At 37.7% G+C, this 72089-nt stretch overlaps 1 protein-coding gene across 1 annotated transcript; it reads left to right on the top strand.

The window, feature by feature from the left end:
* The first annotated feature begins 34293 nt into the window (after nucleotides 1-34293).
* Nucleotides 34294-64598, top strand: LOC130464091 (uncharacterized). Its single transcript, XM_056833496.1, has 6 exons — nucleotides 34294-34704; nucleotides 35628-35686; nucleotides 35792-35846; nucleotides 36037-36101; nucleotides 36809-36872; nucleotides 64431-64598. Exons 1-6 carry the CDS (start codon nucleotides 34294-34296, stop codon nucleotides 64596-64598), a joined length of 822 nt encoding a protein of 273 aa, XP_056689474.1.
* The last annotated feature ends 7491 nt before the right edge of the window (nucleotides 64599-72089 follow it).

Below are 72089 nucleotides of genomic sequence, written 5' to 3'. Positions count from 1 at the left end.
CATACTATGAATCAAAGTGAGTGTTCATAGATTGCAAGAATGGGTTGTCCTCCTATCTTTGATAGGATATGGTGTTGTTGTGTAACAAGGCCTCTTGGAGAGTTAGATACTGTAAAGTGCATGGCCGTGCTCAATGGTTAGGCTTAACCTTCTGCAAAAGTTTGACAGTTGAACTCTGTAATCCGAGAAACACTTCTGGACCTAATAAGGGTGGCTTGGATCTTACCTTATGTTCAGTAAGTAACACTAAGTGACAAAGAAATGTGGATGCAAACTTGTCTGAATGACAAGTGGGAGATTGAAGGAAATATTTCCTTCACCCAAGGTGCATTAAGTCTAATACCAAGGTTCAGATTAATTGCGAACAATTAATTCAGTGAGATCAAGTGATCGGAACAGCTAGCTGGAGCAATGCTTCCGATCAGTGAGTTCTAATGGATATTGAACTCACAGCTTACTCTTGACTGAACCAACAAGGTCACACCAATGACACGTAACAGATCACCGGATTAAATGAATCGGAAATTCATTTAATAGCTTTTCGGGAATGAAGTTGAAAACGTATTATACGATACGACCTTGCATCGGAATCGTATATCGTATCGCGAATATTCGTAAGCTAGGCGAGACGAATAAATAGTATCATACGACGGTGATTCGTCGTATACGAAACGTAAATAATAAATCGGAAATATATTAAAACACGAATACGGGGAGCGGCCCACGAGCCGAGTGCACGAAGCAGTCAAGGCCCATGGGCGCGCGCGCGATAGGCAAGCAAGCAACACAACGCAGCAGCGAGGCCCATGGCCGAGGAGCTGTGCGCGTGCGGGCTGAGACCACGACACAGCAGCAGCAATGCGGCCCACGGCCCAGCTTGCTGTGCGTGTCGGTGTGATGGCGCGCGGGGCTTGCTAGCCGGCCTTGCCTCAAGGCTTGGTCGGTTAGTAAGGTTATGTAAATAACCTTCTAACCTCTTTCCAACTAATCATAACACAATACACACAACCCTAGGAGAAAACAGAGAACCGTAATTCTCTCTGTGCCTCCAAAGTGTGTTCATCCCAAAGGCAAAATATCTTGATCGATTGTCTAAGCTACGATAATCAATACGGATCTGAACGTGTCGGTGAACCAAGTAGAGGAACGACAAGTGAAGTTCTTTTTTCGTGTTCGTTGGCAGATTATTGTGGAAAACACGCTTCGAATGTAAGTTTGCTTAATCTGTGCTTTATACATGTTTCCTGGCTTTGGGGATTTTTTCCGCACATGTTATTATGTTTAACTGTATTCCCCTACAGTGGTATCATGAGACTTATGTATTCAAAGCATGAATTAGCATGATTTTATTGTTTTTGCATCTGTCGAAAATTTTGAATTTTTTTGTTGAATTTTCGAAATTTTACGAATTATTGGATGAATTGCGTAATAATCAGGTCCGAAATCAAAAATATTTGTTTTTTCGAGTTTTAAAACCCTAATCTGATTGAAAAGGATTTTCTAAGATCAACTCAGGATAACGGAATTGCAAAAACAGGCCTCGAAGTATTGTTTTTTGGGCGTTTTTGTTAATTTTTCATTAAAAATTAAAAGTGTCGGACAGTAATTCAATTAAAAAGTCAACCTAAATTACTCGGAATTGCTTGAAATTTTGACACAATGTTTCTGGGTATATTCTTGATCTATGGTAAAAATGTCAGATTTTTCCGATTAGTATAAACCGTAATTATGCCTTTCCCCAATTCGTAAAATTTGAAACCCTAATTGAATTTTAATTAATTTTGGTTTAATAATTCGGTTAATTGGGAAAGGGTATATACTTTCATGGGTCAGTGGCTAATTTTAATAATTAATGGATTAAAATTTTGAATGGTTTCGATAATTTTAAGAACGTTAGAGAGAGAATCCTTAGTTTTTCATGCTTTGGATTAGGAGAGAGAAACTTCATTGGAGGAAGCTTCAACTTGTAATTCTCTTTCAACTCTTGAATTCTTATTGAAATTTCAATTCAATCTTTAATGCTTTGCTATTCTTCTTGAATTTCTTGATTGTTCAATTGCTTTGATGATAGTTTTTGTTGATTCTAATTTTCCATTGAGTCTCAATTGAATTCTTAGTTTTTGATTCTTTTAAATCAATATTTCAATTCAATGTCTACTTGCTTTCAATCTTTGGTTTCTTAGTTAAAACTATGAGTAGTGAGTAGTTTCTAGTTAGGGATAGGGGGGAAACTAGGGATTGAATTGGGGGAAATTGAAGGATGATTCATGATTTTGATGTGATTAAATTCTGATTTGATGCTAGGAATTCCATGACTAATGAATTAGTAGTTGCAAATGCTAGTTCAATTAGGATAGACTAGAGTGCTTCATCTTGATTTGGCAAGAGATTGTGAATCTCTATGTTGCATGTGAAAAGTTGGTTTCAATTGCTAGTTGTTAATTTTAGGATTATGCGAGAGCTTTTCCTTGATTAGAGAGCTAAGCGCGTTCTATGCGAGAGGTGGCGAGCGCGTCATTAGATGCTTTTTCCCTATGTGTCAAGTCATTGCATCATGAGTTTGTGTTAAACTTCGTCCATCCCCTAATTTGCCCTATGTCTATCCCCAATTCCCTAACGCTTTCCTTTATTGCATAAATCGTTTGATAGAGTAGCTTTTGTAGTTGTTAACCAAATTCAAACTCCGTCCTAAACTAGCTTAACAATTGAACTCACTTCACTCCGTTTCCTTCGGACGATCCCAATCTTACCACTATAGCTCATATAGTCGGTTAGGTAGGTGAATCTATAAATTCTGTTTGATAAAGGTTTATTCGTCAACAACCGAAAATACCTATGTTACAAAGCTCACTCCTCGCCCAAGCAGGCGACGCAGCAGCCCCCATGGGCCGCGTGCACAAGTGCAGCGCCTATAGCCTGCTTGTTGCTGGTCGAGAGCACATCCATCACAGGGGCTGGCGCGAGCAGTGCTCGCTTGCGCTTGCTTCGCCAGCCATGCCTTTGTGCCCTTCGCCTCATCGCTCACTACACGCGACGTGCACAACGCTTGCGAAGGCCTTGCGTGCACGCTCGTGCTTGCTCGTCGTCGCACGCCCGTACTATTACAACACCCCTTAAGGGTAAGACTTAGCTTCCATTTATTCGGGCATGCAAGTTTGTGAACGATTTTAAAAAAATCAAAACTTTTATATTTAAATTTAACGATAAATTAATAATTCATATTAATTTCATTAAATGTAGGCGAAAAATCAAAAATTTATTATTCAAATTAATTTCCGATTACATATTTTCTTAGGGATTAAAATCTAGGTCATAAAATTTTAAAACTTTTTAACTTCAACAAATTTTATGGTGGTTTTTAATAATATGATCCTAATTAAATTATCAATTAATTATGAAAATCAAAACAAATTCTAATTTATTTGAAATTCAACAAATTAATTATAATTACAAATTAGGTTGTATAATTAACAAAATTAGACCTTAAAATTGTTAAACATATACAGTAGTTCAATCATAGATTCAAGATTTACATACAAGATTCAGTATTAATTAACAAGTATGCATTTAATGTTAAGTCTAATAAATGCGGTTCAGTATTAATTAACAAGTTAATAATTCAGTGAGATCAAGTGAGCTGGATGCCTAGCTAGAGGCCGCTTCAGTTCAAGTGGAATTAATGATATTAATCCACAGCTTACTCTTGACTGAACCCGTAGGGTCACACAAATAGTACGTAAACGGATCAAGTATTTAATGGCATTAAATACTCCATCTATGGATATTCGGAATCGACGGATCTTGGTTTCAGCGGGAGCTAAGATCGTCAAAGGCAAGTAAATGAATACTCCGGAAACGATGATATTGCCGGAAACGGAAATATGGATCGTATCAGAAATATAAATATTATCCAAGTCGTAGATGTTGCCGGAAACGGAAACATGGTACGTATCGGAAAATATAATCGGAAATGGAAATATTGCCGGAATCGGAAATATTGCAGAAAACGGAAATATTGTCAGAATCGGAAATATTATCGGAATCGGAAAATAATTCCAGAAACGGAAATATTAAATATTTGTTCGAAACGGAAATTAATTCCGGAAACGGAAATGTTAAATATTGTTCGTATCGGAAATGAATTCCGGAATCGGGAATTTAATCGGAAGCGTATCGTACGAATTAGCATCGGACGAGACTTGCTAGACGAAGGCCCAGCACGACGCCAGGCCGTCGCCCAGCAAGCCATACGCATAAAAACCACACGCCAAAGCCTCGCCAGGCCCAGCTAGGCGTGGCGCGCGCACGGATAAGGTGGGCTGCGAGCATTGGGCCAAGGCGCCGTGCAGTTCGCGTGGGCCGCGAGGCATGCACGCGGGCTGTGCGGTGCTCGTGCTCGTGCTCGTGCTCGTGTGCGTGCTATACTAATCCTAAAGCTATCGGAATTCGTGCTATGATTAAATCCTAATCCTAGAAGATAGAAATTAATTATTTAGAGTTCTAAAAGGATTCCAATTAATTAATTAGTATTCTAAAAGGATTCGAAATCCTTTTCCATGATTCTATAAATATATGCCTAGGGTCATAAATTTATACACGAGTTTTTAACAAGTATTCATACAATAAAAGCTGTGATTTTTGAGCAGAAAAATCAGTCACATTACGTGCCCATTTAGCCGAAAATAATAGTACCTTAAAGGCGATTCTAGTTGGTCAATCTTAAGGCGGATCCGGACGTGCTGTGGACTATATACGGAGGGACGACACTTGGAGTCCTAAAGACTTGTTCTTGCTCGGTTCGGGCGCAGCTAGGGAGGGCACGCTACAAAGTGTATGCATTTATATTATGCTAACTGATTATGTGTAAATAATATGTTTCCTGGCATTAAGGTTTTTCCGCATGATTTATGTTTTTCATATGTATCATAACCTAACAGTGGTATCACGAGCCTCTTATTATTTGCATAATCTAAATTGCATAACATGGTTAAATTTCACAAATTTGCAAAGAATTAAAAGGGGTGATTAATTTTTGTAATTGTTAATTAATTGCAAATTGCGTTTATTTAATTATATGTACGTAGTTTTTCGGCAGTTTATTCGTTACTCAACCAAATCGAGTGATTTTCGTGTCAATTCCGCATGTTAAAGGCATTCTAAAATTTTGACAAAAGACTATTTTTCGGCCGAGCCCAGAATTCCCAAATTCGAAGCCTAACTATGACTTTTCGGAGGTTTTAGTTTTTCGAACGCAAAAGTTTGTAATTTTAAGATGTTAAATTGAATATTTGCGATCCTTGTTGTTAAATCTTGAATATTTGATTGACCTACTGTATATGTTTAACAATTTTGAATGCCTAAGCTTGTTAGTTATACAACCTAATTTGTAATTGTAATTAATTTATTGAAATTCGAATAATTTAGAATTTGATTTGATTTTCATAATTAATTGACGATTTAATTAGGTATCTATGATTCAAAACCACCATAAAAATTGTTAATTTGTGATAAATTTTAAATTTTTATGACCTAGATTTGAATCCATGTTAATCAGAAATTAATTGATTAATGAATTTTCGATTTTTCGCCCTAAAATTATGAAATTAATATGATTTATTAATTTGTCGATAATTTTAAATTAAAAATTTTAAATTTTTATGAAAAACTCTCATAAACGTTGCACGCACAAAGCAAAGGACGCTACGTGTTACCCTTAAGGGGTGTTGTATAGTACGGGCACGCGACGACGAGAAGTGGAGCTCGACGCCCGTGCGGTACGAATGCAGCGAGCAACATAGCATGGTGCGCGCGCGAGGCAAGGGTGCTGGCCGTGTGTGCTATGCGATGGGCGATGAGCGATGGGCGACAAGCAAGGCACTGCGAGCAGTCACGTGTGGGCAGCAAGCGTGCTTTGCCACAGCGCGCACTTCCTCGCGCCAGCGAGCGATGGCTCGCACCAGCGAGCGCTGGCTCGTGCAGCGAGCGATGGCTCGCGTGCAGCGAGCGATGCCTCGCGAAGGGGATGCTGCGATGCGATGTACGCGGGCAGGCTGCGCGCAAGCGTGCCTTGGCTTGCTGCGTTTGCGCATGGTTGCTGCCTCTCGTGCCTTGTGCAACGGTTAGTCAAGGGGCGATGCGGCCTTGAGGCTCGATGGGGCTTGGGCGCAAGCCCAAGTGCCTCGTCTTGCGACAATTGACACGTTTTAGTTTTAATTTGAATTTTCAGTTCGGAAATAATTTTAATTAATTTTAAAATTAATAATTTAAATTGTTTTCTCGGATTTTTATTTTGAATATTATAATTTTTATAAATTTTTATTTATACTAATTATTTTACTAAAATTAAACCTTAATGTAATTTAAATTCTTAAATTCAACTGAAAATAAATTAAATGGATCCGATTATAATTTTATATGAGCTTTAAATTTTAATTAAACTTGTATGTTTCCGGTTAGACTACAAATAGATTTTTATGTTTAAAATTAGTAAAGCATATAAAGTTATTGGTTTAAGTGGGAGCCTTTAGTCATAACCTCTTGATTAGGTCTACAAATCCTCTAAGATTAAACAACTTGATTAGAATTAATAAGGACTGAATAATTGGTAGATTATTGGTGCCCTTGATTAATTGCTGCAAATATTTATGTGATGCATAACAATGTGTTTTACTAACCAGCTATGTGGGACATTCATGATAATGAATGGGTGAATGGTATATATTGTATATGTACTGTTTTGCAGGTTATGAAGTGACTAGTATGGCCCAAATAGGATAGACATATGGTCTGCGTACCATTCATTTGAATGTAATTGGTCTAATGCACCAAAGTTTTTTTTTCAATTCAAATATGGTCTGCGTACCATCGAATAGTTGTAATTAGTTTAATTATAGATGATCCTATTTGAAGAAAATGGCGCCTCCCACGGTGAAATTCAAGACGGAGTTTCCAATCCATTTTCAAGACGGACTTTGAAGTTGAAGCTTCAAGATGAAGTCGGGTCATACTAGATCACATTTATCTTATGCATGCTTTAAGTTATTTATTGCTTTTAAATATGTCTTAAATATGCATGAGATTGTGGCTTGATTATGTTGCATGATTAAGGATTTTAGTTCACTTAAAATCTAACCAACATAGTAAGAACCTTAAGTTCCAAACTTAAAAATTGAGTTAAAAGGTGCCATGCCAAAATAACACTTACTTGGATAACCTTTACATCAATCTTAGTAATAGTTTTCCGCCATAGCGAGGTGGTACTTATTGATTCTAAAGGGGTAAGGTACACAAACAATTGTGAGTACATGTTAGTTTTGGTGAAACTCAACGATATAAGTAAGGAGTCCTTTTATGTATTGGCAAAATCGATAGGTTTACCTAATAAGTTCTTAGACGTACCTATCAACCAAGAGTAGTTTCTAGACTATTAGCAAAAGGCTTTTGCTTACCTAAAAGATTTTAGAATTGAGTCAAAATACATTATGTGCTTAATTCTTCAATGGTTTTTAGGGTCTTGGAATCATTTTATTCACACTTGCCGGAACACATAACTTGAATAAAATGATTAATGAACATTAAATTATGCATGTATACTAGAATTTAAGTTTATTAACAGAAACTATGAATGATTATTTATTTGTTTATTCTTTTTCAATTGTAGTTTTAAAATATGGCAAACAACAATTCATTCAACATTCGATCAATTCTCGAAAAGGAGAAGTAGAACGGGAAAAACTTCCTTGACTGGCAAAGGAACTTGCAAATAGTTCTTATGCAGGAAGAAAAGGAGTATGTCCTGGAAGAGGCGATGCCCGAAGCCGCGGGCGACGGGGTCACTTAGGCAGCCCTCAAGCGTTGGATTGATGCCAACAAGGATGTGAAATGTCTAATGCTTGCAACCATGAGTGCAGATCTACAGAAAACGTTCATCAACTCAGATTTTTCACGATCATCAGTGAGTTAAAGAACATGTTCCAAGATCTGGCTCGGGTCGAAAGGTTCGAGACTCATAGGCAAATTCTTGAGACCAAGCTTAAGAAAGGCGAGCCCGTAAGTCCACATGTTCTCAAAATCATTGGACTCATTGAAAATATGAGTCGGCTGGATCAGCAATTCTCTCAGGAAATGGCTGTAGACACCATCCTCGATTCTCTTCATAACTGGTATGATCAGTTCAAACTGAACTACAGTATGAATATTCTGGACAAAACGTTCACTGAGCTTCACGGTATGCTGAAGACCGCTGAAAAGACGCTCAAAAGTGATAAGCAAGATGTGCTTATGGTGCGTGGGGGAAAGTTCAAGAAATCTGGTAAGAAGAGGAATGCTAAGAAAGGTGGCAAGAAGGCCAGCCCGACTAAGCAAACTGGCGCCAAGTCTGAAAAGAGGAAGGTCAGTCAACCCACTTCTGAATCTGAATACTTCTACTGCAAGAAGAAGGGGCATTGGAAGAGAGATTGCTTGAAGCTAAAGGAAGATCAGAAGAACGGAACAGTCATTCCATCTTCAGGTATTTTCGTTATAGACTGTGTACTTGCTAATTCAACTTCTTCGATATTAGATACAGGTTGTGGCTCACACTTATGTTCCAATTCACAGGGACTAAGAAGAAGTAGAAGGTTAAGCAAGGGTGAAGTCGACCTACGAGTGGGAAATGGAGCAAGGATTGCTGCATTAGCTGTAGGAACTTATTATTTGTCGTTGCCCTCTGGGCTAGTTTTGGAACTGGAAGAGTGTTTCCATGTTCCAAGTCTTACTAAAAACATCATTTCTGTTTCTTGCTTAGATGCTAAGGGATTTTCCTTTTTAATAAAAGACAATAGTTGTTCGTTTTATTTTAAAGAGATGTTTTATGGATCTGCTAGATTAGTCAATGGACTCTATTTATTAGATCACGACAAACAAGTTTATAACATAAATACCAAAAAGGCCAAAAAAGATGATTCAGATCTCACCTATTTGTGGCATTGTCGATTAGGCCATATTAACTTGAAACGCATGGAAAGACTTCAAAAGGAAGGAATTCTAGAACCATTTGACTTAGAGGATTATGGTAAGTGCGAATCATGTTTACTTGGCAAAATGACAAAGCAACCTTTCTCTAAAGTTGGAGAAAGAGCAACTGAACTATTGGGTTTAATCCATACAGATGTATGTGGACCAATGAGTACAAATGCTAGAGGTGGTTTCAGCTACTTTATCACTTTCATTGATGACTTCAGTAGATATGGTTATGTCTACCTAATGAAGCATAAGTCTGAATCCTTTGACAAATTCAAGGAATTTCAGAGTGAAGTAGAGAATCAATTAGACAAGAAGATTAAGGCACTGCGGTCTGATAGAGGCGGTGAATATCTGAGCTATGAATTTGATGACCATCTGAAAGAATGTGGAATTCTACCAGAATTGACTCCTCCCGGAACACCACAATGGAACGGTGTGTCAGAACGGAGGAACAGAACCTTGCTAGACATGGTTAGATCAATGATGGGTCAGGCCAAACTTCCATAGAATTTTGAGGACATGCACTAAATACAATTGCACTCACTATAAATAGAGCTCCGTCTAAAGCTGTTGAAAAGACTCCATATGTGTTATGGTTTGGAAAGCCTCCAAAAGTGTCTTTTCTTAAGATTTGGGGATGTGAAGTATACGTCAAACGATTAATTTCAGACGAACTTCGTCCAAAATCTGACAAATGTATCCTTGTGGGCTATCCAAAGGAAACAAAGGGGTATTACTTCTACAATACATCTGAGAACAAGGTGTTTGTTGCTCGAGATGGTATCTTTTTGGAAAAGGATCACATTTCCAAAATGACAAGTGGGAGAAAAGTAGACCTCGAAGAAATTCGAGTCGAACATAAAACTCTAGAGAATGCTCAAGATGACATTCATGATGAAACTTTAGACGTATCTGGTGAGAATCATGGATAATCTAGAAATGTAACCCCGCGTAGATCGCAAAGATATAGATCTCAACCGGAAAGGTACTTAGGTATTTTGACGAACGAGAGCTATGACGTTCTATTACTTGAAAGTGATGAACCTGCAATTTACAAACAAGCTATGACGAGCCCTAGCTCCAAGCAATGGCAAGAAGCCATGAAATCTGAATTAGACTCCATGTCAGAAAACCAAGTATGGGATTTGGTCGATTTTCCAGATGGCTACCAAGCCATAGGAAGCAAATAGGTTTTCAAACTGAAAAAGGACAAGGATGGAAAACTTATAGTTTTCAAAGCTAGATTGGTTGCAAAAGGTTACAGGCAAGTCTACGGTGTGGATTACGATGAAACCTTTTCACTAGTTGCAATGCTAAAGTCTATTCGGATAATGTTAGCAATCGCTGCATATTACGATTACGAAATATGGCAGATGGATGTCAAAACCACTTTCGTAAACGGCGTTTTAACAGAAACTGTGTTTATGACACAACGTGAGGGTTTTGAGGATCCAAAGGATGCTAAAAAGGTATTGAAGCTTAAGAAATCAATCTACGGATTGAAGCAGGCATCAAGGAGCTGGAATATACGTTTTGATGAAGAAGTCAGTGACTTTTGTTTCATCAAGAACGAAGACGAATCTTGTGTATACAAGAAGGTTAGTGGGAGCAAAATTGCTTTTCTAGTATTATATGTCGATGACATATTACTTATCGGAAATGACATTCCTATGTTGAACTCTGTCAAGATTTGGCTTGGAAAATGTTTTTCGATGAAGGATCTAGGAGAAGCACAGTACATACTAGGCATCAAGATTTATAGAGATAGATCTAAGAAGATGATTGGACTTAGTCAAAGCACTTATATCAATAAGGTGCTTGAAAGGTTCAAGATGGCAGACTCCAAGCGAGGCTACCTACCCATGTCTCACGGAATGACTCTATGCAAGACTCAGTGCCCAAAAACACTTGATGAGAGTAGACGAATGAGTGGGATTCCATATGCATCATTGATTGGTTCAATAATGTATGTTACGATATGTACACGCACGGATGTTGCGTACGCACTCCGTGCTACGAGCAGATACCAGTCAGACCCAGGAGAGGCACATTGGACTGCTGCCAAGAATATTCTAAAGTACCTGAAAAGGCACAAAGATGACTTCCTAGTCTATGGTGGAGATGATGAATTAATTGTTAAAGGCTATACGGACGCAAGTTTCCAAACCGACAAGGATGATTTCATATCACAGTCTGGGTTTGTCTTCTGCCTCAACGGAGGTGTAGTAAGCTGGAAAAGTGCTAAGCAAAGCACCATTGCGATTCTACAACTGAAGCGGAGTACATTGCTGCACATGAAGCAGCAAAGGAAGCTATATGGCTAAGGAAGTTCATAGGTGAACTTGGTGTAGTCCCCTCCATTAAAGTACCAATGGCCCTGTATTGTGATAATAACGGACCTATTGCACAGGCAAAGGAGCCTAGGCACCACCAAAAAGTCAAGCATGTACTTCGTAGATTTCACCTTCTACGAGAGTTCGTTGAAAAAAAAGAAGTCGAGATAAGCAAGATTGGAACTGATGACAACATCCCAGATCCGTTAACTAAACCTCTGCCGCAGGCAAAGCACAACTCGCACACTGCAGCTATGGGAATCAAGCATATTGGAGAATGGCTTTGATGTCCTTGTTTAATGTTTTAAAGTTTTAGAGTTTAATACTTTGTAAAACATTATTGGTTAATCATTCACAATAAATGAATAGAATTCATTTTTCCATTTAATTTGTGGTTTATTAAATGATGAGTCCCTTCAATTTGACAATATATTCAAGATAGACTGTCAGGACCAGTCCTGTGACTAAGAAATGTCTATCAAGTGAACTTGAATGTCAAAAGTTGAAAATGGACCCTGGTCGGAGTTTTCTATAAAGATGGACGCATAGAAAACGTTAGACGACTAGAATACAAGATGACTAGTAGTTCTGTTTCTTGAACAATGTGGACATGGCAATGTCATAATCATTTGCATAGATACTTACTTTGGGAAGACTAGTATCGGACAGACTTATGAAACTTTACTGTAAGAGATGAAAATATGTCATAAGTAAATTTCATTAAAATTATTAGACACTAATCCTCAATATCTGAGTGATTTGAGATTACTTGTTTGAGAACTGCTTACTTTGACGTTGTCAACCTTCGCACCGTAAAAGGAGGCTATAAAGGCAACACTCAGGTAATCACCTATCAAATGAAGTCTAATCTCAAGATCGCAAGATTGAGATTGTCCTCCCATAAATCGGGATGAGATGCTGAAAGTTGTACAAGGCCACTCGGAGAGCTAGAAACTGTAAAATGCATGGCCTTGCTCAGATGAATCCTAGGCTATGATTATCTGTTTATTTGATCAGTTGAACTCTGAAACCGAGAAACACCTCTAGACATAATAAGGATGACAACTCTTACCTTATGTTCAAGAGAAAGCAAATAAAGGAATTAGGAAATACACACTTGTCCCTAAGGATAAGTGGGAGACTGAAGGAAATAATGCCCTTGGTCCAATATGCATTTAATGTTAAGTCTAATAAATGCGGTTCAGTATTAATTAACAAGTTAATAATTCAGTAAGATCAAGTGAGCTAAATGCCTAGCTAGAGGCCGCTTCAGTTCAAGTGGAATTAATGATATTAATCCACAGCTTACTCTTGACTGAACCCGTAGGGTCACACAAATAGTACGTAAATGGATCAAGTATTTAATGGCATTAAATACTCCATCTATGGATATTCGGAATCGACGGATCTTAGTTTCAATGGGAGCTAAGATCGTCAAAGGCATGTAAATGAATACTCCGGAAACGATGATATTGTCGGAAACGAAAATATGGATCGTATCGGAAATATAAATATTATCCAAGTCGTAGATGTTGCCGGAAACGGAAACATGGTACGTATCGGAAAATATTATCAGAAATGGAAATATTGCCGGAATCGGAAATATTGTCGGAAACAGAAATATTTTCAGAATCGGAAATATTATCGGAATCGGAAAATAATTCCAGAAACGGAAATATTAAATATTTGTTCGAAACGGAAATTAATTCCGGAAACGGAAATGTTAAATATTGTTCGTATCGGAAATGAATTTTGGAATCGGGAATATAATCGGAAGCGTATCGTACGAAGGACGAGACTTGCTAGACGAAGGCCCAGCACGATACGCATCAAAACCACACGCCAAAGCCTCGCCAGGCCCAGCGCAAGGCCAGGCCCAGCTAGGCGTGGCGCGCACACGGATCAGGTGGGCTGCGAGCATTGGGCCAAGGCGCCGTGCAGCTCGCGTGGGCCGCGAGGCATGCGCGCAGGCTGTGCGGTGCTCGTGCTTGTGCTCGTGTGCGTGCTATACGAATCCTAAATCTATCGGAATTCGTGCTATGATTAAATCCTAATCCTAGAAGATAGAAATTAATTATTTAGAGTTCTAAAAGGTTTCCAATTAATTAATTAGTATTCTAACAGGATTCGAAATCCTTTTCCATGATTCTATAAATATATGCCTAGGGTCATAAATTTATACACGAGTTTTTAACAAGTCTTCATACAATAAAAGCTGTGATTTTTGAGCAGAAAAATCAGTCACATGACGTGCCCATTTAGCCGAAAATAATAGTACCTTAAGGGCGATTCTAGTTGGTCAATCTTAAGGCGGATCCGGACGTGCTGTGGACTATCTACGGAGGGACGACACTTGTAATCCTAAAGACTTGTTCTTGTTCGGTTCGGGCGCAGCTTGGGAGGGCACGCTACAAAGTGTATGCATCTAAATTATGCTAATTGATTATGTGTAAATAATATGTTTCCTGGCATTAAGGTTTTTCCGCATGATTTATGTTTTTCATATGTATCATAACCTAACAAATTTAACATCAATAAGATTACAAAATTTGCATTCGAAAAACTAATACCTTTGAAAAGTCATAGTTAGGCTTCGAATTTGGGAATTCTGGGGAATTCTGGGTTTAACATCAAATCTATGGTTTTTGTCAAAATTTTAAAACGTCGTTTACATGCGAAATTCACTATAAAAACTTAAGATTTCGACCATTATTGACAAAACTGCCGAAAAATCCGGCGAACATATAATCAAATAATCGCACGAATTTGCAATCAATTACATCCACGGAATTAATCACCCCTTTAATTCATTGCAAATTTATAAAATTTATTCCATGTTAACTATAATTGATTATGGAATTAATTAGAAGCTCGTGATACCACTGTTAGGTTATGAATAATACAATAATATAATTCATGCGGAAAAACCATAAAGCCAGGATACAAATTAACTGCCACATAGTCAATTAGCATAATTTAGGTTACATACAATGTGATGCGTGCCTTCCCTATCTGCTCCCGAATCGAACAAGAAAAAGTCTTTAGAGCCCCAAACGTTGCCCCTCCGTAGAAAGTCCACAACAAGTTCGGATCCGCCTTAGATTTAACCAACTAGGATTTTACTTAAGGTTTTATGTATTCGGGTTAGGCTATATTATGTTCTTCCTATAACACCATGAGAGTAAAGAATATGATTTCAATGTAATTGATGTGTATAATTATGAGGGCCTAACCTCATATTTATACGGTAGGAAACATGGAATTTGAGTCTTACTAGGAAGAGAATTACCAATCCTACTATGATTGAAATTCTTATTCAATTAGAATTGTAACATTTATTAAACTCTTAATTAAATCAATTCCAGTAGGACTAGGAATACATAATCCAAGTTTACTTGGGAATTAAGCAATCAGACATTTCTTGGAGCCCAAGACGAAGCAACCCAATGCAACCACAATGGGCCACGTTGGTGCGCGTGTTAGGTTATGACAAATATAAAACATATATTTCATGCGGAAATACCATAAAGCCAGGAATCCAAATTAATTGCCACATAACAATTAGCATAATTTAGGATGCATACATTTGTAGCGTGCCCTCCCTAGCTGCTCCCGAACCGAACAAGAACAAGTTTAGGATTCCAATTGTAGTCCCTCCGTAGGTAGTCCACAGTACGTTCGGATCCGCCATAGATTCAATTAACTAGAATTTAGCCTAAGGTATTATTTTATTCGGTTATAATTTTGAGGCAAATTATTAACCTTAGTTTTTAACTTAAAACTATATGAATACTTGAATTGATGTATCATAAATTGTGAATTGATGTATCATAAATTGTGATGTATCATAAAACTATATGAATAGGGTAGGATCATCGGAACTAGAAACCTACTAGGATTCAATTTATCTAATCTTATTAGTATTAGATACTAATTAAATCTATTAATTTAGTTATTAACTCAACAACACTAATTCTAGTAGTTTTAGGAAAATAGTATAATCGGATAAATCCTAGAAGCTTAAGGATTCGTAACTTGCACGAACACACCAACACGCACGAACAGCCCACGAAGGGCATGCCCGCGCGCGCGGTGGGCTGGCTCGGCCCAGCAGCTGCAACGCAGCCCACAAGGGCTGCGCCAGCTTGCTGGCCTTGCCACACGCTAGGCCTGGCCTTGCGTGCCTTGGCGGGCTACTGGCTCGCCTTGCTGTGCGCGGGCTTCGCTAGGCGCAGGCCTGGCTTCGTGCTGGGCCTTGCGTCTAGCAAGCTCGTCCGATGTTTATTTCGTACGACGCGCTTTCGATTAATTTTCAGATTCCGTAATTCATTTTCGATTCGAACAATATTTAATATTTGCGATTCCATAATTAATATCCGTTTCGAACAAATATTTAATATTTCCGATTCCGAAATTATTTTCCGATTGCGATAATATTTCCGATTCCGACAATATTTCTGTTTCCGACAATATTTCCGATTCCGGCAATATTTCCATTTCCGATAATATTTTCCGATACGTACCAGTTTCCATTTCCGGCAACATCTACGACTTTCAGGCAATATCTCGTTTCCGGAGTATTCATAATTTGCCTTTTGACGATTTCAGCTCCCACTGGAACCGAGATCCGTCGATTCCGAATTTCCATAAATGGAGTATTTAATTCACTTAAATACTTGATCCGTTCATGTACTATTTGTGTGACCCTACGGGTTCAGTCAAGAGTAAGTTGTGGATTAATATTATTAATTCCCCGTGAACTGAAGCGGCCCCTAGCTAGGCATAGAGTTCACTTGATCTCACTGAATTATTAAGATGTATAATTAATTAATACTGAACCGCATTTATTAGACTTAACATTGAATGCATACTTTGACCACGAGAATTATTTCCTTCAGCGCGTTCCTGCCTAGGCCCAGCCACATCCGCAGCTGGCCGAAGGCCCAGCCGCTGCGGCCTTGCCTTGGCGGGCCTGCACTGCTGCTGCTTTGCTTGTTGGCTTGGCGTGGCCCATGGAGCTGTTACATTGCTCGTTCGCTTGGCGCGGCCCATGAAGCTACTGCTGCCTTGCTTGCTTGGCGCGGCTGCCTTGCTTGCTTGGCGCGGCCCATGGTGCTGCTGCCTTTCTTGCTTGGCGCGGCCCATGGTGCTGCTGCCTTGCTTGCTTGGCGCGGCCCATCGTGTGCTGCTGCCTTGCTTGCTTGTCGAGCGATGGGCAGGCTCGCTTGCCGGCTTGTCGCTCGTCGAGCTTCCGATTCGTTTTCCGATTCCGGAATCCATTTCCGTTTTGAATATATATTTAGGTTTCCGTTAACATTTCCGATTCCGGAAATAATTTCCTTTTCCGACAATATTTCCGATTCCGATAATATTTCCGTTTCCGGCAATATTTCCGATTCCGGAAATATTTTCCTATTTTCGATAATATTTTCCAATACGAACCATGTTTCCGTTTCCGGCAACATCTACGACTTGGATAATATTTATATTTCCGTCATGAACCATATTTCCGTTTCCGGCAATATCATCATTTCCGGAGTATTCTTTATTTTTCCTTTTGACGATTTCAGCTCCTACTAGAACCGAGATCCGTCGTTTCAAATGTTCATAAATGGAGTACATAATGAATAATATATTCAATTAAATACTTGAGCCATTCACGTACTATTTGTGTGACCCTACGGGTTCAGTCAAGAGTAATTTGTGGATTAATATTATTAATTCCACTTGAACTGAAGCGGCCTCTAGCTAGGCATTCAGTTCACTTGATCTTACTGAATTATTAACTTGTTAATTAATACTAAACCGCATTTATTAGACTTAAATGCATACTTGGACCAATGGCATTATTTCCTTCAGAGGATTCATGTGATGTTTATTATTGTGATTCATGTGACTTGGATTATTATGAATTCATGTTTGATGTTGTGAACGAACATGTTTTATTATTATGGATTCATCTTTGATGTGGTGAACAAGCATGATTGGATTATTGTGGAACTATGTTTTATTAAACAAGCATGTTGCGATTATTTATGATCGTGGAATTTAACATCAAGCATGTTGTTCAAGTATTATAGGCATGTATGGGTGTTTCACATGCAAGGGATTATCTTAATGCTATTGTACGTAATTTCTAGCATATTTTGAGCCAAATATTTGTGCCTCGTTGCACCATCTATTCTACCCTGTTGTAGGGTATGTTTGGGAAGTCTACGTGAATTGAACTAAGGATTTTTTGTGCCTAGTGCACAACCCGCATGTTAATGGGCATGTCGGGTCATCTCAATAGTATATTGAGAAGGAACTATATGGGAGTAATATCACTCGAGTCTTGTATGTTTGATCACATGTCCTAATGGAATTAAAAAGGAGTGTTGTTTGGTTGCTTAATGTTATATGCCTTGTGTTGTGTCTTGAGTTCACTTGGTTAGAAAATATTAATAAACGTAAAGTGCAACCAAAACAAGCTTCACAACTCTTATAACGTATATACCTCGAGTATGAACAATTGGGGGAGTCTTGCTAGAAAACGTGTACTCTTATTAATGATACAAGACGTTGTTTCATTTTCTTTATGCGCTAGAATTCCGTCGGTATGGTCCGACAAGTTACTTTTATTTATATTTTTGGTATTTGGTGGGATCCTAACACCCTTCCTTTTCTAGATATTTCTTTAGGCACGTTCGAAGCTTATTCTTAATTAATATATGAGTCAAGAGTCGTGTCAAGAGTCGAGTCTTGTCTCCATGATTAATTGTTTATTTATATGGCTTTTGCATTTTGATTATTTATTGTGAGTGAAGCATGTTAGAACATGATTTCATTCTAGCTTGTTCGTACTCAGATTTTGCTGACTTCGTGCTTCATGTCTTCTGGTCATGGTCTTTGCCTTAATGACCCTATGATGACCCACCAATTGCATTTTCATTGTTGGGGAGTAGATTTTAAATAACAGGTTTGTAGAGATAACTTGCTAGAGAAGTTATCTATCATGGGGATTTTGCATGAGCGTTATTTTTTTCCTGCATCGTTTACCTCCATTATTTTATTAGTATAGACTACTTAAACTATTTCAACAACTAGTTAATGGATTTTGGTTCCTTAAACGTTTTGGTTTTGGGCCGTTATGGTTCCAAATTTGTATGGGTACTAACTACTATTTCATGTTTTGAAAGTTAGTTATTTCCGCTGTGTAATTCCGGTAATAGCCTTAACCGTTATCACGGTGGCGGTAAAACTTTAGTAATTCCTTTATTTTAAGTTGGAAAATGATTTTATCAAGGCAAGAAATTATTAGGGTGTTACAGAAATCGTGCTGTGATATATCGGAGTAGTCAGCCCACTCATTATATTCTTGTTACAACTGTTAGTATCATTATACGGATTGCCGTTTTGTACCTGATTCTAGAGATTATATGGTTGGTGTCGCCAATTGTTGCTCCTTGGGGTGTACGACTTCCTGTTGCTGGTGCCCCCTGCTGGTTGTACTGCCTACGCCCGGATTGCTTCATCGTCCACCAGCTACATTTGGGCGCAAATTCTAGACCCGACGTCTTCAAACGTCGCAAAGGGATATTTGGTGATCTCCTGGTACAACTCCGAATTGGGGATGAGACCTCTCTTGAAGGCTTCGATAGCTATCTTGATATCACAGTTTTTATACTAATTTTCTAACAATTAAATCGACTGAAACAATTACGTACCGAATCGGTGGGAGCTTGGATCAACCGATAAAGGTCACTAGTTTTTCTAGTTGACTGTCAATGGCGAACTGTTGGTAAAAGGATTTGATCAGGTCAGACAATTCGGAGATGGAACCAAGTGTGATATTGATGAGCCACTCCAACGCTGGTCCGGTGAGGATCGCTCCGAATGATTTCCACATAACAGGTTCTACCATGTCCCACGGATACCAATCTGCCATATTCGTTACTTGTAGACGTTGACATGGTGATAGGGGTATGTCGTTCTATCATAGAGTGTTATCCAGACGGGAATCCTCAACTGGTGTGGACCGTTACCATGGCGATCTCATCGTAGGAAGGTGATGCATCGTACCCTTAGGAGGGTTCAGTCTCGATCGGCGCCCTTGACAGTTTGGACATCAACTTCAACATCAATGAACTCTGCTTCTCCAGGAGATTCAGGCGACAGGCCAATGAGTCGTTGCCTCCTTCATCCTTATCTTTAGTTTTGCGTGAAAGCGTCTCTTCTTCGAAAGCGTCGTCGCCTTCTTCTTCATCCATGAAATCCCGGAACAGCTGGTGGGTTTGGTTCTTCTTGTAGCAAGACTGGTACTTCGAGCTCTTTGCAGACTCCAGTTCCTTTTGGAGGTTCTCGATAGAGGATTTTGGCGGGCTAGATCTACTTGGGCCTTGACATAGGGAGCCCGGATCTCCTCGAGTGTTATATCTCCTAGAAGATATTTTTGACTTTTGAGATATTTTCTAAGGAAATCCTAGTTCATGTCCCCACAGACGGCGCCAAACTGTTTAAGACAAATTTTGTCTAAGGGAGACACTTGGCTTGCGACGACACTAACTAAGCAAAGAAATAAAAGAAAGCAATAAAAGAGACGACACAAGGAGATGGTGACACGGAAAACCCAGGAATAGGGAAGAAAAACCGCGGGTGGAAATGAGTCCATAAATCCACTATAATCCATAAGTATAATCTAAGAAAATGATTAAGTGTTTGCGTGAAAAGTAAAGAGTACAATTAATGATTAAGAATGCTTGAAAACTAGAGAGAATATTAATGCTTCAGTGCTTGAGAAATTGTGCTTTGAGCTGCGTAGGAAGGGTCTTTTTATAGGGCTTGAGGAACAACCAAGTTGATTGAGAAGATCACGATGAAGTAGGAGTTGGTTGGGCAACCAACTCTCCCACGTCTTCTGCACGTACAAGATTGCTTCCTTATTTATCCGTTGATGCTTGACCTAATCAACCCCTTGAGGAGGCGCTCCAGCTTGGGCTTAGGCCCAATGTCTTGACCTAGCTTCTCAGTAACCATGCCGTCATATTTTCATCATTCGTCGCTTGCTTTAGCCACGACCTGTCCAGGAGACACGTCAGTACCTGTTGACACGACTTAAACTTGGCGACATGAGATGATCAAACGACAAGCGATTATGACGTTAGTACAAATATTAGCATAACATATTGTATTATATATTTAAGAGTGTTCATAGTGGGAATTGAAAGCCAGGCCAACCTTAAATTTGGAGGTTATTTTCCTTCCACTATGTCAAGTTTAATTAGTTTGGTAAGGGAAATTAGACTTGTCAATTAATTTGTTTAGGTGAGATCAACTAGGTTTTGGTCAATTTGGGTTGGTTTCCGGTGAGCCTATTCGGGTTCGGGCTCGATTCAGTATATGCATGATCGGATCAGACCTGGGTCGTATAAGGGTTGATGGCTAAGATCAAAATTACTGTTTAGTTTAATTTATCATTCTAAATAAGTTTAGCTAAATTCTGATTCATTAAATCCACAAGAATATAGTCTACAAAACTGACACGTATTAATCATTAACAGTAGGATTTTTTTCATAATAATCATCTTATGTTTTACCGACTTTGAGAATTGAGAATAACCACCTATACTTTTGTTTTTTTATTTTATTTTACCACCTTCACTTTATTAACTTTTTAAATTGTACCACCACTTAATGTTTTCCGTCTATATTTTATCCGATGTGACTCCACCTATTAATTTCCCTCAATTCCACCCTATAACCCTATAATCTTATATTACTCCTCTCCGAACCTTGCTCATTATCTCAAATCGCTCTGATCAATTATCAAAAAGTATTCTTCCAACTAAATTTACAATTAGGAGGGGGCGCAGATTCATATATCGGCTTTAATTTAATCTACATACAATGAAACTTCAAAGATTACCCAAACCTATCAAGGAGAGGTAGAGAGGAAGAAAAAGGGGGAGGGCGTGACAAAATTTTGGACGGAAAGTGTTAAGTGGTGGTGAAATTTAAGAGTCAATAAAGTTAAAATGGTTACATAAAAAAAAACATATAAAAGAAAAAAATGTATAAGGTGGTTCTTTTCAAAGTGGGTAAACCATAAGGTGGTTATTATTTAATTAAATCTTTAATGATATTCTGGTGTAGTGTAAAACACGTGATGTTTGGCGAATTTTGAAAACACTCCATATTAAATGCATGTTCTTCTCACTTTCCGTTCGGATTCTATTTATTTGTTAAGGACTTATTTTTACTAATATGTTATAATATAGTTTGATCCGACATGATTTTGTCTATTCTTGACACACCTATTCTAATCCGGATAGACATGTGTTGGTATGTTCTAATTTGGATAGATATTTTATGATCTAGATTTGTTTGGTTTGATCATCTAATCTGGATCGGTCTTATACGATGGGAAGTTAACTAATTTGATATGGACTATTCTCATCTGAATATTTTTTTTTCCAGATCTAGAAATATTTATTCTAATTGGGACAAATATGTTTTGATTTGTTATGATCTAGACATAGATGGTTATATCTAGTTGATATTACTCACTTCGTTCCCTTTTATTCTTCCCGTTTGAAATTGGGGAAAGACAAAAACCTTAAAATCTTGTAATCTTTAACACTTATAAAAGAGAGGAGTTCCATTTACTATTCACGAAATAGTGAAATTAACGTTGAGCCCCCAATTTCATGCCTAATTTTGTTTTATCGTTTAGCTTATGGACAAGGTCATTACCGTGTTTTCCTTTTGCGTACGCGCCGCATTCTCCTTTTCCCTGCCTCCCTTCTTCGTTTCCCTTCAGACCTGGTTCATTGCTTGGTCTCTTTCCTCCTCTTCCATGGATGGCTCTTTTGCTTTTCCTTTTACGTCTTCCCTTTCAGTGATTTTCTTCCCATTTCCACTCCTATTGTTCTTTCCATTATCTTCTTCTACCTCTTGCGATTTATGGCATTCCCGATCTCCCAGCGTAACGTATTTAATCTTTTATGCCCGATCTTGATCGCCGCCCATAGTAAGGTATTCCATTAATACCTTAGAGGATTCCATAACAAAAACAATTGACGCCAATCGATTGGCTTTGGACTCCTTTACGGTATTATTGAAAGTCTTACAAAGATCGATGAATATTTCGTTGTGGTAAGTCGGTATTTGATTAATTAGAGATCGATTAATATTCCGTTGTGGTAAGGCGGTTTTTGATTGATTATCATGCTGCTTTTTTTGTTCCCTTATCTCCGTATTTACATTCTTTGATATGGATTTTGTGTGGTTTGATGGGTATTTGTTTTTCTTATGTTGATTTTGTTTATTTGAGTTGTTAATTTAGCGTGGTTCAATAAGTTGGATTTCTGGGTGTATGTGTTCTTGGTTGGTTCAACAACTTGATTTTCTGGGTGTTTGTGTTCTTGGTTCAGTTGCTTCATTTTCCCGAATTCTTTGTGATCTTGGTTAAACATTTTGAATTTTCGGGCTTTATGTTCTGGGTTATTGGCTTCATTCAATTTTTTTTTATCCCTTTGTGATATTGGTTAAACAATATGAATTTCTGAGTAATTCTATTAAGTGATTTATTTATTAATTTTTTTCATGTATGTGTAGTTAATTTCCTTATTCTGGATCATCCGCTTTGATTTGGTTATGTTTTAGGATTCCTGGGTTATCCTCCAGAATACAAGTTACATGTTTTTACAAAAGGGATTTTTCATGAAATGCCCCTGAGGTTTGTCTTAATGCACCAAATACCCTTAAACTTTCCAGAATGCACCAAATACCCCTGAGGTTTAGTATAAATACACAAAATGTCCAAAATGACTATTTTCCGTTAACTCCGTTAAGTCCCCCGTTAACATGAATTATTTTTTTCCCTCTTTTTATTCCTTTTATCTTTTCTCTGTCTCTTTCTCTTTCTCTTTCCTTTTTCATGAACTTCACCAACAACCACCACCAAACCCCATTATTTCACCTGAACAGACAAGTTTTCTGCTATCCCCCGTTCAAAGATTCAACTCAAACTCAAACAAACAAATTCCATTTTCCTCTCTCCTAAAATTCAGATCTACAACACAAACCCTTACAAAAAAATTGATCCCCAAATCAGCAATGGTGGATTCAAATAATCAGCAATCCTCGTTGCAATAATCGAGGGGAAACGCCGCAAATTGAGGAAAACGTCGCAAAATTGATCCCCATATCAGCAATGAGGGAAACCCCGACGACGAGGAAGGTGGAGCGGGGTTTGTGGCGGCGGCGGTGGGGTGAGTAACGTGGGGGAAGTGCGGGGGAAGGTGGGGGTTTGGTGGTGGGGGTTTGGGGGTTTGGTGGTGGCGGCAGTGGGGAGAACTGAGGAATTCGGTGGGGGAAGTGCGGGGGGGTGGTTTGGTGGTGGTGGTGGTGGCACTGAAAACACAGATTAATGAAGTGTTGTTGCTGATGTTGCTGTTATTCGGCAATAAAATGGGTTGTAAATCCACCATTGTTGTAGCTTGAGGAGAGAGAAAATGGTGGGTTTTTTTAGGAGGGATGAAGGAAAGTGATGGTGAGGAGAGAGAAAAGACCGACCAAGGGCAAGTTAATGAGATAGGGTTTTAGTTAGGGATGATGATGGTGGAATAAGAAGAAAAAGAAGAAGATGATGACAATGATGATTGATGGCGTGAAGGAAGAAGAATGCCCAGAAATTGCGTGAAGAAGAAGAGCCCAGAAAAAAAATTGGGTTTTTTTTTTTTTTTTTTTTTGATAACATTTTTTTTTAAATAACAGTAGTTAATTAAATTTTTGGGTTTAGTTAATATAATTAAGTGTTAATATTAGAATTAGTAGAGAAATTAGTTGAGTAAGGGCAAAAAAGTAATTTTATGCTAACGGAGACTTAACAGAATGGACGGAAAATGCTCATTAAGGGCATTTTATGTCATTGTTTTAAACCTCGGGGGTATTTGGTGCATTCTGGAAAGTTTAGGGGTATTTGGTGCATTAAGGCAAACCTCGGGGGCATTTCATGAAAAATCCGAATTTTGTTTTATTATACCTTATTTCATAATTAAAGGTAATTATACCTTTTTTTTACTTGCCAAAAAAATATAGCCTTATTTCATTTTGTCTTTTTGTTTTGAGGGTTTAAACACTAATTAGTGGAAATGGTTGTCATTAGTTAGTTTTCCATCTGTTTTCACTTATTAACCTAGGTTAGTAAATTTTTTCGACTTTATGTTGGTCTTTAGATGACCCAGAAGTACAGTTGTTTGTACAGTGGATATGGTAAGGAATACAGATATATTGTATATTGTTGGATATACTTTTGCTATTTTTTACCCCTGTTATTTATTTATTTTAAATAACTTTTTACCCTCTTTTGTCCTTCATTTGCTGGGTCACTTTGCTGTATGTGTCATATTATATATAGGTGTTCTTGTTCTCTAAGTTCATTGGGTATTTAGTGTTTTACTCTTTTTTCCCCTTTTTTTCTTTCAAGAATTCAGACAAAAAATGTATTACCTTTTTCCTGGGTTTTTCCTTGCTCATCTTGGTTTGAAGTTTATATGAATACTTGGTTTGCAGTTGATGTGAATTCCCTATAATTAAAACATACCTGATAACCTGTTTCCGTGGATATTCTGTAATATCTAAAATGACATGGTTCGGTCCTTAAATCGAATGAACTCTTGACAGATCTTCTGATGTTTGGTTTCCCTATTTCTACTGCCTTAAGAATATTGACATTGGGTGTGATACCTGATTGCCTGGTTCGTTGGATGTGATGATCTGCATTCATAAATTTCAGTTTTACATGTATGCATTACTTGCCCATTTAGCCGAAAATAATAGTACCTTAAGGGCGATTCAAGTTGGTCAATCTTAAGGCGGATCCGGACGTGCTGTGGACTATCTACGGAGGGACAACACTTGGAGTCCTAAAGACTTGTTCTTGTTCGGTTCGGGCGCAGCTAGGTAGGGCACGCTACAAAGTGTATGCATCTAAATTATGCTAACTGATTATGTGTAAATAATATGTTTCCGAGCATTAAGGTTTTTCCGCATGATTTGTGTTTTTCATATGTATCATAACCTAAGAAATTTAACATCAAAAAGATTACAAAATTTGCATTCGAAAAACTAAAACCTCTGAAAAGTCATAGTTAGGCTTCGAATTTGGGAATTCTGGGGAATTCTGGATTCAGCATCAAATCTATGATTTTTGTCAAAATTTTAAAACGTCGTTTACATTCGAAATTAACTATAAAAACTTAAGATTTCGACCATTATTGACAAAACTGCCGAAAATTCCGACGAACATATAATTAAATAATCGCACGAATTTGCAATCAATTACATCCACGAAATTAATCACCCCTTTAATTCATTGCAAATTTATCAAATTTATTCCATGTTAACTATAATTGATTATGGAATTAATTAGAAGCCCGTGATACCACTGTTAGGTTATGAATAATAGAATAATATAATTACCTGCACTTAAAATATACTTACTAATCAGGATAGGTTTATAACTTTTCAGATTCAATTAGTTAGCTTGTTACAACTTCTTTTCTTAGTTTCTCCTCATTATATTTTAGCGTCGAACTGCTTGTCATTAGCCGTGCTACCTACAGGCCTGTCATTAGTTGGTTTTCAGATGTGCAATTTGTTGGTTCTTTTGGTGTGCCTTTGTCCTGGGATAATATGCATAGTCGTTGTTTCATTCCCAACCCTACACATGTTTGGCTAAACAGGTTTATAGTTGTTTCAGATCCAATTAGTTAGCCTGTTACAGCTGCCCTAGTGTTGTCGTGTGTCTGTCTGTTAAACACTGACCGTCTTGGGTCACGTTTCCATGCCGGACATGCTTGTTGTTATTGTAGAGGATATGGGTGCATGCGTTTATGTGGGAATGGTATCTTTATTTCTACAGTTAAATGAAATTGTTCTCTTATTTGGGTGGTTATGTTTGTATAGTTCTTCTTCTGGGTAAGGGTTTCGCATATGTTCATGGTGTTATTCTGCCTGTTAAAATGTTCAGATACTCATTTATATGAATGTAGTTGTGTAGCATGTTTAAATGTTTATATATCCATGACAACTTGCTTAATGTACTTCGCCTCTATTTTCAGCACTCTCGGTTTGCGGCGCGGAGATTGATTTGTCCGATATACTATGAGTAGTTACAAGGTAATGCTTTGATCGCCTATCAGTAGTTCTTCTTTGCATGTCCCTTTATTAGTGGTACCTCCTTTAACCTGTGCGTCATGCTTGTTTGTTATTGCTTACCCAATTATGCGTAGAATTATTACTGGCCCAATGATTGTAATGGTCAAAACCAAAAGCTAATGTTGTCGTTTCTCCATGCGGTTTCTCAGATTACTCATGCTTAGGGTTAGTTTAGGGCTCATACAGACAAGCTTGCCTATGGGATGTTATTGTTTAGCCCTACAACTGACAGAGTTACAATATCAAACAATCATTGCATATTATACATCACTTCTATATCAAATATTAATGGCATATTATAAATAAGAATGTTATAATATCATAGGTTAATACTAAACTAATAAGGTTACAATATCAAACTCTACTGATATTATACACACTTTCAAAAGACGTGCTTCAAACTGTATCGCAGCTGTGTAAGGCCCTGTAACTTTTAGTGCCAAATTGTTATTTACTTGTGTAAAAGCTCCCTATGAAATTGCAGAAATTGTACCGAGGTACGCTATTTTAGGTTCAGATTAATAAAAGCTTAAGCTCATTACCTCCCTATGGTGTACCTTCTTTGTCACTTGAGGTTCATGCATTCTGGGTAGTCCTACAATTATAAGGGCTAAGGGGCTAGGTTATTCCCCGTGGTTTCTTACCGATTTTATTCCTTGTCCACTCTTCCTTGCAGTGCGTGTACTAACAACCCTTAGCTTTTGGTTCTCATTAAAGATGTTTTAGGCGATTAACTATTTGTTGGCGATGTTAGCCTTTGTGGTTCTTTAAAAATCATCTGGTTGTCGTGCCCTAGCTCTGCCATCAAGCGTTTCCCTTTTCATGCCCTCTTTTTAGTTGGCTTGTTGTATTCAGATCAGTTTGTAGTTATGTTATAGGGCTTTTAATATATTCTTCAGCTAAAGGTCCTTCTATAGGGGCTAGGTTATCAACTCATCCTCCTCGTTAGCTTAAGACTCCCTTACAAGTTATGTTTTGCTCTAACTTTGTGCCTGAACTTCGCTTTCTCGCCATTACAAGTCATGGCTACCACGCCCATACAAGTTGTGATTCCCTTCCACCCTCTGCTCCTGCAGCTAACTGCATGCCTCAATTTCCCTGATCCAGTATACTTACTCGTGGATGTGTCAAAGAATAATGCGTGTGTTGCTGTGAAGACTGACTACGGTCCCATTTCCTACATTTATGTTGGGGGAGAGGCTGGGAAGATAAAGGAATCTTGTGAGACGACAGCTCAAAAATCCATTCGTGACCTTATGAAAAATACAACGTCTTTATTGAAGATATCACTTCCTGTCGGAGCGATATCTTTGCTCGGTGTGCTGGCTTGTGTTGGCGAACTCCATGTTAGATTACAGTGAATATGTTTAAGTGCAGTTGGTTGAGCAGTCTCGACTCTTAGAGGTTCCTGGAAATTTCAGCAGGTACAACTTGCTAAATTGCCCCAAATATCCTATTGCCTCAGGTATGACTATCCAATGTTTTCTAAACGCATACACATCAAGTATGCAGGCCTAATTGAATCCATGGTGCATATAATTATGCTCTTCACCAGCTATGACATCTTAAGTGAATCCAAGAACTCAAACACACTTGGACACTAATTCTAATCTCCTAAAAGATTTGATGAATTTTACAATTTACTTAACTATTCCGTAAAGTTGCAGTTAGCTTTTTGAGAATATACTTTGTTTAGGAAATTTCATAAAGACCTTAAATTTGTGAAATTTGAAGGAAATAATGCCCTTGGTCCAAGTATGCATTCAATGTTAAGTCTAATAAATGCGGTTCAGTATTAATTAATAAGTTAATAATTCAGTGAGATCAAGTGAGCTGTATGCCTAGCTAGAGGCCGATTCAGTTCAAGTGGAATTAATGATATTAATCCACAGCTTACTCTGGACTGAACCCGTAGGGTCACACAAATAGTACGTAAACGGATCAAGTATTTAATGGCATTAAATACTCCATCTATGGATATTCGGAATCGACGGATCTTGGTTTCAGTGGGAGCTGAGATCGTCACAAGCAAGAAATGAATACTCCGGAAACGATGATATTGCCGGAAACGGAAATATGGATCGTATCGGAAATATAAATATTATCCAAGTCGTAGATGTTGTCGGAAACGGAAACATGGTACGTATCGGAAAATATTAATGGAAATGGAAATATTGCCGGAATCGGAAATATTGCCGGAAACGGAAATATTGTCAGAATCGGAAATATTATCGGAATCGGAAAATAATTCCGGAAACGGAAATATTAAATATTTGTTCGAAACGGAAATTAATTCCGGAATCGGAAATATTAAATATTGTTCGTATCGGAAATGAATTCCGGAACCGGGAATTTAATCGGAAGCGCATCGTACGAATAAGCATCGGAGGAGGCCTGCCGGACGAAGGCCCAGCACGAAGCCGGGCCATCGCCCAGCAAGCCAGCGCGCCACAAACGCCCCAAGCCAAGGCAGCGCCCAGGCCCACCGCAAGGCAAGCCCAGCGCGCGCCAAGGCCACGGCACTGTGTGGGCCTCGTGGCGTGGGCTGCGAGCTCATTGGCCGCCCGCGCATAGGCGCCCCTCGTGGGCTGCCGTGCGTGTGTGTGTTTGTGTTCGTACACGAATCCTAAAGCTATTAGGATTTGATATATGATTAAATTTCTAATCCTAAAAGGATAAATTAATTAAGTCAGAGTCCTACTAGGATTCTAGTTTAATTAATTAGTATCCTAATAGGATTCCAGTTCCTTTTCCATACCTCTATAAATAAGTGCCTAGGGTCATTATTTACAGAGACAATTGAAGTATTCTAAAGGTAAGATTTTGAAGAAAAATCAGCCATACACTTGCACCATTATAGCCGAAATTCCTAAGCTACCTTAAGGGCGATTCTAGTTGGTCAAGCTTAAGGCGGATCCGGACGTGCTGTGGACTATCTACGGAGGGACGACACTTGGAGTCCTAAAGAATTGTTCTTGTTCGGTTCGGGCGCAGCTATGGAGGGCACGCAACAAAGTGTATGCATCTAAACTATGCTAAATGATTATGTGTAAATAATATGCTTTCCTGGCTTTATGGTTTTTCCGCATGATTTATGTTTTGTCATATGTATCATAACCTATCAAAATTAACATTGGCTTCATTTTAATTAACGGGTTGATATCTTATTTTTTAGTTTCAAACGTTTAAGTCTGACTAATGCTCTGCAATGTTAGGATTTGTATTTGGTCTGCTCACCACCGCTGGATTTCTTGAACTGATTCTTGCATTTGGGATGCCTACAAATTTTTTCTTTCTTATTCATTTTTGGTTTCTGTGTAAAGTTTACACTTTGCCATTTAAATAATAGTGTTGAACATGGTTTTGTAACTTACACCATCCGCCCCATTATGAAGTCATGGACATCAAAGTCGTAAAACGATATTTGTCGAAACCACTTAAACTAGATGATCTAGACACTACTAAGATTCTTTAGTCCTATTGTGGAAATGGTTGACAAACATGAGTTATAGCGGCAACACGAGTTAGACGCAGACCATATGAGCTTTCTAGGACTCTAGTTACCTACACACTGCTAGACTTGCTTTTGCTCCATACCTAAAGTTTTAATAAATATTCACTCATTCTTATGTTTTTCTTTCAATCTACATTCCTCCATCATCGTTCAATAATATACTCTTCTAATATTTTGGAGAGATTTCTTTCTGAGTTGAAGCCATTTATTCGTATAGGGGCTTCAGGATCATGGGTAATTTGTTGTTCTTAGGATCACTATTTTTCACTGCATAATTTTTATTTGTAGTCTTATGCACATATGCCTGTCAGATTTGGTATCCACCATATGCATTCAATGATGCCTTCGATTTATGACAAACAGATAGGTTCTTGTGCTCACCATCCTCTAGGCCACGCCGTAGCAAGCGATTAAGGACTATTGAGAATACGCTACATATTAACTCCCAAGGGTAATCTCCTTCTTACTTTCTACTGTTACATGCTATGCAGAATGCTGATACCAATTATGGGAAATATAGGGATTCCAGTCCTCCTAGGCCAGAGTACTCCACTCAACAAGGCGTACACTATCATTTAACAACCCCAAAGAGTAAGGCCCTTTATCCTATGACTTTCCTTCATACCTTTCACTCTTTGATCTTCTTTAACCGATGCTTCAATGTTTTGTCGTGCCTGCTTCAGTTATATCTCAACCATTGCCACTACACCAAGATTATTTCCCGTACTTCACATCATACTCAGGGCCCGGTGGCAGGAAGCGCACGTGGCCTGTTCAAGAGTTGTATCAGAGTAACCTCGTGCCGACTGCGCAACAACTTAATGTATTCACATCGTATAGGTATTGTTATCATGTGTTGTTACTTTATATTGGTCATCCACCCCAAATTTTAACTGAACTTTTCTTTGTTATTATAGTGGATTAGGCACCTCTGCCTCTAGTGAACCTGGCCCTGGACCATCCCAAAGGACACGAAAAGAGCGTCGCCTGATACGGAACAAAGTAAGCTTGCTATACTGCTACATGTTATCTATAGTCCTTAATGAATCATGTCCCTGACACTAGCACCTATTTTACATGAACCGGCGATGCAATTGGCATTTATTAATCAACCCTTGTCCAATGAACCATTGCTTCTGCCTCCCATCACTATTTCCCTAACTGCAATGCAAAAAATGTCGCTTATGATCACTTCATTTTCGTTGTAGGAATTGAGAAGTCGAGTTAGCTTCCAATTACTACCCTGATGAACTTGTGAGGCTCTTCACTTCTCAAGATGAAGATACCTTACATTTCAGGAAATACGCAAGGCTTTATAAAAATATGTTTGCGTTTAGTTCCCTTGGAAGGGCAATTGATGCAAAGACGCAAAAGGGAATCTATGTCTTTAAGTTGCATGGGAATATTTATCATTACATTCCTGATTTACTTCCTAGCAATGAGTCCCTTAAGTACCTACAACTTTATTTTTATGATTGGCAACATGAAATTACAAATCGATTAGGCTGTTTCCCACAGTTAAGAGAAGATGTGATTAACATCCTCATGACTGTTATCAAAAAAAAACCTTATGCTATATTCTTTCGGTCTTTGTAAGAAATGAACATTGATGAAAATACACAAATTATACTTAACAAAAATACAATGTATGATCAACGAGTTTATAATGCTCCTACATGTGATGAAGTTGTTGTTATTTGGCCTGAAGCCACATCCTCGAGTGAATTTAGCAGTCCACATATACTTGTTTCTGGAAATTTTAATGAGTCACATAGGATAATGCACTATTATGGCTGCTATAACCCACTCCAATATCCACTTTTGTTTCCCTGTGGTGACTGTGGTTTGAACTAGGGACTTAAAAAGATGTCCACCGGTGGTAGGAGACAGCTGCAGGTCCAACACGGTCCTTTCTAATCTTGTGTTGTGCACACTGCTGAAGATATTTCATATGAGGAAGCCATCGTAAGTTGTTTACTGCTCTTACAACTTTCATTTTCCACACCTACATTTCATGCCTCTTAGAAGATGCGTATCTTAATGAGTGTTCTCTTTCTTTTAGGTGAAATAGAGGGGCGCGCTAATGGAGACAAACATATCTCTGCTAGACAGTACTATGCGTATAAACTCCAGAGCCGCCCTAATAATCTACTTTTAAGAGCCGGCTGATGTTTTCAGTAGTATATCCTGGATATATATGTATGTGAAGGTTGGAAATACACGTCTTAACTTCTTCCGCAATAACCAGGATACTATAAGGGAAGACTTGTACCAAGGGATCCTGGACACTGTGGACAGAGGGGGAAAATAGCGCTGCTAACGTAGGGCATCTTGTGGTGTTGCCACCAACTTTCATTGGAGGCCCTCGAGACCTCAAGAAAAGGTATTTAAATGCAATGGGCTTGTTCTACGTTATAGAAAGCCTGATTTTTTTGTAACGATGACGTGTAACCCGAATTGGCTAGAGATAAAAAAAGAACTTTCCTGCGGAGAAGAAGCTCAAAACAAGCCTGATCTTGTTTCAAGGATTTTTCGAGCAAAATTGCTAGCCCTCAAGGAACTGATAATGGAGAAACATGAATTTGGGTAGGTTGCTGCAATGATCTATGTCGTTGAGTTTGAAAAAAGGGGTTTGCCTCATGCGCATTTTCTCATCATTCTCACACCGGCTTGCAAGATCAAAACTCCTACCGACTATGACAAATTCGTTTCTACTGAGGTACCCTCCATGGATACTCCTCGCCTTTGAAAGATCATCCTCAAGCACATGATGCACGACCCTTGTGCCCAGTTTTATAAAACATAAAGAAAATAAGGAACATTGTAAAAGTGGATACCCAAAATAGTTTTATGACAACACGACCACCAATATAGATGGATTCCTGGTGTATAGGCGAAGGGACACTGGTGAAACGACTCCCATTCACAACGCTACCTTGGATAACAGGTGGGTTATTCCATACAACCCGTACCTCTCATCTTTGTTTGATTGCCATCTCAAGGTCGAGGTTTGTTCAAGCATTTAGGAAGTCAAGTACTTGTATAAATATGTTGACAAGGGCCATGATAGAATCTCGTTCAATGTTGTGCAAGACGGTGATCACATCCCTGTTGATGAGATAGGAAAATACCAATAAGATATACGGTTTTTGCCTTGTGAAGATGCATGGTGACTTTTTGCCTTTGATCTGTATGAAATGCATCCAGTTGTGTTAACTCTCCAGGTCCACCTTTCTAACATGTAGATAGTTCAGCTCAGGCCTCTTGATCAGCTTGATTCTGTCATTGCAACTGACAAATGGTCTCACACTTCTCTCACCGAGTTCTTTAAAGAAAATATTGCAACACCGAATAGTACATGCTATCTATATGGGAGGTTTACCGAAAAGTACAGATGGGATGTGGCTGCAAAACAATGGCTTTTAAGGAAAAATAAGACTATGGTTATTGGTAGGCTAGCTTTTATTGCTTCATCCGAAGGAGAGCGCTATTTCCTGATATTACTGCTCGTTCATGTGCATAGCCCTAAATCATTTGAAGATCTCTTAACAGTTGATGGCTATCGATGTGCAACTTTTCAGGTCGCGGCCTTGAAGCGCAGATTGCTTAAAGAATATGAAGTTGTTGATCTGTGTTTGTCAGAGGCATGTGAGGTCCAAATGCCTACTGCTTTGCGTAGCCTCTTTGCAACAGTCCTCATTTTCGGCAAACCAATTAACCTGAATGCACTCTAGGATAAATACTATGATTCTCTTTCTAAGGATTTTAAGCGCCACTTCCCGGACTTAGATTCGAAGGTGAAGCACCTGACTGTCGGATCAGTGGAGCAATGATTGGAAGATATGGGAAAATCCCTTAAAATTTTTGGTCTTGAACACTTTAATGAGGCACAAGATGTTGAGGTATCCATAACCAAAGACATAATTGATGCGCTAGATGCACCAATACCTGAACATTGCATTAGTTGCACCAATACCTGAACATTGCATTAGTTGTCGTGCTAGATTAAACCTAGCCCAATAAGAAGCTTTCAATTCCATCATTGACCATGTGAAGAAAGAAAAGAGTGGGGCATTCTTTATATATGGGTTGGTGGAACTGGAAAAATGTTTTTGTACAACGCATTGTACGCAGAGGTCCGACTAATGGGAAAGATTATGCTTGCAATTCTACTTCAGGTATTTTTGCAGCCAACATACCATTGGTAGAACAACCCACTCCAGGTCCAAAATACCAAGTGATATGGAAGCTTCCCTAGCTAGTGATGTCCTGAAACAAGGTAGCTTGGCTGCATTGATACATGCTATGTCTCTTATCATATGGGACGAGGCTTCAATGGCAAGAAAAGAAAACGTTGAATCCTTAGATTTGCTTTTCCGTGACTTGTGTGATGAAAACATGTTATTTGGTGGTAAGCTTGTTATTTTCGGTGGTGATTTACGACATGTACTTCTCGTCCTGCCATGCAAAACTCAAGGAGAAACAGTTATAGTCAGGTTAGTCAGCTCTATCCTTTGGCCTAGGCTGAAAAAGTTTCACCTCACAGACAATATACGCGCCCGTGAAGATCCAGCCTTCTCCGAGTTCTTACTTGCATTGGGTAATGGAGAGCTACAAACTATTAACAATAGCCTTGTCTGCTTGCTGAGTGAGGTTGTAACCTCTTGAGGAAGGCAAGGATCCCATTACAGACCTAACCACTCTTACATTTCCCGAGCTTGACCTTCACACCTTTAGCTCCGACATCTTTACAACAAGGGAAATTCTGACTCCCATGAACGTTGATGTTGACTCTATAAACACGGACCTTATTCAAAAGTTCCCAGGGTAGTTGTTTCTCTATAAAAGCTTTGACACAATGCTTGATGACAACTGTGATTTCTATCCTATAGAATTTATAAACACACTCTGCCCTGGTGGGATAATCCCTCATGAGCTTGTATTAAAGAAGGGAAGCCTAGTAATTTGATCCAAAATATTTTCCCAACTCCCGGCCTATGCAATGGTACAAGGCTAATATGCGAAGGGTTCTTCCCCAACCTGATCCAGTGTCTGATAATCACAAACATGTTATCATTCCTCGTGTTAAACTAAGACTTGTTGCTTCTTCGAAGTACCCAATACTCTTTCAAAGGAAACAAATTCCTTTAAAACTCAACTTCGCAATGAAAATCAACAAGTCTCAGGGACAAACATTAAGTTATGTTGTTGTGTACTTCCCTCGTCCGTGTTTCTCACATGGGAAGTTATATGTGGCCTTGTCACGGGCAAGACAATCAGCTTAGGTTATTGTCTTTTCAGCCGGCACTCCACAACTACAGACTGGAACTCATGTTGAAAATGTCATTTCATATGATGTGTTGCGGCTGGCTGGTATTATATAATCCGCCACACCTATGTAAGTGTGCCTCATGGGTCTGTGCACTCAATACTTTGTTTGGCCTTCACTTCCCACTTGTAGTGATCTATTACACTCACTCATATTCTGACATATCTATCATGTTTTTCATTCTACTGTAAATGTCGTTAGATAATTATTAACTAAATGTATTATATTGTCCTATTTATCATTGCAGGGAGATATGCTGCAACTTCGTGATAAGCTTGTTGTTGCTGGGCGTATAAACAAACGGAGGTAAAAGAATAAGGTTACAATGTAAATTTCCACGCTTAGAGCGTTAAAGATTAAGCCGAGTTATGTTGTAGAACTTTGTCTTAATTTGTGTTAGGTTTATTTCAGTGTTATTGAATTTCTTCCTGATTATAAATTAGTAGAAATTGGGTTAATTAAGGAGGTTAGTTGTTTGGAGCTTCTTCTTTTGTGTGTGTGTTGGGTGCAGTTGTTGTGAATTCAATTCTGCTATCATTGCCTTTTCCGGTGCAGTTGTTCTATGGTGATGGATTTGGTATGCATTGCAGTTTTCTCTTCCCTATTTAGTTTGTTGGGTTATATGTCCTGAAGTCTTCTTCTACTTTTGTTGACAGGTCCAAAGTGTATTTGAGCTTCCTACTGATGTGGTGATATTTCTTGTTGCTTCTGACATTTTGATGTGTTGTTGTTAACATCTGTTTTTGATGTTTATTTTTGAAGAATTATTTCCAATGTTATAGGTTGTATTCTTTCCCTTTATTTCTTGTACTCTTGGTGCTCTATGTTTATATGGATGTTCACATATCCATGTTTTCCACAAAATGTTTTGTTGTCACCTTTTAGCTATTTGGCTAAAAACTATGCATGTTTTTAGACAACTGAAGTCTAAACATCTTTAGTTATGGATATTATACTTCATTGTATAAAACACTAGAGAATCTATAAATGAAGGAATTTAGTGGAATAAATACCTCAGTCATTCTCTTTTACACAAACAAACCTTTGGTTTCAAAGGTTCCTACTCTAATTATTTTAATTATATTTAGGTAAAGAAACATACCAGCTGTACTCTATACTCGGTAATTCTTAGAAATTGAGTCTTTTTCTCAAATAATGCCGTTGTTAAACATTTGCGACTGGATTTTAATTTTATTTGACTTTTACTATTTGTTTACCTATTCGGTTACTTTTATCCCATTACCTCTCTACATTGAAAGAAAATACATGTGGAAGTAAGGAAGATATAATATTCTTACATGATCATTTATGCTCAAAATCATCAAAGGATTACCAAAAAAAAATTCTGCAACGGGAACTACTTAATATAGTGTAATATATGAGCTAAGTGATAGTTGGTAATTATAAGTTTACCTTTATGCTTCTCAGGGATAATGTCAGTGAATCTCAGTTCAGTCAAGTCCTAAATATTGAACTGGATCAGATAAAAGAGGTTAAAAGAAAGTGCTTTCTTTTTAGTTCTATAGTTCTAAATCATTCACTTAACAACTAGGCCAACACATTATCATGTTCTGCTTGATGAGATTGGTTTCTCAGCTCACGATTTACAAGATCCGGTTCATTCGTTATCCTATGTGTGATTGCCGTTATGCAGTGAAGAGTTGACTTTTTTTAAAGTGTTTTGTTTTTCCTCCTTGAGATTAGTTTTGGGCTTGTTATTCACAAATATATGGACTCCAATAAATTAAATTAATATTGATTTCAGATGGCACAAGAGTTTCCGTTGCTTTCAATCTTGGTTCTCCAACTAATGATCACTACACTGTGATGTACTATTGCCTTCCGGTTAAGGGAACATTGATGCCTCAGCCTTTATGGACGTCTTTTGGGTGGTTGTACCATTTTCACATCCCACATGTTGTCGGAAGTAGCAGCGTATGCATGCATGCCTATTCACAGCACCGTTCATTCTTTTTACGCCATTGGTATTGTGTTCTATTACATGTCTTTTACATGGAAATCATTTATGATCTCCTGTGCTTTTATATAATGCTTCTAAAGTACCATTAGTTTCTGTTAAATACTTCTGGTCAGCAGAATATTATGCCTACTTCCATTGTGTAATTGTGTACTTTATTTGCTTACCATATAATTTGTCCCTGTTCCCCTATTATAATAATGGCAAGTATGAGTAGGTGAAAACCAGCCACGTATTTTGCATTGTTTCACTCCTCAAATGGAACTAAAATTGCCCAAAAAAATGGATAACCTGGGTATTTAATTGGTCTTCCATGCATACATTCATGTACTTCAGATTTTGAAAATAGATACTACAGTTTTCCTATGGCTTAAAATACTACTATATCTGTACTTCAATAGCTTAATAAAGTGTGCTGTAAAAGCCTTTGACAGAGGTAATGTATGGCTCCATAAAGTTGTTATTGTTTAGTCCACCGTTTCAAGGACAATCACTGGTTATTACACCTCCTTTTCTTCGTTCAGCCACTGCTTTCTGGTTTACCACCCGTTTTTTAACCTAAATTCCACATGCTTTATATAACATTGAATTTTTGTTTGTCCAAAGGATAAAAGCGTCCCTTCCTTAACTAGTAGCACTTTCTCCCTTCAGTCAGGTATATCAGATTTATTCCTTAACGTTCTTTCTTTTTTTTTGACCTTTTAGCATTAATCATGAAGGTTTTTTGCCTGCATTCTTTTCATGTGTAGTAGTAATTTAATACCATATTTGCCTCAACTCAAGATGCAATAAATTCTTTTGCTCATAATTTGGACTTGTGTTTATACTTGCTTATAGTTGTTTCAGTACAGATCTGCTAGTCCTAGCAATTATGTGATCCATCCCAATGTATAGAAGCATGTTATTGTGTAAAGTTACAGTTAACAGCAAGGTTTCATTGAAGTTGTGTGTTATTTAAGACATGAAAGTGTATTTTATTTGGCAAACAAACTCACATATTAGTTTACTGCTCGGCTGCTTGTGGTTACACTTTACAATAATTAATATTATTCCAGGTCTGTTATGCGTGGAGAGTTAAAAACGTGAGCCTGCTAGGTTAATTAGCACACACTAAAGTATCTTAGCTTCCTATTAAATGCCTTGCTTGTTACACTTTTATAGCATGTATCAAATTTACTATCATCTATGTTGTATACATGCATGCGTATTCACACAACGTGCAGAGTTATTGATTTTCTTAAAATATTTGTTGACGTGCACAATTGAGTCGACAAACCGAACCACTGATTTTCTTGATGTACACAAAAGTTATTTTTGTATAACTTGAATTACACCAAAATCTATAATTGCTAGAACAACAGATCTTGCACGCCAGTTATTACCATTCTCCTCTCGTTACCCTAACGTTAGTTAGTCCACACCTTTGATATATACTTACACATCTATGCCTATGTTGTACAGGTTTGCAAGATGAAACATGAATGTGCCTTTTGAAGGAAATATGTCATTCACCCAAGGTGCATTAAGTCTAATACCAAGGTTCAGATTAATTGCGAAAAATTAATTCAGTGAGATCAAGTGATCGGAACAGCTAGCTGCAGCAATGCTTCCGATCAGTGAGTTCTAATGGATATTGAACTCACAGCTTACTCTTGACTGAACCAACAAGCTCACACCAATGACACGTAACAGATCTCCGGATTAAAAGATCGGAAATTCATTTAATAGCTTTTCGAGAATTAAGTTGGAAACGTATTATACGATACGACCTTGCATCGGAATCGTATATCGTATCGCGAATATTTGTAAGCTAGGCGAGACGAATAAATCGTATCGTACGACGGTGATTCGTTGTATACGAAACGATAAATAATATATAGGAAATATATTAAATCGCGAATACGAGGAGCGGCCCACGAGCCGAGTGCACGAAGCACTCAAGGCACATGGGCGCGCGCGTGCGATAGGCAAGCAAGCAACACAACGCAGCAGCGAGGCCCATACCAAGGAGTTGTGCGCGTGCGGGCCGAGACCACGACACAGCAGCAGCAGCGCGGCCCACGGCCCAGCTTGCTGTGCGTGTCCGTGTGATGGCGCGCGGGGCTTGCTAGCTGGCCTTTCCTCAAGGCTTGGTCGGTTAGTAAGGTTATGTAAATAACCTTCTAACCTCTTTTCCAACTAATCATAAAACAATACACACAACTCTAGGAGAAAACAGAGAACCCTAATTCTCTCTGTGCCTCCAAAGTGTGTTCATCCCAAAAGCAAAGTATCTTGATCGATTGTCTAAGCTACGATAATCAAGACGGATCTGAACGTGTCGGCGAACCAAGTAGAGGAACAACAAGTGGAGTTCTTTGTTCGTGTTCGTTGACATATTATTGTGGAAAACACGCTTCGGATGTAAGTTTTCTTAATCTGTGCTTTATACATGTTTCCTGGCTTTGGGGATTGTTTCCGCACATGTTATTATGTTTAACTGTATTCCCCTACAGTGGTATCATGAGCCTTATGTATTCAAAGCATGAATTATCATGATTTTATTGTTTTTGCATCTGTGAAAATTTTGAATTTTTGTTGAATTTTCGGAATTTTACGAATTATTGGATGAATTGCGTAATAATCAGGTCCGAAATCAAAAATATTCGTTTTTTCGAGTTTTAAAACCCTAATCTGATTGAAAAGGATTTTCTAAGATCAACTCATGAGAACAGAATTGCAAAAACAGGCCTCGAAGTATCGTTTGTTGGGCGTTTTTTGTTAATTTTTCATTAAAAATTAAAAGTGTCGGACAGTAATTCAATTAAAAGGTCGACCTAAAATAATCGGAATTGCTTGAAATTTTGACAAAATGTTGCTAGGTATATTCTTGATCTATGGTAAACATTTCAGATTTTTCCGATAAGTATAAACCGTAATTTTGCCTTTCCTCAATTCGTAAAATTAGAAACCCTAATTGAATTTTAATTAATTTTGGTTTGATAATTCGGTTAATTGGGAAAGGGGATATGATTTCATGGGTCAGTGGCTAATTTTAAAAATTATTGGATTAAAATTTTGAATGGTTTCGATAATTTTAATCGCACTTAAACCAAATTATTAAAAATCTGAAATTTAAATGTTAATGAACGATTTAAAGCTTCGGATTTTATTAATTAAAAGTTCAAACTTTAATGTTCATTCGTTCGTTCTTAAAAGTTTGAATATTGTTAGCCCTTGATTTAATAATTTTACGAAATTGGATTGTCGTTGGAGTTTATTAAAGCGTTAAAAATCGTTGTTTTTCGGAAAAAAAAATCGTAATTTTTTGAAAAATAATATTAATGCAAGTTCGTGAAATTAAATTTATTTTAATTAAGTTGGTCCGTATCACGAACCAAAGGCACGAACACAAGTGTGGTGGACGTATGGCTCGTCGAGTCATACGGGCTGCTATGCATTGGTCGAGCCGCAGCGACACGGGCAGCAGCAAGCGTGTTGCGTGCCTCGTGCGCGCTGGGCGAGGAAGGGGCAGGCATTGCTTGCGGGGCCATGCGACGTCCAGCGCACTAAGGCACAACGGCGCAGCGCAGGGGAAGCGACAACTGCGGGCACGCGCGCGCGCGAAGGCCTGGGGTGTGCGAGCTTGCTCGTGCGCCTCATGGGCCACACGCAAGGGATTGGGCTGGGCGCAAGCCAAGTGCAAGTACATAATCGGACTTTTTTCGTTGAAAATTGTTTATTTCGTTGGGCTTCGTATATTTGCATTAATTTGGGCTAACGGGATATTTAATTTAATATTTTATTTGCTTGGGCCGGGCCGCGAGTTTTAATTTAATATTTCATAATTAATTATCCGGATTAATTATTGGTTTGAGTGGGAGCCACTAAGTGAAATTAAAATGAAATAATTATTTTCGTAGGTCGCATTATTTCAATTAAATTCAATTTTAATTAGAATAAAGTATAAGGATTAATAATTTGGAAATTGATTAATCTTTTAGGACGCGTTTATGTGAACGTGAATTTTAATTAATTCACGTAAATACTTGAATATTAATATGGGCCATTCGTTTTAGCACACGAATGGGTGAATGCATAGAATATATATTTTATGTAATGCAGGTACTCCAAGTGACTAGTATGGCCAATTTAGGATAGTTAAATACGGTCTGCGTACCGTTCTATCTTTGAATGTAAGGTTTTAAATATGGTCTAATGTAATTTTATTATTTTCAAGTATTTCTAAGTTTAGAACTTTAAGTTAGCATTTGAACGAAGATTCAAGACGATGCCAAGCTAACAAGGAGGTGATGAAGATTGGATGCTTCAAGACAAGATGTTTTGGGCCATACTAGATCACCATTTATTTATGCACTGCTATATATATATTATGCGTGAATGTATGAATGTATGTATGCTTTGCATGAACAGGTTGTTTCATATGAATAGATTAGATTAAGTTCACTAAATAATCGAACCATCATAGAAACAACTAGGTCCAAGTAATATTGAGTTTAAAAATTGCCTTCCAAATCAAGCACTTACAAAAATCTAGGGATCTAAGATAGTAGGTTTACGCTAAAGCGAGGTGCTATTTTAGATGACTTAGGTGGTAAGGCGTCCTAAAGGAGCACGTTGATTGTGGTTACAACTCAAACAACAATGGCATTATGTTGTGGCAATGGGATAAATTATGGCATTAATTTATTAACCAATAGTAATTTGGAGATTATTAGCAATAGGTTGCTTACCTAAAATCTTAAACTACTTAAGACATGCTAAAGCTGCTTAAGGATTTAGGACTTTTGGGGTCTTGGAATCGTTTCATTCATATTGGACCATGTTTTTGCTTTTGCATGAATGAAATGTTTTAATAGCTTTAATGATTGCATGTTTGCTTTTATTTCAAAGTTATTGAATTGTATGAATGGTTATTTATTGCAAATTCTTTTCGATTGTAGTAATCAAATGGCCGCAAACAATAACACTTTCAATCTGCGTTCAATTCTCGACAAAGAGAAGTTAAATGGCAACAATTTCCTCGACTGGCAAAGGAACTTACAAATAGTTCTTATGCATGAGGAAAAGGAATATGTCCTTGAGGAAGAGTTACCGGAAGAGGCTGGGCCAGAGGTAACTCAAGCTGCCCTTAATCGTTGGATTCGAGCCAACAGGGAAGTTAAATGTGTGACGCTTGCATCCATGAGTCCTGAACTTCAGAAAACGTTCATTAACTCGGATGCTTACCAAATCATCTCGGAGTTGAAGAACATCTTTCAGAACCAAGCCAGAATGGAAAGATTCGAGACTCAGAGGTTGATCCTTGAGACTAAGCTCAAGAAAGGAGAACCAGTGAGCCCACATGTTCTTAAAATGATTTGACTCTTTGAGAACATGAGAGCTCTAGATTCTGACGTCTCAAATGAAATGGCTATTGACATCATTCTCCATTCGCTTCATAATGGCTATTATCAGTTCAAGTTGAATTACAACATGAACAGCATGGAGAAATCTCTTACTCAGCTTCACGGTATGCTGAAAACCGCTGAAAAGACGTTCAAGCAAGAGAACAAGCACGATATGCTTATGGTGCGTAAGGGCAAGAACTTCAAGAAATCAGGCAAGAATAAGGGCAAGAAAGGTAAGAGCAAGGCTTCGCCCTCATCCAAGTGCAACGGCACCAGTTCTGGTAAACAGAAAAGGGTGACTCGTTCTCCTGCCGACTCTGAATGCTTCTACTGCAAGAAGAAGGGGCATTGGAAGAGGGATTGCTTGAAGAAGAAGGAAGATGAGAAGAACGGAACGTTGCTTCTACTTCAGGTATATATGTTATACATTATAATCTTGCTAATTCTACTTCTTGGGTATTAGATACTGGTTGTGGCTCACACTTATGTTCCAATTCGCAGGGACTAAGGAGAAGTAGAAAGCTTGATAAAGGCGAGATGGATCTACGCATGGGAAATGGAGCACGGATTGCTGCATTAGCCGTAGGATCTTATTTTATTTCTTTGCCTAGTGGGTTTGTTTTGGAACTAGAAAACTGTTACTATGTTCCTAGTATCACCAGAAACATTATTTCCGTTTCAAGTTTGGATTTTAAAGGTTTTAGTTTTCAATTTAAAGACAATAGTTGTTCTTTTGCTTTGAATGGAATGTTTTATGGGTTAGCACAACAAGAAAAAAGGTCTTCATGTACTAGATACGAGCAAACACATTTATAACATAAATACCAAAAAGGCTAAAACTGGTGATTCAGATCTCATATTTCTGTGGCATTGTCGATTAGGCCATATAAACATAAAGCGCATGGAATTACTTCAACGGAAAGGAATTCTAGAATCATTGGACTTAGAGAAGATTGATCAATGCGAATCTTGTTTACTTGGCAAAATGACAAAGCAACCTTTCTCAAAGGTGGGAGAAAGAGCAAGCGAACTACTAGGGCTAATACATACGGACGTATGTGGACCTATGAGTACGAAAGCTAGAGGTGAGTTCAGCTATTTCATAACGTTTACGGACGACTTCAGTAGATATGGATATATTTACTTAATGAAGCACAGGTCTGAATCGTTTGATAAATTCAGAGAATTTCAAAATGAAGTAGAGAATCAACTGTTAGGTTATGATACATATGACAAAACGTAAATCATGCGGAAAACCTTAATGCCAGGAAACATATTATTTACACATAATCATTCAGCATAATTCAGATGCATACACTTTGTAGCGTGCCCTCCCTAGCCGCGCCCGAACCGAACAAGAACAAGTCTTTAGGACTCCAAGTGTCGTCCCTCCGTAGATAGTCCACAACACGTCCGGATCCGCCTTAAGCTTGACCAACTAGAATCGCCCTTAAGGTACTAGGATTTTCGGTTAATAGGCAAGTGTTTGTGGCTGATTTTTGCTTGAAAATCTTACCTTTGAATACTTCAATTCTCTATGTAAATATGTTACCCTAGGCACCTATTTATAGAGTTATGGAAAAGGACTTGGAATCCTATTAGGATACTAATTTATTTAATTAGAATCTTATTAAAACTCTATTAAACAAATTCTATCTTTATTAGGATTAGGATTTAATCATATGACGAATCCCAGTAGCTTTAGGATTCGAGTAACACACTTCGAGTGATACGCTAGCACCGCACGCAGGCCTTGCGGCCCACGCACAGCGCCAACCCACTTTGTCGCAGCCCCGCGCGCGCGCCAAGGCCATTGCTGGGCCTGGCGTGGCTTGGCAGCGTGTGTTTGGTGCGCTTTGGCTTGCTGGGCGATGGCCCGGCTTCGTGCTGGGCCTTCGTCTGGCAGGCCTCGTCCGATGCTAATTCGTACGATACGCTTCCGATTAAATTCTCGATTCCGGAATTCATTTCCGATACGAACAATATTTAATATTTCCGATTCCGGAATTAATTTCCGTTTCGAACAAATATTTAATATTTCCAGTTCCGAAATTATTTTCCGATTTCGATAATATTTTCGATTCTGACAATATTTCCGTGTCCGGTAATATTTCCGATTCCGGCAATATTTCCATTTCCAATAATATTTTCCGATACGTACCATGTTTCCGTTTCCGGCAACATCTACGACTTGGATAATATTTATATTTCCGATACGATCCATATTTCCGTTTCCGACAATATCATCGTTTACGGAGTATTCATTTCTTGCCTTTGACGATCTCAGCTCCCACTGAAACCAAGATCCGTCGATTCCGAATATCCATAGATGGAGTATTTAATTCCATGAAATACTTGATCCGTTTACGTACTATTTGTGTGACCCTACGGGTTCAGTCAAGAGTAAGCTGTGGATCAATATCATTAATTCCACTTGAACTGAAGCGGCCTCTAGCTAGGCATTCAGCTCACTTGATCTCACTAAATTATTAACTTGTTAATTAATACTGAACCGCATTTATTAGACTTAACATTAAATGCATACTTGGACCAAGGCCCACGAGGGGCGCCATGCGCGCTCGCGCACAGCCCGAGCAACGCAGCCCAATTGCCACGGAGCCCACGACTGCCGCAGCCTTGGGCGCGCGCTGGGCCTGCCTTGCGGTGGGCCTGGCGCAGCCTTGGGCTGGCGTGTTGTGGCGCGCGTTTCCCTTGCTGGACGTGGGCCTTGCTTCGTGCTGGGCCTTCGTCTAGCAAGCTCGTCCGATGCTAATTCGTACGACGCGCTTCCGATTAATTTCCCGATTCCGGAATTCATTTCCGATACGAACAATATTTAACATTTCCGATTCCGGAATTACTTTCCGTTTCGAACAAATATTTAATATTTCCGTTTCCGAAATTATTTTCCGATTCCGATAATATTTCCGATTCAGACAATATTTCCGTTTCCGGCAATATTTCCGATTCCGGCAATATTTCCATTTCCATTAATATTTTCCGATACGTACCATGTTTCCGTTTCCGGCAACATCTACGACTTGGATAATATTTATATTTCCGATACGATCCATATTTCCGTTTCCGGCAATATCATCGTTTCCAGAGTATTTATTTCTTACCTTTGACGATCTTAGCTCCCACTGAAACCGAGATCCGTCGATTCCGAATATCCATAAATGGAGTATTTAATGCCATTAAATACTTGATCCGTTTACGTACTATTTGTGTGACCCTACGGTTTCAGTCAAGAGTAAGCTGTGGATTTAATATTATTAATTCCACTTGAACTGAAGCGGCCTCTAGCTAGGCATTCAGCTCACTTGATCTCACTGAATTATTAACTTGTTTAATTAATACTGAACCGCATTTATTAGACTTAACATTATATGCATACTTGGACCAAGGGCATTATTTCCTTCAGTATCTATGAAAATGATTATGACATTGCCATGTCCACATAGTTCAAGAAACAGAACTACTAGTCATCTTGCATTCTAGTCGTCTAACGTTTTCTATGCGTCCATCTTTATAGAAAACTCCGACCAGGGACCATTTTCAACTTTTGACTTTCAAGTGCACTTGATAGACATTTCTTAGTCACAGGACTGGTCCTGACAGTCTATCTTGAATATTTCGTCAAATTGAAGGGACTCATCATTTAACACTAAACCATGATTAAATGGAATATGAAAATACATTTCATATATGATAAATGTTCAACCCCATTGTTTTACAACCATGGGCCTCAAACCCATCTTTAAAACAGTTCATGGAATTCAAAGCTATGCTTGATTTCCAGTGCTACAACGTGAGTGTTGCTTCTCACTTGTTGCATAGGTTTAGTTATCATGCTTTGCCAATCTTAATATCCTTTTCATCGAATGTTCTTCGAGATATGATGATAAGATCTTTTGAGTATGTTTATTTGGTGATCTAGTCTTTCTTGCTACATTAGTGGTTCTACGCATTTTGCAATGAAGAACCATTAAGTCAACATACATGTGATCTTCCCAAGTTCAATGAAGAACTCATTAATATAAACAACTCTGTTTTATTGCTTCTTATGCAATAAGTACTTTTACTTCAACTGTTTAGGTTGCTAGTGATGCTTTGTTTGGATTTACTTATCCAAGCCGTTCACAGATATGGGGAAGACTTTCCAGCTGTATCTTTGGAACATAGAAATTAATATTTTAATTTCCCACGCAACAACTCATGGTCTCCAACCCATGTTGCCATTTTCAAAACACGATGCTCTATAGCTCGTCCTTGCCAATGGTTAACTCCAATGGAATCTTGCTTGATCCTTTGCCAGTGTTTATGCGTGTAGCATCAATATTTAGCATATCTTTATTTCCTTGAATCAAGAACTATTCCTATGTACCTTTTCAAGTACCATAAGTTTTTCCTGATTTCACTTAGATCAATAGAGACTGGTATATGTTCGTCATGCCTAAAGCCATACGATACGTTTTTGGCAATCCTCGTATTATATCACACATGATAAATTCTTTTGCAGAATAATTCCCAATTGAATTCTATTCATGTAACTTTAGCTCATCTAGTTTCAGTAGATACTAATTCCAGCTAATTTTTGACATATAATATAGGTTAAGAATCTAATTTAGACTCTTTGATGTTTAACTTAGTAAACGCTTATACATAGTTCAAACATCCTTTACTTAGATTTATTCATATGGGTCGAATATCTCCAATGGAGTCTTTCGTGTTTGATTTAGTAAATGCCATTACTTAATCCAAAACAATATCATAAGATCTTTGTAAATAGATCTTAATACCCAGTATGTACTAAGTTTCTCCTTGGTCCATCATTGATGAATAATTTCAAACCTAAGTCATTAGCATTTGAATGTTATTTCACAATAGAGAGATATGTGTGTGATACACATAGGACAAATTAAGTTTTTATGTACTCCCACTAAACTTCTTATATATCTATAAGAATCATGTACATTTTATGAAACTAAAATACTTATTAGCTTCACTAAAATACAAATCCAATTCCCAATTGCTTGCTTAAATCTGTACTTAGATTTCATAAGCTAGCATTCATTTCAAGCATTATTTGGATCCACAAATCTTATGCCATGCCATGTACATAGTTTTCTTCCAACATTTGATTGAGGAATACGTTTTGTCATCCAATTGCCATATGTACCAATATGCAATCATTGCTTGAATTATAGACTTAAGCATTACGATTTTGCATGAGGCTTCAACACAATCCACGCCGTGAATTTTCTCGTAACCTTTAGCAACTAATCTAGCTTTGTGTGTGAACACAATTCCATGTTTGATGGTTTTATCCTTAAAACAAACTTGCAACCAATAGGTGTGAAACTATTCTTGCAAATCAACAAAATTTCAATTTTGTCATCAAAACATTGGTTATGTTTTATGGCCTCTAACCATTTAAAACTTTGAGTCTATATATGGCCTCTAACCATTTTAGGGAATCTATATTTCGTCATAGCTTTCTTACAAGTCACAAACTCATTAATCTACATGATAATAGTTTGACTACAAGTTGTAGGTTTCTTCACTATCTAATAGAAGAATCGCATAGCTTCAGTGACCTGAACTCCATGATTCTTCACTATCTAATAGAAGAATCTCATAGTTTCAGTGACTTGAACTGTATTCCTACTTGGGTATAGAACATCAAACAATAGAATATCAATAGCCACTTGAAAGTCCTTTGAATATTCTGTTCTCCTTGAAGCACTTGTAAAGTCTTCTAAGAGATGTCTATTCTTTAAAAGCCACTACTAAAGTCCTTAAAGAATATGTGTTCGGATTTTCTAAAGATCTTCGAAAAGCCTCCGGAATGTCCGTTTATGTTTGTTGTTCGCCTCGAAAACTTTCGAGGTCTATTTTCTCCCACTTGTCATTTGGAAACGAATCTCCAAAAGGACATTATTTCGAGCAAACAAACATTATGTTCTCAAAATTCGTGGTAGAAACAATACCCTTGTGTCTCATCACAATGAAACATATATCTATACTTGGGCCTCAGTTTGTTGAATAACAAACACTAAGCTCCCACTGAGTTTAGGAACTCTTTAGATATATTATGAAAAGATATTCTGAAATTACTTTTCAATAACTTTGCCGAATTTGGTTTAGTTTGGTGTTATTTGAGCATCTTGTTTTAGAAATTATAGGAAAAGTCTTTATGATTCATCATTGATCGAATCAAGTACTAATTGACTCCGATCATTCCAACGTAGAAATGCCATATCTTATGGAGCTAGATCGTGAAATTACAACACACAATCATTGATGATCATTCTTGACTTAAGTAATCATCAACATGATCTAACCTAGATCTTTATGATTTATTGCCAAGTGGATTTTATACTTCTGAATCTTTGAACTAGCCAAACAGATTCAAACTTATATCACATTGAGTAAATAAATCCATTTTGACTCAAATCCAGGTGAAATAATAAAGTCATAATATCTTTCTTTAGCTTTGAACTCTATTTTCTAGGTGTTCTAACAATATTTAATATCTTTTGTTACTTTCAATAAGTAAGACTAGCTTGTCTTGAATGATCTAGAAATCAATCAACTTTCAAAAGTCCATCAAAATAGAGCTTTTGAATGTTAACTTGTTGATATGGTCTAAGCAACAATGCCAAAGATTAGTGGAACTCAAATCAAGAGATTGATTTGAACCTAGTAAAGTTCTTATTGTTAAAGAGTTGTTTGTTTTAATCAAGCGTATTAACTCAAACCATAAATGACCATTTCATTCAAATAAACAAACAAACAAACAAACAAGCATTGTTTTTGTTCTTCTGAATGTGAGTCTTTCTGTGTTAGAAGCAGAAATTTAGGTATGCTGATTATGGAACAAAATAGCCATTACGTTCCAGCCTTTGAAAGGACTTAAAACAAACTAGATGACCCTACAACTAATGTAGCATTGCCATGCTTCATTTCCCACTTGTAGGTTATTAGTGTATCCTAGCTTCCATTGTTTGAGTTATTCCCGAAGTAAGAACCTCAAGCGGTATATGATACCAAGGAAGTTTGATTGCTAGGTCACTTCTCTTTAAACATAAACTTATAGGTAGAAACGGAATCGTAAATTCCTTTCATTTGTTCCTTGTTTTCCTATTTCTTGTACCCTTTCTTATAGTTTTAAGAATTGAATTCTCTAGTGTTGACTTTTATACTTTGTTAGACATGTCCAATGTCACTCCAACAAAGTTCTTACCATTTTATTTATGTTTAATATTCTTTTTCAACTAGATGATCTTACCAGAAGCTTCTAAAGTTCTCTAAGCATCTATCTATTCGAATGTCTAGGGACTAGACTCATTCGAGAATTAAATGGAAAAAGATTTTAGGTTGTTAACCATTGGTAAAGCTGAGCGTTTAAACTCAATGCTTTATGATCTCAAAACTACATTGTATTTTGAATTCACAAGCACCAATCGGTTCTCCATTCGACTTTGATACTCGAAAACAACCATAAAAGTCGCTAAAAGAAACGTACATTTTAAATTGCTCATTTTCTCTCATTTCCGTGAATCGTTCTTGGAATCATTACCAATCGAGGAAATTTACTGTTACCTTTCTAAACGGATTTACTGCAGTGCAAGATATTTAATTATAAACAATAATTAAAACATACATTGAAGCATGCAAAGTCTAAACATTTATCATTAGTAATAACTTGAAAATTAAAGCAATCATGCAATTTAAACAAGTCATTAGCATTTTATTCGAGTTATGTGTTCCGGCAGGTGTGAATAAAATGATTCCAAGACCCTAAAACCATTGAAGAATTAAGCACATTATGTATTTTGACTCAATTCTAAAACATTTTAGGTAAGCAAAAGCCTTTTGCTAATAGTCTAGAAACTACTCTTGGTTGATAGGTACGTCTAAGAACTTATTAGGTAAACCTATCGATTTTGCCACGACATAAAAGGACTCCTTACTTATATCATTGAGTTTCACCAAAACTAACATGTACTCACAATTATTTGTGTACCTTACCCCTTTAGTATCGATAAGTAACACCTAGCTATGGCGGAAACCTATTACTAAAATCGATGTAAAGGATATCCAAGTAAGTGTTATTTTGGCATGGCACCTTTTAACTCAATTTTTAAGTTTGGAACTTAAGGGTCTTACTATGTTGGTTAGATTTTAAGTGAACTAAAATCCTTAATCATGCAACATAATCAAGCCACAATCTCATGCATATTTAAGACAAATTTAAAAGTAATAAATAACTTAAAGCATGCATAAGATAATTGTGATCTAGTATGGCCAGACTTCATCTTGAAGCTTCAACTTCAAAGTCCATCTTGAAAATGGATTGGAAACTCCGTCTTGAATATCACCGTGGGAGGCGCCATTTTCTTCAAATAGGATAAGCTACAATTAAACTAATTACAACTATTTGATGGTTCGCAGACCATTTTTGAATTGAAAAAAAAAAATTGGTGCTTTAGACCAATTACATTCAAATTAATGGTACGCAGACCATATTTTCTATCCTATTTGTGCCATACTAGTCACTTCATAACCTGCAAAACAGTACAAATACAATATATACCATTCACCCATTCATTATCATGAATGGCCCACATAGCTGGTTAGTAAAAAAACACGTTGTTTGCATCACATAAATATTTGCAGCAATTTATTAAGGGCACCAATAATCTACCAATTATTCAGTCCTTATTAATTCTAATCAAGTTGTTTTAACCTTAAAAGATTTGTAGACCTAATCAAGAGTTTATGACTAAAGGCTCCCACTTAAACCAATAACTTTATATGCTTTACTAATTTTAAACATAAAAATGTATTTCTAGTCTAACCGGAAACATACAAGTTTAATTAAAATTTAAAGCTCATATAAAATTATAATCGAATCCATTTATCTAATTTATTTTTCAGTTGAATTAAATGAATTTAAATCAATTCAAGGTTTAATTTTAGTAAAATAATTAGTATAAATTAAAATTTATAATAATTATAATATTCAAAATTAAATCCCAAGAAAATAATTTAAATTATTAATTTCAAAATTAAATAAAATTATTTCCGAACTGAAAATTCAAATTTAAATTCAAAACGTATCAATCGTCTCAAGACGAGGCACTTGGGCTTGCGCCCAAGCCCCGTCGAGCTACGAGGCCGCATCGCCCCGCACGACTAATCGTATGGCATACGCGAGCAGGCCACACGCAACGCAGCAAGCCCAGGCCACGCTACGCGCAGTCCGCTCGCTTCGACGCGTCTGGATGCTTTGCTGGGCGCTGCAGCGCGCGCTGTGGAGCAGCATGCTCGCTGCCCACACGCGGCTGCTCGCCTGGCTTTGCGCCAATGCCTTCGCCCTTGCCCCTTCGCCCACGCTGCACACGGCACTCGACACAAGGGGAGCGTGCTGCCTTGTGCTCGTGCGCCATTGCCCTTGCTCGCTGCATTGTACCGCACGGGCGACGAGCTCCCTTGCTCGTCGTCGCGTGCCCGCACTATACAACACCCCTTAAGGGTAACACGTAGCGTCCATTGCTTTGTGCGTGCAAGATTTATGGGCGTGTTACATAAAAATTTAAAATTTTTAATTCAAAATTAATGACAAATTAATAAATCATATTAATTTCATAATTTTAGGGCGAAAAATCGAAAATTTATTAATCAATTAATTTCCGATTAACATGGATTCAAATCTAGGTCATAAAAATTAAAAATTTAACGTAAATTAACAATTTTTGTGGTGGATTTTAATCATGGATACCTAATTAAATTATTAATTAATTATGAAAAACAAATCAATTCTAAATTATTCGAATTTCAACAAATTAATCATAATTACAAATTAGGTTGTATAACTAACAAGTCTAGGCATTCAAAGTTGTTAAACATATACTGTAGGTCAATCAAAAAACTCAAGATTTATCAACAAAAATCGCAAATATTCAATTTAACATCTTAAATTGACAAACTTTTGCGTTCGAAAAACTAAAACCTCCGAAAATTCATAGTTAGGCTTCGAATTTGGGAATTCTGGGTTCGGCCGGAAAAAACTATTTTTGTCAAAATTTAAGAATGCCTTTTACATGCGGAATTGACACAAAAATCACTCGATTTGGTTGAGTAACGAATAAAATGCCGAAAAACTGCGCACATATAATTAAATAAACGCAAATTGCAATTAATTAACAATTACGAAAATTAATCACCCCTTTTAATTCTTTGCAAATTTGTAAAATTTAACCATGTCATGCAATTTAGATTATGTAAATAATAAGAAGCTCGTGATACCACTGTTAGGTTAAGATACATATGACAAAACATAAATCATGCGGAAAACCTTAATGCGAGGAAACATATTATTTACACATAATCATTTAGCATAATTCAGATGCATACACTTTGTAGCGTGTCCTCCCTAGCTGCGCCCGAACCGAACAAGAACAAGTCTTTAGGACTCCAAGTGTCGTCCCTCCGTAGATAGTCCACAGCACGTCCGGATCCGCCTTAAGCTTGACCAACTAGAATCGCCCTTAAGGTACTAGGATTTTCGGCTAATAGGCATGTGTTTGTGGCTGATTTTTTCTTGAAAATCTTACTTTTGAATACTTCAATTCTCTATGTAAATATGTGACCCTAGGAACCTATTTATAGAGTTATGGAAAAGGACTTGGAATCCTATTAGGATACTAATTTATTTAATTAGAATCTGTTGCGATAAAAGCGAAAATTAGAACAAACTTATCTGATTCGATGAACTGAACGAAGAACAATTGTTGCGTCGTGGACACCCACTGTCCTAAAAGACGATTCCGCGCTACCTCCCGGTGCAGTAGAACAGAATGCGGTCGCGCTACCTCCCGGTGTGTATGATTTTCTGTGAGAAGGGAACTGAAACTCTGATTTAAATAATTAGAAGGAAAGCATTGCAACAGACAAAAACGGCTGAGGAAATGAATGTCGCAACAGCCAGAAAACGGTCAAAAACATTGATCATAGTAACGGACGTAATTAATGGCATTTAATCCAACGGTTACGTAATCAGTACAGATTCCCGTAACAGTGACTTGCGCAAACCGGTCCAGTTACCAAAAAGAACAGGGTTGACCCACAAAACCCACCCCACGCCCGCGAACCGCATTCCCAAGAGCCCAAGTACCAAGTACCAAGTACCAAGTACCAAGGCCCAAGGCCCAAGGCCCAAGGCCCACGGCCCGCGCCCGGCCCGGCGCGCGCGCGCGTGTGTGTGATGTGTCCACCCATACCATTCTCACACTTTCTTAAACAAGAGTTACACTCATTCCCCAATTAATAAACAAGAGGAATATGAAGAGTTTTTCCAATGTGGGACTCTTGAATTTTCACTCACCCTTTTTTCCTTTGTGTTTCCCAATGAGAATTTCCAACAATCCCCCACAGGTTCGAATATGCGGAAAAGAAAGAAAAGAAAGGAGAAGGATATTGGTTTTGGGCAAAACAAAACAATTGAATAGGTGTCAATGTCTTTCGACTTGAATTAACACTTAGTGACATTTAAGCTATGATCTCTTTCCTACCAAGTGACTTTCGTATTGAACTTGATAGGGAGATAGAAACCCGTCACTTAAAGCACGCAACTGAATATGTATGACATTCTGACTCCGCGAATAAAGTGACGCCTTATACTGGCCATACGTCCGACCTGGATATGCTCATAGGTGCTCTAGAGAATAGCCCACATCGCAATTCTCATAGGAAGCGGCCACACTTCCACACCTACGTAGGTGAATCCCATCAAGTGTGAGCTACATTCACACCACCAAACATATGGTATGGGTTCATTAAGAGCCGTATGCTCAACCTCTTTCCTATTGTAGCAAGCACATTATAACATCTAGGGGATGGACAAAAAATAAAATTTTGTGCTTCCGAATTATAACAATAATGTCGTCCTTTGAACTCTGTGAGTAAAAGTTCATTATTTTACAATTCATTCAACGGGCTTCAGGCCCATCCCTTCCGATGTTTCCAAAACTAGTTTTCTACATAGGCCTTTCGTTAACGGATCCGCAATGTTCATTTCAGACTTTACATAGTCTAGTGATATCACCCCACTTGACAACAATTCTTTGATGGCCTTGTGCCTCAAACGAATGTGCCTTTTCTTCCCATTGTAGGCATGGTTGTTTTCCACAGCAATAGCCGCTTGCGAATCACAATGAAGTGCAACTGAAGGAGCTGGCTTCCCCCACAGCGGAATATCTGCAAGCACATTTCTCAACCATTCTGCCTCATGACCTGCCAATTCAAGAGCAATAAACTCAGATTCCATAGTAGACATAGCAGTACAAGATTGTTTACAAGATTTCCAAGACACAGCTCCACCCCCTAGGGTGAAAACATAACCACTGGTAGAGTTAATTTCATCATTACCAGAAACCCAGTTAGCATCACAATAGCCTTCCAAAACTCCTGGAAACTTGGAGTAGTGCAAACTCCAATCCATGGTACCCTTAAGGTACCTGAGCAATCTCTTCAAAGCATCCCAATGTTCATGACTTGGGTTATGAGTATACCTGCTTAATCTACTCACAGAATAAGCAATGTCAGGTCTAGTGTAGTTCATCAGAAACATAACACTACCAATAATCTTAGCATATTCAGATTGGCTAACAGGATCACCATTATTTTTCCTTAAGTGGATGCTTGGATCATAGGGAGTCCTAACTGGATCGACGTCAAAAGAGTTAAATTTTTTAAGTAACTTTTCAACATAGTGAGCTTGGCTAAGACAAATGCCATTTGGAGTTCTCTTGATTTTCACTCCTAAAATCACATCTGCCTCACCCATATCTTTCATTTCAAACTTAGAACTTAGAAAACTTTTTGTCTCATTTACTCGATCCAAATTAGTCCCAAAAATTAACATATCATCCACATAAAGACAAATAATCACACAACCATCAGAATCATGCTTAGAGTAAACACAAGAATCTCCTTCATTTACATGGAACCCATTACCTGTCATAGTCTTGTCAAATTTGTCATGCCATTGCTTTGGAGCTTGCTTAAGCCCATACAAGGACTTGACTAATTTACAAACCTTATTCTCTTGACCAGGAACAACAAACCCTTCCGGTTGAACCATGTAAATTTCCTCATCCAAATCACCATTTAAAAATGCAGTTTTAACATCCATTTGATGCACAACAAGATCATGAATGCAAGCAAGAGCAATCAAAGTTCTAATAGTAGCAATTTTAGTGACAGGAGAATAAGTATCAAAATAATCAATACCATGCCTTTGGGTGAATCCCCTTACCACAATTCTAGCCTTATACTTGTCAATGGATCCAGTGGATTTCAATTTTTTCCTAAAGATCCATTTACAAGTAATGGGCTTGCAACCCCTAGGCAGATCAACCAACTCCCAAGTATTGTTACTTAGGATTGACTGAAGTTCACTATCTATTGCCTCTTTCCAAAACACTACATCAACAGATTTCATAGCCTCTTCATAGGTCCTAGGATCATCTTCCAAAATAAAGACATAAACAAAGTCATCATCAATCAAGTAAGGATCAGTTAAGAAAGCAGTAATAAAATCATCACCATAACTGGTTTCCTTTCTTGCCCTCTTGCTCCTCCTTGGCTCCAATTCAGAATTCACATCAGAGGTGGGAGGAGCAACAACAGGCATACTAGAAGAAGTGCTAGAAGAAGGCACATCATTGATACAAGATATTTTCAAAGGAAATACTGTTTCAAAAAACTCGGCATCTCTTGCCTCAATGATGTTACCACCTGCATAAGAATTGTTAGCACCTTTAACAAGAAAACGATATGCAGCACTTTGGTAAGCATAACCAATAAAAATACAATCAACCGTTTTAGGACCAATCTTGTCCCTTTTGAAGCTGGGTATAGCCACCTTTGCTAGACACCCCCACACTTTCAAATAACTTAGGTTAGGTGCACGACCCTTCCATATTTCGTATGGAGTCTTGTCTATCTTCTTGTGAGGTACCCTGTTTAAAACATGACAAGCAGATAATATAGCTTCCCCCCACATGTTATCAGAAAACCCAGAACTAATAAGCATAGAATTCATCATGTTCTTCAATGTTCTGTTCTTCCTTTCAGCAATCCCGTTCTGCTCGGGTGTGTAGGGAGCCGTTGTCTCATGAATGATCCCATTCTGCTCACAAAATGCCTTAAGAGTGTTAGGGTCATATTCACCACCCCTATCACTCCTAAGTCTCTTGATCTTCCTATCAAGTTGGTTCTCCACTTCGGCCTTGTATTTGAGGAACATTTCCTCAGCCTCATCTTTTGACCTGAGAAGATAAACCATGGTGAATCTTGAGCAGTCATCAACAAAAGTAATATAATACCTTTTACCACCCCTGCTCTCATAATTTTTAAAATCCCCCAAGTCACTATGAACAAGCTCTAGTACTTTAGTTTGTCTATCTATTGATTTAAATGGCTTCTTTGCAAACTTGGCCTCAACACATACTTCACATTTTGCAAAATCAGTTTTAGAAAAACTGGGGATCAAGTTAAGTTGTTTAAGCCTTTTAATTGAAGCAATGTTAAGATGACCCAACCTTGCATGCCATAAATCAATAGACTCAGCAATATAAACAGAAGAAGTACTAGCATTCTTATTCATAATTTCAAGTTTGACATCAAGAGTAAATAAACCCCCATTACAGAAACCCTTTCCCACAAACTCCCCATTATGAGTAATAACAAGCCTATCAGAATCAAATGAAAGCTTCAATCCAGCCTTAATTAGCAAGCTACCAGAAATCAGGTTCCTACGCATTTCTGGAACATGCAACACATTGGTAAGAGTAATAAGTTTTCCAGAGGTAAGAGTGAGAACGATCTTCCCTTTGCCTTGAACAGTTGCAGAAGCTGAATTACCCATGAAGACATTTTCACCATCAGTTTTTTCGTAGGTAGTGAACATGTCTTTGTTGGTGCAGATATGTCTCGTTGCTCCAGTATCAACGATCCATTCAGCAACATTACCTGTCAAGTTAGCTTCTGAAACAACAGCAACAAAATGGTTAGGATTAGAAACTTCATTAGCTTCAGCAAGGTTGGCTTGGTTCTGATCCGACTTCTTCTTGGATCTGCAATCTACAGACTTGTGACCAGTTTTCCCACATTCAAAACACTTGCCCTTGAACTTATACTTCATTGGTTTCCCTTGAGGCTTGAAAGGACTTCCCTTTCCCTTAAACTTTTCAGAATATGCATGAGGCTTAGGTTCTACAAGGTTAGCCTTAGCAGACCCGGAAAACACAGATTGACCCTTATCCTTAATACGATTTTCCTCCTCAATTTTCAGGTGACCTACAAGCTCCTCTAAGGTAAGGTCCTTTTTCTTATGCATTAACTGATTACGAAAATCTTTCCAAGAGGGTGGGAGTTTCTCAATTAAAACTATAGCAAGGGTAATATCACAAATACTCAAACCCTCGGCAGCCATAGCAATGCAAATATTTTCATAAGCATGAATCTGATCAATAATTGGTTTATCATCTTGGACTTGAAAAGCTAACCACTTACTGACACAATAACGCTTAGTACCAGCATCATCAGTTCCATATTTCTTTTCTAATGCATCCCAAATATCCCTAGCATGATTAAACCCCATATAGATATCAAGCAAAGTATTCGACATATGATGCAGCAACATGCCCTTACATGTCCTATCATCTTTAGCAAATTTCAACTCAAAAGCATGCAATTCAGTTTCATCATCAGGTTCGACAACATCATCAAGCACATAAGCAATCTCAATTTGTTCTAAATAGAATCGCATCCTAACAGCCCAACGTTTATAATTCTTGCCATCAAGAGGTTCTAACTTAGACATATCAGGAATCATGAATTTGGAAGTCAAAGCCATAATAATCGTCTTTTAGATTGTTGCGATAAAAGCGAAAATTAGAACAAACTTATCTGATTCGATGAACTGAACGAAGAACAATTGTTGCGTCGTGGACACCCACTGTCCTAAAAGACGATTCCGCGCTACCTCCCGGTGCAGTAGAACAGAATGCGGTCGCCCTCCAGGATTAGCGCAACTCCGACGTTGTGTGCACTCACAAAGCCGGATGGAGTCAGAACGTATGCCCAAAACCGAGAGCAACTTTGTGTGAGAGTAAGAATGTGTTTTCGTATTTTGTGTGTATGATTTTCTGTGAGAAGGGAACTGAAACTCTGATTTAAATAATTAGAAGGAAAGCATTGCAACAGACAAAAACGGCTGAGAAAATGAATGTCGCAACAGCCAGAAAACGGTAACAGACGTAATTAATGGCATTTATTCCAACGGTTACGTAATCAGTACAGATTCCCGTAACAGTGACTTGCGCAAACCGGTCCAGTTACCAAAAAGAACAGGGTTGACCCACAAAACCCACCCCACGCCCGCGAACCGCATTCCCAAGAGCCCAAGAGCCCAAGTACCAAGTACCAAGTACCAAGGCCCAAGGCCCAAGGCCCAAGGCCCACGGCCCGCGCCCGGCCCGGCGCGCGCGCGCGTGTGTGTGATGTGTCCACCCATACCATTCTCACACTTTCTTAAACAAGAGTTACACTCATTCCCCAATTAATAAACAAGAGGAATATGAAGAGTTTTTCCAATGTGGGACTCTTGAATTTTCACTCACCCTTTTTTCCTTTGTGTTTCCCAATGAGAATTTCCAACAGAATCTTATTAACACTCTATTAAACAAATTCTATCTTTATTAGGATAAGGATTTAATCATATGACGAATCCCAATAGCTTTAGGATTCGAGTAACACACTTCGAGTGATACGCTAGCACCGCACGCAGGCCTTGCGGCCCACGCACAGCGCCAGCCCACTTCGTCGCAGCCCCGCGCGCGCGCCAAGGCCATTGCTGGGCCTAGCCTTGTGCTGGGCCTGGCGTGGCATGGCAGCGTGTGTTTGGTGCGCTTCGGCTTGCTGGGCGATGGCCCGGCTTCGTGCTGGGCCTTCGTCTGGCAGGCCTCGTCCGATGCTAATTCGTACGATACGCTTCCGATTAAATTCTCGATTCCGAAATTCATTTCCGATACGAACAATATTTAATATTTCCGATTCCGGAATTAATTTTGTTTCGAACAAATATTTAATATTTCCGTTTCCGGAATTATTTTCCGATTTCGATAATATTTCCGATTCTGACAATATTTCCGTTTCCGGCAATATTTCCGATTCCGGCAATATTTCCATTTCCAATAATATTTTCCGATACGTACCATGTTTCCGTTTCCGGCAACATCTACGACAAGTGGGAGAATAATAGACCTCGAAGAGATTCGAGACGAACAACGAACTCAGTACTCTTTAGAAGCAGTTCAGGTTGATGAACCTCCAAGGTCTTTAGAAGAGCCGGTGGGAGTAGTTCCTCAAAACGTTGTTGCCCCTCGTAGGTCAAATAGAACTATTTTTTAGCCGGACAGATGGACAGGCGTCCTCTTGACTGAAAACTTAGACGTTCTCATATTAGATAGTGATAAACCTATGACTTACAAGCAAGCTATGACGAGCCCAAGCTCTATTAAATGGTTAGAGGCCATGCAATCTGAAATAGACTCCATGTCTGAAAATCAAGTCTGGGATTTGGTTGATTTGCCGGATGGGTTCACACCTATCGGATGCAAATTGGTCTTCAAGTTGAAGAAAGACAAAGATGGAATTGTATACATATACAAGGCTAGATTGGTAGCAAAAGGTTACAGGCAAGTTCACGGCGTTGACTACGATGAAACCTTTTCTCCAGTCGCGATGCTTAAGTCTATTCAGATAATCCTTGCGATTGCCGATTTTCATGACTATGAAATATGGCAAATGGATGTCAAAACTGCCTTGTTGAACGGTGTTCTTGAAGAGACTGTGTTTATGACACAGCCGGAGGGTTTTGTCGATAAAAAGAACCAAGGAAAGGTATGCAAGCTTAAGGAGTCCATCTACGGACTAAAGCAGGCATCAAGGAGTTGGAATAAACGATTTGATGAAGCAGTCAATAAGTTTGGCTTCATCAAAATCTTGTGTATACAAGAAGGTCAGTGGGAGTAAAATTGCATTCCTAGTCTTGTATGTTGATGACATACTGCTTATTGGAAACGACATTCCTATGTTGGAGTCTGTAAAGACTTGGCTCGGGAAGTGTTTCTCAATGAAGGACTTAGGAGAGGCACAGTACATATTGGGCATCAAGATCTATAGGGATAGATCTAAGAGGATGAATGCACTAAGCCAAAGCACTTACATTGACAAAGTGCTGGCTAGGTTCAATATGATGGAAGCCAAGAGAGGCCATCTACCCATGTCACATGGCATATATCTAAGCAAGAATCAATGTCCCAAAACATCTGCTGAGCGTAAAAAGATGAGTGGAATTCCATACGCTTCGGCTATTTGATCCATCATGTATGCTTTGATTTGTACAAGGCCGGATGTTTCGTTCGCACTCAGTGCAACGGGCAGGTACCAGTCAGAACCAGGTGAGGCGCATTGGACTGCTGCCAAGGGAACATCCTAAAGTACCTGAAAAGGAGCAAGGATCGGTTTCTGGTTTATGGTTGTACAGATGAGTTGATTGTTAAGGGCTATACGGACGTAAGCTTTCAAACCGACAGAGATGATTTCAGATCATAGTCTGGGTTTGTGTTCTGCCTCAACGGCGGAGCAGTAAGCTGGAAAAGTGCTAAGCAAAGCACTATTGCGGATTCTACAACTGAAGCCGAGTACATTGCTGCCTCAGAAGCAGCAAAGGAAGCTGTTTGGATTCGGAAGTTCATCGAAGAACTTGGTGTTGTCCCCTCCATTAAAGGACCAGTGGCTTTGTATTGCGACAATAGCGGAGCCATTGCCCAGGCAAAGGAGCCTAGGAGCCACCATAAGTCCAAGCACATACTGCGGCGATTTCATATACTTCGAGAGATCGTTGAAAGAAAGGAAATCGAGATTTGCAAGGTTGGAACTGACGACAACGTCGCGGATCCATTGACTAAACCGTTGCCACAAGTGAAACACAACGCACATGTAGTAACCATGGGAATCAAGCATGTTGGAGAATGGCTTTGATTTTCTAAGTATTGTTTTAGAACATCTGTTAGATCTATGTTTAAAACAATTGGTTTAACCATTTCATATTTATGAAATTTATTATTTCATATTCATTTAATTGTGGTTTAGAATTAAATGATAAGTCCATGTGATTCAAATCATTCAAATGGGATGTGAAGATGGATTCTTCGACAAAGAAACACCCATAAGTGAACTTGAATATTGAAGTCACAAAGGATCCCTAATCCAGGTCATTGAAAGGTGGACGACCAATGACTAATGAAGATTAGATTGCAAGTAGGTTACTTAGTTCTGTTTCTTGAATTAGAGTGACTGGATGTCAGAATCTTTTTCATAGATACTTATTGGATCTTGTATCGGATTGACCATGAGAACACTTTAAGAGATTAAAGTCATGTCATAGGTAGTTCTCATTAATGGTGATTAGAAACCGTTCCTCAGAACATGAGCGATTATGTCTGCTCGTTTGAGAATTAGTTCGCTTTGATACTAGCTAAACGTCGCACCGTAAAAGGAGGCTATAAAAGCAGGTATTGGGCGTATTATGAATCAAAGTGAGTGTTCATAGATTGCAAGAATGGATTGTCCTCCTATCTTTGATAGGATATGGTGTTGTTGTGTAACAAGGCCTCTCGGAGAGTTAGATACTGTAAAATGCATGGCCGTGCTCAGAATGGTTAGGCTTAACCTTCTACAAAAGTTTGACAGTTGAACTCTGTAATCCGAGAAACACTTCAGGAGGTAATAAGGATGGCTTGGATCTTACCTTATGTTCAGTAAGTAACACTAAGTGACAAAGGAATGTGGATGCAAACTTGTCTGAATGACAAGTGGGAGATTGAAGGAAATACGTCCTTCACCCAAGGTGCATTAAGTCTAATACCAAGGTACAGATTAATTGCGAACAATTAATTCAGTGAGATCAAGTGATCGGAACAGCTAGCTGGAGCAATGCTTCCGATTAGTGAGTTCTAATGGATATTAAACTCACAGCTTACTCTTGACTGAACCTACAAGGTCACACCAATGACACGTAACAGATCACCGGATTAAATGAATCGGAAATTCATTTAATAGCTTTTCGGGAATTAAGTTGAAAACGTATTATACGATACGACCTTGCATCGGAATCGTATATCGTATCGCGAATATTCGTAAGCTAGGCGAGACGAATAAATCGTATCGTACGACGGTGATTCGTTGTATACGAAACTATAAATAATATATCGGAAATATATTAAATCGCGAATACGAGGAGCGGCCCACGAGCCGAGTGCACGAAGCACTCAAGGCCCATGGGCGCGCGCGCGATAGGCAAGCAAGCAACACAATGCAGCAGCGAGGCCCATGGCCGAGGAACTGTGCGCGTGCGGGCCGAGACCACGACACAACAGCAGCAGCGCGGCCCACGGCCCTGCTTGTTGTGCGTGTCCGTGTGATGGCGCGCGGGGCTTGCTAGCCAGCCTTGCCTCAAGGCTTGGTCGGTTAGTAAAGTTATGTAAATAACCTTCTAACCTCTTTTCCAACTAATCATAACACAATACACACAACCCTAGGAGAAAAAAGAGAACCCTAATTCTCTCTGTGCCTCCAAAGTGTGTTCATCCCAAAAGCAAAGTATCTTGATCGATTGTCTAAGCTACGATAATCAAGACGGATCTGAACGTGTCGGTGAACCAAGTAGAGGAACGACAAGTGGAGTTCTTTGTTCGTGTTTGTTGACATATTATTGTGGAAAACACGCTTCGAATATAAGTTTGCTTAATCTGTGCTTTATACATGTTTCCTGGCTTTGGGGATTGTTTCCGCACATGTTATTATGTTTAACTGTATTCCCCTAAACCTTTTTGGATGAACTAAACCCTTCAATTAAGGCGTACACAGTGAAGGTGAAGGTCATCGAGAAGGGGCGAGCTAAGCCATCTCCTAAGAAAGGTGTCCTGTACCAACACCTGATTATACAGGATGATAAGGTATCGGGTCTACTCAGTATGCCTTGCCTATTATATGACATGTACCCTATTTACGTGTTTTATCTGTAAACATTCATGTCAAGTTGTGAATCATTGTTTTCTTACGATAATTAATCAAGCTCGCACTAAATAATACCATCCAATACATTTTCCTTGAGACATAAAAACACCTAAAATAAGAGTTCTTTCCTACATGTCTGTAACTATAGGAAATGTGTTGTCAATCTAGGAACTGATCCTTGTCCTAACTTGTAGGAGCCCTAAACTGTGTAAAACTAGTGTAGGAGCGCATAAATGGTATCCCAAGGTGTAACTGACAAATTGAAGTGGAATACTAAACTCTAATAGTCCAAGGTGTCAATTTTAGAAACTGTAGGAGCCCTAAACTATTGGAGTTGTATTTATCATTTCCTACACATGTAGTCATCAATCCAGGAATTGTTTTTTAGGAATTGTAGGATTATATGTGTATACATACAATCTGAATTATTTTCTCAATAAAAGAGTTTACATACACCCTTACAACACCTACAACAAATACACCAATTCCATACTAATGAATCATGTTTCCTTCTTTTTCATAGAAAAACAAGATGCGTAGAGAGTTATTTGGAGATCAGATAGAGGAATTCAAGGAAGCATTCATGCACAAAGGAGAGTATGAGATAGAAGACGCCCCCATCAGGAATACACACCCGCAATGGAAGAAAACTGAAGACAAGCTCAACTTCCAGATGACCTTTGGTCGGTAGACAGTAATCCAACGTCTGTATTCTGAAGCAAGCCCTCTGTTACCTTAATATCAGTCCATCGCTTGTATTCCAAGAGGCAGGGATCCTGATGACAGATAAGGTATCAAATACCTATGCCTTCACATACAATACTCAATAATCTATCTATCTTACCAGAAAACTACACTTTTGAATAGATAGGCAAAGAAAATTGATAGAGGAATGAGAGCATATGGTCAAAAGTAATCGAAAAATTTACAACAAATGAAAATTTAAGAGCATATAGTTGAATTAATAAAAAATCAACAACACATTTACACAAAAAATGAGATACAATAATATATTTGCACCTATCCAATATGGTAAGTCCTCAGTCCCAATTTCTTTGATTTTTAGCCTATGGTTACAAGGTTTTAGAAAGGTTAAGAAGGGGGCATTTGATACAAAGTACAAACTGTTTCATTTGAAGATTATTTGTGATTTTTATTCTTTCTGAACTTTGCCATCATACCATTATAATTTTGCTATGTTCCTCTGCCTTCAAATGTTCTTGGAGTGGTTTTGTATGTTGAGGAAGAGCCAAGGGCAATTACCACTGCTCAGGATTGCCAAGTCCTAGTCCGAGAAATTTTCATTGTTGATCACATGTATCTTTGTGACAAACCATCATTTCCTTACTTCCATGTTTCACTTTCTCAAACACATACTCATATATTTCCCGCTTCACTTTGTCAGTTCTGAACAACCAATGGTCATTTCCGTTTGGAATGATCTTGCTGAGGCTGAATGTGACACTCTCTCCTGTTGGGATGAAAGATTTTTGGTGGTTGGCTTCACTTCTTTAAGGGCCACTTCCCACAAAGGCAGTACTTCTTACAAGTTTCTTGCTACTACCAGTTATATTGTTATTTTGCACCATTTATATTGTTATTTGTTATGTAGGTTTCTCACTCCCATCCAGGATGTCCACTGTTTTTTTTCATGCTCCGGAGGGACCTAGGGCCGCTGCACTTACTGAATGGTGATGCCTTTTCCCCACTACATTAACTTCATATATCACGCATCAGACGGCCACTCATTCTTGCCTTGTTTCTTTCAAGGCATTTGACCACCAAGTTACCCTTTCTGAAAGAAATCACGGGTCCTAGATGTTAGGAACCCCTCCAATGAAAGAGTTACCATGACCCTTGATGAACTCAGGCACAAACGGGCAAGTTACCCCATCTATATTTGATGTTCTTACCTTATTACTATTGGCTAGTATCAAGTTCATTTGCCTTCTGTTTATGCATGCCATGCACAATTCATGAATCTTCCTTCCTTGTCATAGAAAAACAACACTCTCCAAGACGAAAGTCGTTGATTAGTTGTTTCCATCCCTGACACAAGGCTTGAGAAACTGCAAGCTTATCTTGGTTGCCCCAACTGTGGAAAGACAACAACTGTACCAGTTGGCGGAACCTTCAACTGCCCGAACTTCTCAAGGAAGGTCGTTATATCTACTCCCAGGTTCGTTGCTCATGCATTCATCCTACCCTTTTCCAAAACATATGATATATAACTCTTAATATATATTCATGTCTATGCATGATCATTTTCAACTTCCAAGTCAAAGACGGCACGGGTACATATGACTTCACAGCCTTCAATAAAGATTCTGAAAGGCTTTTCAGAATTACTTCTCCTGATCTCTTCAAGATGAAGCACACTATAAGTTGAATTTTTGTGGCCCCGTTCATGTTTGTCTCATCGTGGTGTATTATTGCTTATTGTTAAGGATATATCTGCTTCTACCTCAAACATTTAAATAGGACTGCCATGTGTATTGTCTAGCATGTCTTCTATGGGTACATCCTTCACCATACATTCTAACAGAAGGATATATGTACACCTCTTCCTTACAGGGTGATGTAAATACCTTCAGGGTCGCGCACAAACTACTCCGTATCGACCATGTTTTGATTGAAGTTGGACCAGCACCATCTCTGTCCAAGTGAAATGTCTTGCAATGGTTCTTGAAGAAAGTGGAAATTGAGGTTGAGGTCGTTCAGAATGCAAATGCAGAGAATGTTGGCAATGCACAAGCTGGTGACAATCCAGGGGCTGATGGGATTACACAAGCGCAAGCCAATCCAGGGGCTAATGGAAATGCACAAGCTGCTTGCAACGCAGATGGTGGTGAAAATGATGAGAACGCTAGTTTAGAGGATAGTGGACATGCTGACACCGCAAATAATGGTAAAAATGCAAAGGCTGTCAGTTCAGAGGATGTCGTTGCACATGAGTGATTCTAAAGTACCACCCTTTTGTCAAACATGCTAATTCGCAAGTTACTTATGTATTCAACAACACTTGCAAGCATGTTTTCAGTGGCTATATGTAAGCCTATTTTGGTACTCCATAACTTATGCCTGTAATATTTAACCTTAAGTATTTTGATACGGTTTTTCTATAGGAACATGGAAGAGCGTAGGAGTTCATGTTCCTAGGAAATACCCGTCATCCTTTTGCTCTGTTAACGTGCCTCTAAACTATATGTGGCATCTATCTATTGTTATGTGATAGAAGCAAGGTCTGTATTAAAGGGTACAATGGATAATTTAACCCCCCTTGTTAGGAATGTATTTTAGGATTAAACTTATGTTTGTTTTCCGTTTAAATCATCTTTCTTATCGTTATGCCTATCTACTCATGATTTCATTTAAACGTTCGTTATGTCAATTGCAACCTTTTCTGCAAGTTGTATTGTTCTAAATAACATTTTCTTAGTTTTTTCAAGTATGTTTTGATAGTTTTTTCAAGTATGTTCAGTAATACCACTGCAGTATTAATGTGAAGGCGAGAAGGTGTTTCCGAAGTGTGGTAGAGACAAAGCAAGAGTAGAAGAAAAAGGAACCCAATAAAGTGTCATTTTTCGATAAACTTAGACATTGCTCAAATTACTCGTCTACCAAGATTTCAGAGCCTGCGAACTATCCATCTACAGGTATTTTTGTTCCTTGTGATCTCCTTTTCTCTCTTTTTGCTGAATTCATTTGTTGTAGCGATTGCTTTTAGGTTATTATTAGATATAGATAACTGATGTTTGCAATAAAAGCTGAGATTAAATGAAGGGTTTCAGTATGAAAAATAATCCAGTTTTGTGTGGAGTTGGCTTCCTTACACTGAAACTTTGTCCTAACTCTGGATCACCTTGGTTAAATCAGGTATGAACCTTATGGAGGAGGAGCTGCAACTTCAAATGAGATACCTAGAAAAGAGATCTCATAAACTACTAATGTTAATCTTCTGAATTGCATCCAAACCGATTGCTCTAATTCCCCTCGAAAAAGGATCTCATGCTTCAATAGTTGTTATCTTTGCCAAATATACAAAGTAGAAGCTACAAAACTCGCTCGAGCTTTCTGACAATCGTCTTAGTACTAATCAGCCTAGGGAATTCTGTAGGAAAAAGTGTTCTCCTCTGATTAGTGTTGAGTATCCAAGCGGGTGGGATCCCTTATCTTATGTTAGGAGTTTCAACGAATTCTAAAACAGATGTGATTCAAGAATTTCTCTTCAATCTAGAGGAAGTAGAATGTACTACTCATCACTTCTCATCATCTAACCTTATATTATGTTCTTGTTCTTCCAAGAATCTATCAACTAAAAGGGAATTAGGACAACACATTTATTTTCGTTTATTATTTGTCCTTTTTTTTGCTATGCTAAGAATATATTTCTGCTACTTTGTTGTGAAATTAAGTTTCACATGGCTTTTCCTTGAAGTAAAGTAGTAAACGTCGTTTAGAAATGATGCATTTGTTTAGGTTGTTGTGGGCTATATGACTTCACTTGACTTGATTTTATTTATTTTTGTTTAGGTGATATACTCCTTTTCCTCTACTTGAGGATTATTTTTTTCCTTGTCAGGGTTGACTGGAAGTGGCGAGAAATATATTTAATCCTCTTTTGTTTTCTTAGCTTCATTGTAAGATAGCAGCGTAAAGTTGGACATTTATTTACTACTCACTTAAGTGGAGTGTACTATCGATATCATCAAGATTTCTTCCTTTTCAGGCAGAAGTTAGGACATTTCCCGAAAGGTTTGGTTTATCCGAGTAACTCCGGTACCCTCTTTGGTTAGGAATGTCACCCTTGACCAGAGGAAACTCTCTCTAATGATCTTCTTGTTGTAATATCTGATCAAATACATACTCTCTCTGATGATCTTCTTGTTGTGTTCTAAATCCGGTATCTGTAACAAAATCCATGATTCAGAAAATAAATACTGAATTTGACGTATTCAAGCAAATATCTTCTCAACTAAATAAAATATTCACCTTGTTCGCTGGGTAGACCCTCTCTTTGTACCAAGTTGGCCTATCATCTAGATCAATGGGAACTAATTCGATTGTAATATCAAGATTTTACCAACTAGTGGGTGTTAATTCCTATTGATGCAAAAATTGCCAACACATTTAGAAACGAAGTTAACTGAAAATCCCCAATTCGTAAGAGGAGGCGTAATGGCTAATAGTTATGTATACTTTTCAAACTTGAAAAATGCATTATCCATTTATTTTTCTTCACAACGTAGCACTTGCATACTACCATACATTACATTTTCACAAGATTTTCCACCTATATTTTCACCGATTTTCACCGTGCTTTGACATAATAGATTTTGATTTTTTGGGGGACCGTGCGCGCTAGCGCACAGGCCAACAAATAGTGATTGGAAAAAAGAGAAAGTATGAAAAAAAATTACTTCAGCATTAAATGAAATAGAGAAGAATAATTAAAAACACAAAATATTGTACTTTTGCATTAATTGAAGGTGAGAGAAAATAATTTGTGGTTACTAATTGACGATAATAATTATCAATGATACGTAAGTATTAATTATTATGTTATTATTAATTACTAACAATATAATATAAGGGAAAAACTTAATAATATTTTTAAAATTACGTGTACATCACAAATTAACAGACGATTTATTTCGTGAGACGCAAATAATCATAATATTATTTCCTCTGTCTCTTTTTGTTGTTTACGTTTGTTATTTTTCATGCGTTTTAACGACTAATTAATGTGCATTGAGATTTTTCTATATTTTTTATTTAAATTAACAAGGCAAATTACGTTTATTTATAATGTTTCACTTTTATCAAAATTCTGATATTGAGAAAATTTAATGTCCCACTGAAAACGTGTGAGAGATTAAATGACCTAATGAATTTAATTGGTTAAAATAACCATTAGATACAACTTTTGATAGAATATTACAGCATTTATGTGATAATAGGAAAGGAAATGTAAAGAACATTTTTGGGCACCCAAAAAGGAAAACGTAAAGAACAAAAAGAGACGGAGAGAGTACTTATTTACATCAATGCATTAACTGAAAGTAATAATTTCCAAACTTACTTTGTTTATCCCCTAGACCTGTGACTTGTGAAGTATTCGTAAAGAGTATCAAAGATTTGTTTTTCATCTGTGATAAAGTTTCATCACGGAGTATAAAAGTTTATTAAAGAGGCAGTCACAAATATCTTATAAACGGGTCGAATTCTTAATTGGATTTTATAAATTTTGAGTTATTATCAGGGAGTAATAACTTATATAATTAATAATAAAATAAAAGACATAATTGTTAATATAAGAACTTAGTAGTTACTTTATTAATTTATATTTATTAATATTTGCAATCAACTGAAGTATTAACAATATTCTAATAGCTTATAGTTTAGTAATAATCTAATAAACTTTAAATAAGGGCCTATAAGGTCTTATCAGATCTTGTAAGGATCTATAAGCTCGTATAAGTTAAATATGGTCCTATAATAAGTTAAATATGGTCCTATAAGGTCCTATAAGACCCGGTTATTGGACTTAAATTCAGTTTTATTCAGTTTAGTTCAACTCCATTTGGTTGAATTTTGTTCAGTTTAGTTCAGCTTCATTCAATTCAGTTTAAAAGAACGACATTGTGTTCATCTCCGTCATTAATAATATATTTTTATTATTATAATGTTAAATTACTATTATTATATTGCAATGTTCAGCTTTACATATTTATTATTATTATTGTTATTATTAATATTTTATATTATTTGTTTATTTTATTATTACTACTCCCTTCGTTCTTGAATGTTAGTCTCATTTTCTTATTGAGTTGTTCTTTTATATTAGTCCATTTTAAAATCTTTCCTTATTTGTCTAACATATATTCCCTTTTACCCCTCAAGTAATTTTTTATCCCCACTAAATCACTCAATTATTTCTCTCTCATGCCCACATGGTTTATATTCTACTGAAATTCATGTGACAATTGAACTTTTGTTGGATTATCTTAGATTCCAAAATGGACTAACATTCATGAACGAAGGGAGTATTATTATTTATTAATTACATATATATATATATTAATTATATTATTAATTATTTACTATTTACTATTTATTGTAATATTATACTTCCTCCATTCTTTATTAAATGACACAATTTTTTTGTCACGTTTGCCAATGCAATATTTCAACCATTAATACCTTTTATTATCAATGATTAAAAATTATAAAAGTTTGATATTATAAAACTATAGGATGAGACGATTATAACAAGACCCCACATGACTATATTTTTTGTTACGTATAAATCACAATTGATAGTCAAAGTATATTATATGAATATTGCCAAAAGTACAATTGTGTCATTTAAAAAAGAATGGAGGAAGTATTATGGTATTATTGTATTATTGTATTACTGTATTATTGTATTATTAATGTATGTATTATTTATTATTTCTTCCATTTTTTAATAATTGCACAATTAGGGTTTTAGAATTTTCCCGTATTCTTATATAATCATATTTTTTATGAATTATATGTAAGAAAGAAATATATTCATGTGGGATCTTGTTACAGGAAAAAAAAAATGAATCATTTAAAACAATTAAGAAAATAAAGTGGTAGCAAAATGGTAGTAATTCCAAAAAAAAAATTAAAAAAAAATCATAAGGTAGTAAATTACAAAAAAAAAAAAAAAAAATCATAAGGTAATTAATACAAAAATGGTAGTAAATACTAAATTTTCTTTAAAATAATAAAAATTTATATATCATGTTATATGTTTTTTATGTACGCATTTGTGTTATTTTTGTACATAATTAGCATTATGCACTTTTGTTCATTCTCTACAAATCGTCTCAACCTTTTTTTTTTTTAAAACAAATCGTCTCAACCTTCAAATGTGATTATAAATTAAATAGACCTTAAGGTGTTCTCCTTCCATTAATTTTGGAAGTTTACTAAAGTCACTCCATAGTCTATACAGTCGACAACTCATCTTCCAAAAGTGATATTATCATGCTCACTTTTCAACAATGTTCCAAAAAAAAACGAGTTTGTAAAAGGAAATATCAGAAAAGCATAAGAATTTAACCATCATTCATACCAAATTATTACTATACATATGTAGGACTTGTAGTTTTCATTTATTTTATTTTTATTATCTTGGACCAATCACACT

Source organism: Spinacia oleracea, chromosome 1 (assembly GCF_020520425.1).
Source record: "Spinacia oleracea cultivar Varoflay chromosome 1, BTI_SOV_V1, whole genome shotgun sequence".
NCBI lineage: Eukaryota > Viridiplantae > Streptophyta > Magnoliopsida > Caryophyllales > Amaranthaceae > Spinacia > Spinacia oleracea.
Note: the sequence above shows the minus strand (reverse complement) of the source record. Positions and strands in the feature narration are given on the sequence as shown.

Excerpts from the sequence above, each read along its gene's own strand:
- LOC130464091 (XM_056833496.1), top strand. The coding sequence starts at position 34,294 with ATGGAAGCTTCCCTAGCTAGTGATGTCCTGAAACAAGGTAGCTTGGCT. Across the intron at positions 34,705-35,627 it reads TTGTCTGCTTGCTGAGTGAG|GGAGATATGCTGCAACTTCG; the intron begins GTTGTAACCTCT and ends TTATCATTGCAG. Across the intron at positions 36,873-64,430 it reads AACTGGATCAGATAAAAGAG|AAAAACAAGATGCGTAGAGA; the intron begins GTTAAAAGAAAG and ends TCTTTTTCATAG.